The sequence below is a fragment of the Scleropages formosus genome, chromosome 10 (genome assembly GCF_900964775.1).
Source record: "Scleropages formosus chromosome 10, fSclFor1.1, whole genome shotgun sequence".
Classification (NCBI taxonomy): Eukaryota; Metazoa; Chordata; class Actinopteri; order Osteoglossiformes; family Osteoglossidae; genus Scleropages; species Scleropages formosus.
The window spans coordinates 5346394-5411798 of record NC_041815.1 but is presented as its reverse complement, the minus strand read 5'-3'; the positions used below and the strand labels follow the sequence as shown (position 1 = coordinate 5411798).

General features: G+C 40.5%; 3 protein-coding genes across 3 annotated transcripts in view; all 3 read right to left on the bottom strand.

Annotated features, from left to right (window-relative positions):
* Positions 1 to 10973: 10973 nt before the first annotated feature.
* LOC108942046 (glutamate receptor ionotropic, kainate 1-like) lies at positions 10974 to 46927 on the bottom strand. The gene is made up of 15 exons (XM_018765096.2): positions 46804 to 46927; positions 34009 to 34176; positions 33366 to 33623; positions 29344 to 29525; positions 28068 to 28121; positions 27603 to 27776; positions 27351 to 27494; positions 21006 to 21113; positions 17686 to 17799; positions 16715 to 16918; positions 16142 to 16365; positions 13790 to 13908; positions 12412 to 12629; positions 11507 to 11732; positions 10974 to 11285 (listed from the first exon to the last, which is right to left on the bottom strand). Exons 1-15 carry the CDS (start codon positions 46886 to 46888, stop codon positions 10996 to 10998), a joined length of 2568 nt encoding a protein of 855 aa, XP_018620612.2. The 5' UTR covers positions 46889 to 46927; the 3' UTR covers positions 10974 to 10995.
* A 10104-nt stretch (positions 46928 to 57031) lies between these two features.
* Positions 57032 to 58114, bottom strand: LOC108941238 (claudin-8-like). Its single transcript, XM_018763935.1, has one exon. The coding sequence runs from the start codon at positions 58112 to 58114 to the stop codon at positions 57032 to 57034; it is 1083 nt and encodes a 360-aa protein (XP_018619451.1).
* A 6240-nt stretch (positions 58115 to 64354) lies between these two features.
* The window catches only part of cldn8.1 (claudin 8.1), a 1407-nt gene continuing 356 nt past the window's right edge, over positions 64355 to 65405 (bottom strand). Inside the window, exon 1 of the mRNA XM_018764109.2 lies at positions 64355 to 65405. This exon is cut by the window's right edge and continues 356 nt beyond it. Within this exon, the coding sequence (XP_018619625.1) occupies positions 64939 to 65405 (467 nt within the window). The 3' untranslated portion in view covers positions 64355 to 64938.

Below are 65405 nucleotides of genomic sequence, written 5' to 3'. Positions count from 1 at the left end.
AGTCCACACACCTTATTCACCAAGGTGACTTATACTGCTAGATACACTACTTACACTGGGTAACTCATCTATACATCAGTGGAACACACAGACATGCATTCTCTCTCTGTCACTCACACACTATCTGTGAACCTAAACAGCATGTCTTTGGACTGTGGGTAGAAACCAGAGCATCCGGAGGAAATCCGCACAGACACAGGGAGAATATGCAAACTCCACACAGACTGAGAGGGGATTAAACCCACGTCCTCTTGCACCACCAAGGCACTGTGAGATAGCAGCGCTACTCACTGTGCCACCCACATGCATATTTGTGTTGTTTGGACTAAAAGTCTTTAAGGTTTTCCTTTCATCCTTCATCAGCTCCCACATACAACAGACAGCTGTGTAGTTTATCGGTTTTATCACATTATTTGCTGTAATATTTCATCCTACTGCAGAAGTCCTTCCCTGCATGATGTTGCCTTCACTATGAAGTTAAATTCATCAAGCATATTATGTCAGGTATAACTGTTACACACACTCTTGGTTTGCAGTTTTATTATAGATTGATTGCAAACAAAAGATGGAAACAGTGACGTAGGGAAAGTTGCTTTTTGCAAATAATCTTACAAATAAATGTCTAAATGACTCCTGGAATGAACTTGAATCAATTTAATATTTTCTTTAATGCTGCACATTTTTGCAAGGAATATAATATAAAGAATAAATGCTATTTAGTAGACTATCTTCAACGAGAAAAAAATTATAGTACTTCATTCAGGCTTTTCATTTAATTTATTCATTTATTATTGGTAAGCACTTGTCCAAATCAGGCTCACAGTAGTCTAGAGCCTGTCCCCGAATCACACGATGTGAGGCAGGATACACCCTGAATGGGATGCCTGTCCATCAGAGACAGATTTGTTGTCATGTCCACACAAAAAAGCCCAGAGGCAGTGAGACATCAGCGGTACTCGCCTCACTATTTTCAACAGCCAACGTGAACATTGTATCATACCGACTACTAATTTATCGAGGATGTGTAATATTTGATCCAAAATAGTGCATCTTCCATACAGGATGCAAATAAACAAAATATTAAATTCACACTTATTATCATCTTGTGGATTAGTGTTACGGTTATCACCAAAAACATTATCATCACATTATTGTCAAACAGTATATTGACTACAGATGCATCACTGACTGAAATCTCAAAATTTCCAAAAAAAGATAAAATATGTTTAGCACCTTAGAAAATAATTGCCAAACCATGTTGACTTTGATTTTCTACATAGCCAGACTGATCAGAAATGTTGAGGAATATTCCATTATGCTTCTTTTTATATATAATATAGCAGGCATTACAGGGAAACTGAACAGGAAAATGAAGATGTCATAATGTTTCTTCTTCTTTTTTTTTTTTGCTAGAGAAAGAGTAAGCTTAGTTCTGCTAAATGTTGTCATGATCTTTTCACTGTTATACTTCCAGCATCTCACTTGGAAAACTGACATTTGAGCTGCATGGCAACTGTAATGAATTCTTCATACCTTTCTGGAAGTTATTAGTAAATGCCGCATGATCATACCTGTGATAAACTGTAATCTTTTGACCTTGAGCCCTTATTCTATGTATGTAGACTTATTTGCAGTTTTTCCATATACTGTCTCTGTCTGTATGCTGTTGTGACCCTGCGCTATTCATAAAACCAAAAAAAAAAAAAAAGTCCCCTATTGAAGAGTGGAAAACCCCACATAATTCACATTAGCACTATGAGATGTAGATGCTTCCATTACTTTAATTCATATCTGCGGCCCTTCCCGGCAGCTGCGTCTCTCTCACATGCCACTCGACATCGCAGACAATGCACCAGCAAAATAGTATGATTATGTTGTCCAGAAGCACATGTGAGAAGAGGGAGTTGACTTGAGGAGGGAGGAAGCAGCTGCGCCAAAGAGCGGGCCTAGGGGCTGTAATCCCTGCCTCATTCATGCGAGATTAAAAACCTGCTCCCAGTTTTGATTAAGAACGCAGGGATAGAAGATTAAAGACCAGACGAACAAAATGAAAGCAGTTTAAGCCCAATCCCAGAATTCATCAAAATACGAAAGACCTTAAACCGTCATTACAACGGGAGATTAGAGCAAACCCCCGTTGAAGTCTTATCTTTTTCTCCTCTCGCTCAATGCACGCTTCAGTCAGCGTACAAACGGAACGCTCAACCTTTCCCTTTCTCTTCTCACAGCATACAGTTCTTTTTCTCAAAATTAAAAGGTCACAGAAGATTAAGCACCAGCCGATGCCAAAGGACAAATAATATCTTAGAGGCTGAAGAAACAGATCAGGTCTCCTTTTCTTCTGATCCCTCTCTTCTTTGTCATCATTTTTATCCCCCAGTACTTACATTCACCGCTGCTTTTCGTGTGGGTCGTCTTTTCACACCTGCTTATGTCTTGACAGTGTCTTATAAGGCATTTCGGCAACAAGTAGGTAACCATCTCCTCAGATAACTATTTGAAAGTCTTTTGGAAAATATTGCTATTATGCATGCATTGCAAAGTAAAATAGTTTTGAGTGTGTCACATTAAAGCGCAATGTACAGGATGAAGTTTTATTCCACACATCACATCACTGTCCCTTTTGGCTTCCAAGTAGAAAGGCACGGGAAATTATTTTACAGGCTGAAGCTTAACCTCGTCCCTGGCCCAGCTATAAGTCTTTACTAACAACTCACTCGTTGTTCTCAGGATCCACTGGGGAGGGACGTAATGCAGACTGTGCCCCCTTCACACTCCCAGTCTCTGCCGATGACTATGGATGACTCACTGCCGGTCAAGAGAGAGAAGGCAAATCTTTCATTTACGTTTTAATTATTGCGGGACCAGCATGTTTTTGTTTTGCTGAAGAAATGTTAAGCTTTGAATCCAAGAGATCACTTGCCACAGCCTTGACTGTGCATACAGGTTTTGGTAGTACAAAATGCCTTGGATTTACACTGTTAGGGTCCCTTAGCTGTCATTCTTATGCATGTGACCCAGTGCTGTCAATCTCAAAGGGTAGAAAGGTGGCAAGTTTTGGCTGTTCAGGCCATGAACCAAGACAACAAATATATAAATCATGTAAGACATCTACAAAATGTCATTAATAAATGCAGAAATAATAGTCTGGTAGTAGCTAATATTAATAATAACAACAGTAATAGTAATAGTAATAGTAGCTCTGGGCATGTTAGTGTAAAATGTTCCACAAACCATTATACATGAAATTTTCTATTAAACCCATGAAATTTTGTAATGAAGCATTTGCCTTCCCTGCTCCATTATACATTCCATGCCCACTTCTGGTTGAACAGACAGCAATTTGCATGCAGATAACAATAACTTGATCACAGACACATCTGACACATCCGTTAGCCGCTGTCCACACATAGTAATTTTATGCATGAAAGTAGTTGGTATTTACTGATCATTTGTCATCACATCGCTTCAGGTTCACATTTGATTTGTGCATCAGATCTTTAAAATCAATCACCAAATGTACATTTACTATATATTCCTGTAAAATTTGCATCATCATAATTTCTTCTTATTTCTCAGTGCCCTTTGTCTCTCACAGAATCTGTTGCCAGCATTTTAAGTGAGGCAGACTTGGTATACTGAAGTTAAAATCGTACTTAGCGTTTGCCGGGGTGCTTTAAATTTTGAAATTATGTATGCTGCTTTCAGCACAATATCTTCACCTGGTGTGTTTATAATCCATCAAAGTACTAAGTCCTCTTTAAAGTTATACAACTCCATGAACATCATAAATTGCCATTTATAAATCATCTGATCATCTGACTGGATTTTGCTGTGCCCTCTGAGCTTTGACAAACCAAAACTAGTTTCTTCAAAGCTATTCCAGAAAGAAATAATTTGAACCCTGAAATTCCAATCAAAGGAAAAACTTGCTATGGGTAGAAAAAATTTGAAAATGTGAACAGATTATAATTCACCAAAATTCCTTTGGTAATGTGTTTAATGTGCCTCATAAATATTTCTTTCGTAAAATTAAACTCATGCATTCTATAACAGTTATATCACTCTTTCGAAGCATTGCCCCTTCTCTTTACGTTGTTGCAAATGGAGCAACAACATGGAAATTCATCATGTGAATGACGTGATTGAAAAAAATGAAGGAAGATTATAAGGGACTGGGTCCTTGCACAACCTGTAATAATGTTTATGACCCTAGACCTGTATATCTGTCTGAATATCTAGTGTCCTTAAGCACCTTGTATCAGTTCAATCTCTTTGAAAATAGTGTGTGGTCAGCTGATCTTATATCAGTAAGGCTCTGCAGCATAATGCCAACGTAGGAAAGCGCTTGGTGAATGAAAGAATTAGTCACCGCTAAGGCTGACACTGCAAACACTGAAACAAGCAATGGCTTAATTTCAAAATGAAAAGTGCCCAGATGTTTTACCGAAAAGGTCAAAACGTCTAAAATGAAATAACTGTTGGGATAAAAATATTTTTTAGTAAAGACTGAGAAAGAGAAAGTCTTGGTAGCCAAACTAGTTAAATGTGTCTAATGATATTGGTTTAAAATCCCAGGCACCGTCACTTACATTTACATTTACATTTATTCATTTAGCAGACGCTTTTCTCCAAAGCGACGTACATCTCACAGGAAATACAATTTGTGCATTACATTAGGAGAAAGAGACATAGCTGCAGACATGTGATTCTTAAGTAAACCTAGTTTATTTCTTTCCACTCGATGCACCAATGTTCATCGGTCGAGTAGGTGCATAAAACTCAGGATAGACTAATCCTGATCACGTAGCTTCTAGCTCCAACCGACCCTGGCACCAGGTGAAGCCTGTTAGCAACAACAGGTTTTTAGAGTTAAAAGTATGTTATGTAAATGGTAGCCTTGCTGCATTATTATGAGAGCTAGTGAGCACTGAAGCAAAATCCCAGAGCTCATTCTTGGAACATGGTTTAGATTATGCTGTGTCATTGGCTAGATTCCACCGTTTCATGTAAGTACGATTAGCAAGGCAACTCACATGAAGGCCAGTACACAACAAAAGCTACCATTAAGAAGTCTAAAATTTCTGTGGATGCTCAGTTTTTCCCGTTGTCCCGTTTCATCGCAAGTTTGGCAATAACACATTTAAGTCAATGTATCGGGTTATTCAAATTTTTCTACCTATTTACCTATTAGGACATCTGAATCGGACAATTTGACAGCGTTACCAAAATTTTTTATACTCAGACATTGTCATAAATATCATGTTACCATTATTCCGAAACCTTCATTCTGTCTAAAGGTCTGTTATTGCTAAAAACATAGTAATTTTGGTAGCTGCCGACAGTCAGAGAACGAATTCCAAGTGTCAACCTGACAAAATAATCATAAATGGTCTTGTAGGATGACTGATTCCAATCCTGTCGATTTCTGGTTCTTCTAATTTGAATTACAATACAATCAAATTTATGTATTTTATACAAATTACAATTTTAAACATTTAAGTATAGGTTTTCTTTTTCAGGTGTGATTTTTTAAATTTTATTTTAATTTTCCATTTTAGAAAGTTCAAGATTATTCTTCCCGTGATACTCATACTTCAACCAACCCAGAATTAATGTAGTTATTGGTGATTTGTCAGAAAATAGGTCAGATTAAAAAAAAAAAAAAAAAGAAATAATTATGAGTTCATCCTGTAAACCTCACTTTTGTATCAACATTCACTTCACTGAAGTGCGATTGTTTTGAAAGCACAGTTCCATTAAAAACAGCATTTGCCCTTCAACACCTGCAGATGATCCCCTCTGAAAGCCTCCACTGACCATGCATGGATGGGGAAATGCACCTGTTCTCATTTTTTATGCGTACAGAGCACTTTACTGCACAGCAGGTCATTGCAGAAAATAAGGTTATTGCTGAGGAAGTCATATTCTGTTTTGATTGTGATAAACTTTTATGTTCTTTACACACTATGGACAACATTCTGTGAGATTTATTTAGCGAGTGGGATGTGTGTAGTGATTTATCCTTCTGTGGCCTTGAATAAAAGAAACAGCCACAAAAGGGAACTGCCAAACTACCAGTTTGCTCTGTTATGTGTACAGCAAGTCAATTTCTGAGATGGAATTTAAAAATTAGAAAATGGAAATTAAAAATAATGCTCTCCTGGTGTACCCAAAAACACCATTATTAGATGGGGAACTGAAAGCTGATGTTAATGATCTCAGAAGAGTTGGTTATCCCATTGTACACTTGTATTTGAATAATGGAAAAATGGAATTTAAAAGTTCTAAAATGGAAATTAAAAATAATGCTCTCCTGGTGTACCCCAAAACATCTTTATTTTAACCTGAAAAAGAAAATCTGAAAAAAAGTATTTATTTTATCTATTTATTAGGTTCTGTTTGTTGGTGTATTTTAGGCACATTCATGGCCCATGCCATTTTAAAGCTACATACTTAGAATAGATACATGTAAAAACATGCAATGTATGAAAATGTAAACGCATTTATTTCCAAAAAAAAGATTTCTTAAGTATGTACACAGAAAGCAATGACAAGGGGAAATGTCAAACCTAGATTGTTTTCTGTCAAACACATTGTCGTGAGACTCAAGAATGAATTGCCCTGTTACATTTGCCGTCAAAAAGAGTCCTTAAAAAACAGCAGCAACCCATTGCTGCTCTGTAAGACTGAACACAAGGTGCTCTTTGTCTAGTGATTTCGAGCCTTTTCCGATTGACAGAGCAAAGTGTCAGATCGTGCATCTCCACAGCCACAGTACCATTATGTATATATCTAGTATATCTTCAACTCCAGTGTTCTTGCCCTGCCTTAGTCCCTACCAAAGCTTTGCATACCTCTGTGGGTCTACAGGCACCCAGTTCAGAAGAACCACTCTATGCCATAGTTTCTTTCCTCAGGATGCGTTTGGGATGGCACTGCAGGATGTTGAACAGCACTGATCTCCCCTTGGCTCTTGACTTTTTCTTCATTGGTCTTAGACACTCAGAGGACAGGCCCAGGTTCTCCAGCAGAGTACTGAATGAGACACACTGCCAGAGAAAACAAAGAGGCTTTGCTCAAAATCAGCCTTGGGAGCTGTTTGAAAGTAATGGTAAATATTGTCTGAAAATGTACAAACGTTTGTACAAGAAATAACAATATCACACTATTTGTCACATAAAATTTTTACATTTTTTTTTTTATTTTGATCCATTTTTGACTTTCTCTGATTTAGTGTCTACAGCCAAATATGTTAAAATGTAGCAGTTCTGAACATTTCTTTTGACCTTATGTACATAGCTTGTCATGAGTCTCTGGACCATAACTCTAAATATGGTACTTACGCCGTGGCTGTATCCACCGGTGATCAAAAACAAAACTGCAGAGGAAGTAGAAGCAGGGGTCTCATGGAGTAGGGTTTTCCTGAGTCATTTGAAAATGATAGGCAAAGCCTTTTTTTTCAACTTCTTATTGTCTGGATGGTACAGAACTGTCCAAACTACTTATTAATTATTATATTCACACTTTTATTTGTGCTCTTTTTAACTTGTCAGTCTGTGGAATTTATAAATTCCGGTTCCAGTAGTCACTTCAGCAGAGTTATATGTATGCTTCTCAAACGTTGTGCAGCTTTTATTTATGTTTATTTATGTTTAGTCATGTAGGAATGCTTTTCAGGAGTACCTACTGCACTACTATCTATCTATCTATCTATCTATCTATCTATCTATCTATCTATCTATCTATCTATCAAGATTCACAAAATTTATGAAGATCCAGTTGATTAGACTTATTTATGCTACCACTTATATTACATAAAATAATTTTGTTGTTCACTGTTTTACACCTTTTTTAACTGAATGTCACTGAATTGTTATTTGCCACCCGTGGAGATGACACACTTCACTGATCCACCAATAAACATAATTTTACACTAGTTCCTATTTAGTAATATCTGATTTATGTTCAACTTTCAAATAAGATTAGTTTTTATTAGTTTTGAGCTGAAGATCCTGGTTCAACTAACGGTGTAATATGTGGATTTTGTAAAAGACATAAAAAAAAATCATATTCTCTGAAAAATAGATCCTGTTTTTATTTAAAATATTTATTCGTGGGTGAGGGAAGCACTTAATTAGCAGCAGGTAGTTTTTTTCCAACATATCTAACTTCATTAATGTGCATGACAGTATTTCTCCAGCTGCAGGGAATTTAGACATTCTGTTTCAGAATGACTTTTCTAATCCGATCCATAATGATAACATTATCTATTACAACTGCTTTTCAGCACAAGACTTTAGCGACAGAACTAGGGGTTCTGTAGATAAATTTGGCCCTTCACTTTTGCTGAAGCGTGAAGGAAAAAAAAAACAAGTGAGAAGAAAGGGAGGTTTTATTTGAAACGCATGACTGATTTGCCATTTCTGGGTTGTTGTATATTCATTTTAAAAAAGATTATTGTCCTTCAGGCTCCAGTGGGTTATTCTGCCCCTAGAGAAAAATGTAAGCAAAGACCTTTTGCAAAACTCTCTGCAGTTACCCAGCCGACATTACCAAGCCATTAGGAATTCACTTGCTTTGCATGTACAGTATGTACAGTATATCATAGTTTCTTCAATACATGAAAGTGGTTATTTCCAGATGAAATTCAGGCAAAAGTATTATCTGCACCCCTGACTCCAAGGCTACAATTGCAGGTCCCCATCTGGGTCCTGGTGCTGCAAACATTTTATAGTGTACCTGGTTACTACTTCACTACCCACAGCCCCTAAAGTCTGTAAGGCTTCCAACAGGGGGGCAAGGAAATCATGGAAATTAATGGGAATCAGAAGCATTATTTAAACTTTAAGGATAACAAAAGTAGGTTCTTCTCAAGAGGCAGTTCCAGCACTCACAGTTCCATGGACCACATGGATCCCAAGGTGGGAGGATGAAGCATGACGGGTGTGTTCGGAGAGTTCAATCCACAGAAGATACAAATGGCAAGCAGAATAAGCAACAGTCACAAGCAAAAAGTAAGAATAAAACATGCAATAAAGTTTTCGCTATATGTAATAGCTGTTCCATTCCAATATGATCATCCATGCGTTGGTTTTTATTGCATTGGAAAGCAATAAAAAACAAAGAAGGGTGTACAAGCAGAGTCACTTGACTGTGACTTGAGGAAACAGTATTGTTTTCTGTCAAGACTGCATTCCTCTATAGGTTACCTAGGTGAAAATTATCCCTAGGAGTGACAGACATAGACACTAAATATGGGATATTTGAAGACAACAGAATTTATTTTTCAAATAAATTCAAGGAAAAAAAAAAAACAAAAGCATAAACTAAGCAAAATTAAGTTTGTTTGGACAGCTATAAATACTACCGGAGGTGTGCATGCAAATATATTGAAATATGTGTTCATTTTGCTACCTCTCACATATGCTTGCAGCTGTTTCATACACAGACAACGTAAGTCTGTGATGGCTCCCAGATTTGCATGGGAGTTTCGATGTCTGCAAATTATTTATCCCTGAATGGAAAATAATAAATCACAACACACTTGACTAAAATGAAACAAAGAAAATGTGCTTTTGTGCTGTCAAATACGGTAATTTATAACAGCAAAACAAAGAGAAAAAAAATAACAAAATAATGCCCATTCATGTATTACTAAAGAAGCTCAAAATACTGGGTTACAAATAAGCAGTATTTCCATATTATTTATATTATACTGTGTCTTGTAAGACCTTTAGCCAAACCATGTCTATTTAAAACATTTGTAAACATTATCAGAAACAAAACCTGAAGTCTGTTTCTTACCACCTAGCTTTTTATACAGAAAAACTGCTCAAGATTATCCAAAGTGTCAAAAACGGCAGGGGTAAAAACAGCCAAGGAGAATTTGTTGAAAATTATAGATGAGGTGTTTCTTGGCCTGCAGTAGGAGACCCCAGCTGTGGTCCTCGGAGTGGGGGGCCGATTTTCATTCTGTCTGAGCGCTGAAGCACTCAGCTGAGTTACACGTCTAACTGAGCTGTGCTTGGTACCGCAGGTAACAAATTGAGAGCTGGAATCAAGCTGGAGGACTTGGCCAAAATACAGTCTGTCAGGTCTACACTGGAGTCTGTAGGGTAGGAGGGGATCTGTCTTTTACAGAAGAAAGTCAGTAATTCTAATTAGTTCTAACAGCTTCTACATTACCGCTATATTAATCTTCTACACACTACTTGTCTGCTGGTAGCAATGCAGTTCTTTACTTCGATGGCTTAAATTGTGCCACTAGATTTTATTATGGTCTATGAGATTTTAGCAGAGTGCCACCTCTACAAATAGGACCATAATACTGTATTTCTGAGAATTCCTGAGCCTCGCACTCCAACTCATGCTCTGACCTGATTACGCTTCTTCTGCCAAAAAATTTAAGCTTTTCCAGACAGTCAGACGTTAAGCTTCCTCTTACTGGATGTCTTTCAAACTTACAGAGTGCCACCATTGCCTGCACATTTATTGAGTTAACATATAACAATTACAGAGCAAACAACTGGTTACCTTTTTTTTTTTTACAATAACACTGTACATTTTTTGCTACCTTATTTAATTAGATGTATTAAAGTAAGAGCATCGAAACTGTAAGAAATATTCTGATAGAATATCCATCCTGTATTTCCCAATCTAAAAATAGCACTGGCACTGGAAATGGAAATGAAATTCTGTTTTATTAAAGAATATGTAACAAGTTACTTGAAAGTCAGGGTTGCCACATAATTCCGTGCAATCGGGACGGACGTTTCAGGCCATTTGACCGCTTCCGTTTTAAGGCGGTCAAATCCATCTTCAGCTCGAAAAACAGTCTGTTCGGAAGAACAGCTTGCCTCGCCAGGCCGAGAAAACTCAACCACTCATGAAAGCTGCAGAAGAGCCTGTCCTTCTGCGTTTGGTACCCACGAAATGGGCTTCACGTAGGTGTCCTCAGAGGGTTTCTATTATTCAAACACCACGAGGTTGGCATCAGAACTTGTTGTGCCACTCACACTGGGCCTCGCTCACCTGGTCAAGGTCCGCGTGCTTTCTGGACTTGTATATGAACTCCCCAATGGCCACAAACACCGAGAGCACGAGGCCAGCGGCAAGCACAATGAAGATGCCACCAATGTTCTCCACCCCAAGGGCACTGGCCTCCTTGCTGTCCTCCTCTGGGCAGCCGTTGCCCCGCCACCATTTCTCCTTCATCATGTGCAGCTTTCCCTCCTCTTGCAGCTGCAGGATAGCGATGGTCACTTTGTCTCTGTAAGGGGACCCTGGGCCAAGGAACATTTAGAAGTTCCCATTGTGAAACACCAACCTGAGGACTTTAGAAAGAGTCAATGATGCTTAAATTTAAAATTTACAGAACATGTTTTATATCAAAGACACATACAACCATTAAAGCAACAGTGACAGTAACTACATTTGGACCTAAAATCTTCTGGTGATGTGCTCAACTACGTTTACTGCTCCTGTCTCCCACAAAGTCTCTTACCAATAGGAGTGCCCACACCATAGCCCTTGGAGTCGATCAAGCCACCGATCTGGGTGAGGTTGCAGTTCCTCTGGCTGATATACTCAATGCTTGTGGACTCCATGAGGAGTGCATAGTCTGTGGTGAGAACCCGCTGGATCCCCTCGTGGTTGTTTTTCACAAGGGCAGTGTTCTTCCTGCTGCTCATGAAGGCCCACATCTTTTCATATGTTGATATTTTGGATTTCTGTATAAGAAACATTTTTTTATTTACAGGTAATGTGTCTTTGAATGTTCCAAATGATAATATAACAATGATTTATCATTGATTTTGCTTTTTTTAACAGGATTTGTGATCAACTTTTGAACTCACTGCACTCAGCCAGTTTCAGTATTAAAATACAATTCAATGAAAACTTGCATTTGTCTGTGTTTCAGTGCTCAGCAGTGGCATCTGTGTGACAGCTTTGGGCAAATCTCTCTCCCCTGATTTGATTTGCTCTGTACATCCGATGGCCCAGAGTCGAGACATACAGGGTGAGTAATGACACTCGACAGTATTTATGGACCAGGTCACCACAGAGGCTCAGTCGTGGTGACAAAAATCATCTATCTTTCAACCTGCATCAAAAATGCTATCACAGACATGATGAGAAGTCAAAGCTTATATGTTACTGAGATACTGATGAGCATATAAAGCTAGATGATGTATTGGGCCATGAGCTCCTTCAGACTGCATTGGAAATAAAGATGCTGAAGGATGTTCCTTAGAGCTGCAGCTGATGATAAGCTTCAGCCACTATGATATTTTCCTTATGTGTTGTTGTTTTGCTGTCAAATACACTGTGTACTAAGCTGTACATGGAAAACAATGAAAAAAGAGACGCATAAGAGTTGAGGAGAACTGGGGGCTGGGAGAACCATACCTTAAAAAAAGTCATAGTAGAGCCATCCCTCACGGCTCCATACTCAATTTTAGTCTGCTTTGCTAAATCATCTGCCGAATCAATCGGTGCGTCCATCCTCTCGACTGTGAGGAAGGCTGCTAAGTTGGCAGTGTAGGATGAAATGATGATGAGCGTGAAGAACCACCAGATGCCCCCGATGATGCGAGTTGAGAGCGCTTTGGGCATAACCTCAGACCCTGCAGCGACAATGGACAAAGTGGGTAGTCAGGAATCATGTTTATGATCATTATATTTCCCATATTTACTATATTACCCTGGTGAACTTCCATTGTTGTGTATAACACATTTATAACTTTTTTCTGTGTTTGTGGTACCACCAAAGTGGGGACCCCGGCCATAGGAATAAATAACAAAAACAAATTAGCAACACTTTCAGGATCAGGGACAAGGTTACAATTCTTCACACTGTTGCTTATAATATTATTTAACTAACCAAACACTAAATCACATGTTTCAAGTCTATTTCAAATTTATGTGATTCAAGTCTCTGTTTCAAGACTGTTCTATACAAACTCCCAACTATGAACTGGAATTTTCTGCTGTATTTACATTCTCAAAATAATAATAATAATAATAATAATAATAATAATAATAATTGTGTATTTTTCTTCTTCTTCTTATTCTTCTTCTTCTTATTATTATTATTATTATTATTATTATTGCTACTACTTATACTTCAGGATGCAAGTCGGAAAGAATGCAATACACCCATTTCCACACTCTGCAGTTCACTAAGGTGGCTCTCAGTGCATTTTGTATTCAATGAATTCTTGCTACAGGGCTGTTTTATCTTATCCAGATTCGGCTATCTGGTTAAGCAACTGTGCTCCAATTCAAAGGGAGATTTCTATCTGCACTTCTGCAATAAATCAAACTCGGCACTCTCTTGCCTCCCAGGACATTGTGGGAACGTTGTTGTGGCCTGAGAGCTCTGGGAGTCTTTGCACAAGCGCTCAATTAAACGCGCATGGGCAGATGTAGTCGTCCTCTGGCGAGTACTTTGTTTGCGAAAATACAATAAACATTCAACCGTGGTGTTTTGGAAAGAAGGGATTCAGTGTTTCCCACCAAGTCCTCTTCTGGAGCTTGAAATACTTAGTTTTCTACCTTAGAATGCAGTGTTTTGTAAGTGTGAAGAACATTCGACAGTGAGTTCTAGAGGTATTCGGCTTACCTGGGATTAACGTTACTGCAAGATTTAGATTTTTCTTAAATATACTGTACAGTTTAGCAATTTCCCATATTTCTAGCATTATATCAATTCCAGTTTTAAAAAAAATTTAAGGCATACTGTCACAGAAACGGTTTGAAGGACAGAGATGACCTTATGCCTTACCTTGCTGCATAAGTGCTCCGATCCCAAACCAGAAACTATTCAGCAAAGTGAAGCTGTTCTCCACTACATCTGAATCCGGGTTGCAGGGGTGAGGGTTGTACCATTCATATGGCGTAAACCTAAAATATTTGAATAGACAAAAAGTAAATTCAGACCCATAGAAATGTATGACCAATATTTACTTTCCAAACCAAAAAATTATTTTTTGGCTTGTTACCAGCACAATGTGTGCCCTCCATATACTCGTCTTGCCTATGTACTGTGAGTGGACAATAATCCTAGGTCACACACTCTCTTAATTACTCTTCTCAAGTGCTGCGCAACCAAAGGGTTGCAAGCCTAACTGGCAGAACATGGCCATTTGTTCACCAAAAAAGACACGTGAATCAGTTAATGCCTTTTCTTTTTTTGAATCTCGTAATTTTTTGCTGATGAGGCAAGAGCACAGCTTGTTGTCACCATGTCAACTCCAGGAAATGGTAAACACTAAATACAGTGTGAATTTAGCCCCTCAGTGTACTTTGAATTGTTACACTAGTTGTTAAGTGCCACTGAGTTGATGCAGACAGTAAATCAGACACAGAATGCCTCCATAATGTTTTGTCCTCCACTTGTGCCCTTAGGCTTGAAAGTGGCGCATTTACGGTAACATTAACTCCCTTCATTTGCTCAATTTATTTTTGCTTAACTTATTTTTTAATTTATATTTTCTTAACTCATGCATATACAGTACTGTGCAAAAGCTGTAGGCACTTGGGGGAAAAGCTGTAAAGTAAGAATGCTTTCAAAAATAATGCTCTTAATTAATAAACTTCCTAGAAAGCTCAGTAACCATCCATCGTCAACAACCGCTTGTCCCGAGGATGACCACCTTGTGTCTCGTTGCTATACTCACCCTTGCCATGGTGTAAAATCTGCGAGTTAAACTGCCACATCTGACGAAACATCACATTTTCAGTATGGTTGTCCCTCGCCCAGTTTTATTGCCTCTATACAGCTGTTTCTGCTTCAGTTAATCGGTGTGCCATACAAAGACCTCAAGTTCTCTATCTGGATAGCGGTTTATTACTATTTTACTTTCTTTCTTTAACGACACACAAAACCCTTACTGTAATACTGTAACTTTTTGCAAAAGGAATGCTTGGAAATCTACAATGTGCTCTTTTCCATTGACACTAATGCAGAAGACATTAAATAACCGTCTAAAACAATTTTTTTTTTGTGAAACGTCTAAGGGCCTAAGACTTTTGCACAGTACTGTAGCACCAACACAATGCCTCCTTAGACATCCAGGTGTCTGATCACCATATTAGCACTTGCATCTGTTAAAAATCACTGGCTTGCTGTATTATTGCTATGTCATTGACCATATATAGGAGGGCTCGCTGGTGGGTTGGGTTCAGCCTACGCCTGCTATGTGGTGGATTTGCGCTTCAAGCCCCGTTTGGAGTGGCTTGCGGCGGACTGACGTGCCGTCCTGGGTGTGTTTCCTCCCCTCTTTGGCCTTGCGCCCAGCGTTGCCGGGTAGGCTCTAGCTTGCTGCGACCCCACTCAGGACAAGCGGTTGTAGACATTGCGTTAAACATATTTTTGATGCTGAGACTTGATGGACAGTACACGCTTGATTTGGTAGTATGGTTGTACTTGTTCAAACAAGTGGCTGTGTACTACAAGCATCTGGAACAGGGGTGGCTGAAGCAAAGGTTTAAGGGGTATCTAGACAGTCACATATTGTTGCTGAGACAGAAAATACACCAGCCTTGGAATTGCAGTTGTATTGTTTTTTATAATGCCTACTGTAACTACATACCTCTGAGCTAATGGAAAATATGTCTTCTGCAACAATCAGGAATGTGATTGGATGGGATTTGCATTTTAATCTGCCCTCACTCAACCCCCCCACAGTGTCCTGTCCCTGTGGGGTTGATGCGGCTGGGCTTGCCAGCCACAGACAGCTGTTTGGGATGCACCCAGGCTTTCAAGCACAGTGTTTCAATTCGGGGACGATGACAGAGCAATCATTCACACTGGGTCTCAGCACACTCTCAGCACATGCTGAAGGACAGTGACAAATTGGCTCAGTGGGAAATAAACCCACACTCTTGTTCTGTCCCGATACCGGGAGGAAAAATACAACGCACAGATTTTGCTATGAACAGTTGTACATGCATAAGGAAGCCCAAATCTGTGAAAGCACTTAAGAACATATGGGGAGGATGATTTTTTTTCGTATCCAAAATTAAACTTGCAAGTGGAACTTTGCCAGTGAAAATACATATATTAACTATATTGGACTAATCTTCTGTTTAATTTCCACATTGAAACGTGACACCAGCTAAGGCTTTGTCCTACCTGGCGATGACAAACAGCACACAGCTGACACCGAGGCAGGCCAGCAACACATACATCCAGATGTCAGGGGATAGAGGGTTGAGGAAGGAGAACACCCCAGGGTTTGTGCCATTGGGTTTGTGGTACAAGATACTGATGCCCAGTGTCATGAAGGGCTTGGAGAAGTCGATCACCTTCTCCCTGACATATGTGATGGTTAGCGGAGCCACAGCCAGGTCGGCAACCTGCCATAGAGATGGGAAACAAGGGGGTAGATGGGGTTGGGTCAGAGGAGTCATTGAAATTATAAGAAGAATAATGAGAGAACATTACACAACATGCTTTTACGTCAAATCTGCTTTGCGTGCCTGACCGTGGATCCCTACCAGCACTCTTGTTTTTTCTGCAATCCATTATTTCCTCCTGTTCAGCCTTGCAATTATCCTATTTTTGCTTCAGCATTATATGTATTACCTTAAATTGTTACCACACAGTAGAAACTTCTAGCAGTTTCAAAGAAAATCCCACAGTGGCACAGACACAGAAGAATCCAGCTTCTAGCTCTTTGGTTAACAGGATCACAGCACAACTCACATGGTCGATGAGCTCCCGGACCATGCCATTCCACTCTCCTTTGTCATTCTGGGCCCCGTACTTCCCATCACCCACCAGTTTCACCTCGTATGAGAAGCCAAGTATGTTCGACAACTCTTTCAGAAGATCCAGGCAATAGCCCTCAAAGCGGTCATTGCCATACAGTGGCTTGTCTGACTTCTTATACATCACATAAGGATTTTCCTGCAAAAAATCAATTCCAAATAACAGAGCACAGTGATTTGTAGACTGTACATTTATACAAGCCAAAAATTCTGCCTAATGTGTTGAACACATAATCGGTTGCATTTACTTACTATATTTAGCTGACACTTTTCCCCAAACTCACAATGTTAAACCAGCTAACAATGACTTACCCATTTATAAACTGGGTAATTTGTTATGGAGAAATTCAGAGTAAATGCCTTGCTCAAGGGCAGTATAGCACGAGTATCAAACTCAAACCCGCAACTTTCAAATGCAAAGCAGCAGTACTAATCACTACACTACTTTCTGCCAACTACATATGTTCAGGTCACTTTATTTATCAGATGATTTTGTCCAAAGCAACTTCCAATGAACTCTATGTAGTGTTATCAGCCCACACATCTTATTCACCAAGGTGACTTACACTGCTAGATACACTACTTACAATGGGTCACTCATCCATACATCAGTGGAACACACTCTCTCTGTCACTCACACACTATGGGTGAACCTGAACAGCATGCCTTTGGACTGTGGGAGGAAACCAGAGTACTCGGAGGAAACCAACGCAGACACGGGAGAACATGCAAGCTCCACACAGACTGAATGGGGATCAAACCGCATCCTCTCACACCACCCAGGCGCTGTGAGACAGTAGCACAACTACATTAATACAAAAATACACCTAAATTACCTACACTCATCAATTAAATTAGAAGAAGTATTTATGCTTATACTGAAGATTTGATTTTATAAACCCTTACCAGAATTGTGGTGACAATGAGTGTCCTGTTCGCCATAGAGTCTGTGATGTTTGAGGACTTGTGTCCATCACTATCTGTGAAGTTAAGGCCAGTGATGGAGTTCCAGACTCCAATCTAGAATAGAATCCCATAAACCAGTTAGATGTTTCATCTGAACTATGTAATTTCTTACAAATGTTTAGAATAGACTGTACTTAAGACATCAACATCAACTGTCCAACACATTACTGAAGATGAATGAGATGGAGAAAAAAGAGCTGAGAGCCTCAATATTCAGCACAACCAAGAGGTAAAGCAAAATGACTCTCAAGTGTACGAAGTAAACTTGACAGAATAGAAAGTACAGGTACGGACAGCAGGTACAACTTGCTGATCTACCTTAAAAAATTACGAAGAGGACTGCTGATGTAATCATGAATGACCCTTCAGACAGACACTTTGTTCTCTCAGTATGAATTCTTTGTATAAAGACCAGTTTGGACTTCATAATAAATATCAAATCATATTCGATAATATCACCATGTGTAACTGGGGGATGCAGGAAAAGGTCAGATATGTGGTTGTCTGATGGTGGGTGAATGTGTGAACTGCTTCAGGAAAGGTACCTGTACTAATGAATGTAAGATTTTAAGTACATATTAGTGTATATTAAAGCTATGTTATTCACTGTTCGTTGCAATATTAATAATCATGCAAAAGAAAAAGCACAATCTTCAGTTTCTTTTTTCTTATTCTAATTTTAATGAAACTTCTTAATGTATAAATGAACATATTAGTTTAATATATGAAATTGTAACTCTAACAAGACTGCATTTTATTAGACCTAAATGTAGTGTTGCAAGAATGAGAATTAGCATAATAGTATATAAAAATTACTGTATTTTTTTCACAGTGACTCCCATACTACCGGTATATGACTCTATGTCTGGACAGACCTGTAGAAATCAGGTCAGTCCACTGGTTTTTCACAATATCTACTCAGATGTTTCCACAGTCACAAGAACAGTTGTGTGGTTATGAACACCACAAGTAATACAAAAATTTCATACTCTAAAAGAGGAAGACGAACACCTCAGGAAATCCACAGGGAGCACCAGATGGACCTTGGACAGGAATGTTATAGGGGGAATTGAAAGTAACAAGCATTGTGGTCAGTCAGCACAGAAAAAGAAGCTTTCTGTTATGAAATTTGATTGTGCTTCATTTCTTATAGCTTTTCTCATCTTAACGCTGTTTTTTTCTCAAGTTGCGGATCCTTGAGCTAAAGACAAAAGTAAGGACTGCCTCATCCAGATGTCCTACAGCTGAGTCTTTACAACTGTTATACAGACACACCGATGAGCAACAAGTTCCTCCGTTAACGATCCTTACTTGCAGGGTAATGATTATTTATTCCACTGCATATTATGCAGACTTCATGCATTTAAAACATTGTCAAAAAACTAGCACTGACAACAAATGAAAGTCTCCTAAGATGAAAAGTTTCAGTTCTATATGGTATGAAGGAAAAGAAGAGGGAAATCATAAATGTTTTGGGAATTGCAGCATCTGGCTCTTTTTAGGCTTGTTGTATTTACTATGTACATGCAGATTTTAGATAGATTTTTAGTCAAAAGTGTTCAGTATGAGTGGGGGGCACCATGCCTGCTGTGTAGCAGGTCTAGGGCTCGAGCCCCGCTTGTGTCGCAACTGGTGTCCAATCCTGGGTGTGTCCCCACCCCCCTCGGCCATGTGCCCTGCATTGCCGGGCAGGGTCAGGGCAGGTTGCTCACTGCAACCCCGCTTGGGACGAGCGGTTGCAGACATCGCTTTGCATTTTTAGTATAATCTTAATATGCTTTGTATGTTTCACACAAGGGCCCACGGTGGTGCAGCAGGCTTGGCCGGGTCCTGCTCTCTGGCAGATCTGGGGTTCGAGTCACGCTTGAGGTGCCTTGTGATGGACTAGCGTCCTGTCTTGGGTGTGTCCCCTCCAGCCCTACATCCTGTGTTGCCGGGCTGGGCTCTGGCTCGCTGCGACCCCGCTTGGGACAAGTGGCTTGAGCCAACGTGTGTGTTTCACACAATTTTTATGATCTACTACCAATTCATCTCTCCTTTATGTGTTGATCCTTTGTGGCATGGTTTGGTATCTGAGGGCATTGATAGAAAAAGTTTGACTTAAGGCCTTCAAATGTTAAGTGTTTGATTTTAGTTTTGGCTTCATTTTGCAATCCATTGCGCAATGGTGGCTGCAAGGTAATACAGCTCCAGGGAGCAGAAAATAGCTTGGCTCAAGAGCTGTATCACACACATCACTACTGCAAGCCCAGAATCAGCATTACTTATTGAATTATAAGGGCTGTCATTATGAGCCTGTGGCAATGAACAGCAGTGAAAATATATGCTATTAAAATAAAGCCCAGACATTTTTCTATAATTCTTACTAAAAGTCAGCGTGCAGGAACGGCAGTTTTATTGATGAGCAGCTGCGTGACCACAATGTGGTTTGGAAAACTGTTAGAGATGCATTCCATTAATTAGCTAGGGAGGGGAACGTCGGGGAGACATCTCTATGGTGGGGAGCAAAGAAAGAAGAAGAGCACTATTCGTCACGCAACTCCAGTCCTGCTGAACAATATCAGGAATTACTAGGGGCTCAAACAAGGCTTGAGAAGGGGGCGCCATCAGTGATGAATTAATCATTTATGAAGAAAGCCATAGAGCACACCATAAACAGGGAGATTCTGAACAGCTAACTCAAATTATTTTAGCAGGAGAAAGGCTTTTCTTCTAATGTGATTTGAGCCGCCGTTGGTGGTCATGAATCAGCCTCGCTGAGACAAGTGCCAGGCGGAATCATCAGGACGATAACGAAACAGGTTGTTTTCACATCCCATTTCTATCCAAGGGCAGGAGGAGAGGGAAGATACAGAAAATGGATTTTTATGGTTTTGAGGTGACGCAAATGCCACAAGCTTGATTATGGGGCCCATTGTACAAACCTTTTTCCACCCTCTACTTAGGCGTCTAGTGCCATCGACAATCTTATGAAATAAAGGGGAAAAACAGTACATGAAAAAAGCAAAATTAAGCCATAGATCATTAAATGAGCCATGCTGCATTTGAATATCAAGAGCACAATGACAGAATTAGTTATTAGTACATTAGCATTCATTGCATTATAATGTACAAATCTAAAGTTTCCTTTGACCTATCACATGTTGCAACGACAGAACAGTGAGAAATGATGCTCACTGGTATGGCAAGTGTAACCACCACAGCAATAATAAATGAGAGGCCTCAAAAAGGTTTGCAAACCACATTTAAAAGGTACTCACCTTTACCACGCCATCTTCCTTGAGACAGATGACATCTAGATCAAACTCTTTCCGTAAGCCGTCTGTTTTGTTTATTATTATTCGTCCAGTCAGCCCGTCTAACTGAGCCTGAAGTTAGGGGCAAACAGGAAGAAATTAATTTTTGTCTTATGTCCGTGACTGCGTACAGATGGCAAACACCATCAGAAGAACACGACTTCATTGATTTTGACATAGAAACAGGTTCAATCCACATTATGAGCGAAATATAGAGATAAATAGGTAAACAGAAAGTAAATGTGATGCCTTTAATGTTTGATACCTGCTGATTTGTAGCTATATTTGAGTGAAGACAATTCCAGTGAGTGAAATTATTCTTTGTTATTTAATTTCATTAGATGGTACATGATGTATGGATGGTACATGAAGCATACTGCAAAGTTCTTTTTTCTTACTTTCAAATGGTACCTACAGCTACGTCCCATCCATTCTGTTGAATTACGCTTATAAGTAAACCAGAGAGAAGTGATGTTACCAAAGTCTTTTTATTTTATACTTTTCCGGAACCTCTTTGTTTATGGGCTGTTAGGAAGGTACTGGAGGAAAAGAACTATTCTCCTTGCCAGTGAGGCTCAGCACATCTCTCTGCTTCTTGCAAGCATGATGGCAGCATGGGCACTCAGGAGTGAAAGCAGTCTATACTGTCAAGAAGCATGGGTTATTTTCCCCTACCAGACTCTCAAATACAATGAAAACAATGAGCTCCAAAAAAACTTTGTGCCCCAGTCCATCAGAAGGGCTCTACTCTGTCCTGCCATGCAAGACAACGTTAACTGTGCAGCCCAGAGTATTTCAGGCATACAATTCTGCCACTGGGCAATGGTCAAAGGTGGAAACAAAAATAAACCTAAAATAGAAGGGGAATAAAGGTAAATGTAGAGATCTCTGATGCTTTTTAGCTTTGTGTGTATCTCTTCCAATGATTTTACTGATGAATAAAAGTGCCAGAGGGATCAACATGACGGGCTAGGAAATGGCATTAAGAAAACATATCGTTCTTGAAGAAAATGATAAATATGCGTGACTCCCCTTTTTAAAAAAGCAATTGGGTTATGGACTGGTATGAAAGTGAAAAGGGATGTATGATTTCATTATCCATCCATCCATCCATCCATCCATCCATCCATTTTCTTGACTGCTTGTCCTTTAGGGTCGGGGTGGCAGTAGGGAGAGCAGAGAAGCCCAGGCATCCCTGTGCCTTGCAACTCCCTCCAGCTCAACCCAGGGGATCCCCAGCCGCTCCCAGGCCAACTGGGAGATATAATCTCTCCAGCAGGTCCTGCGTCGACCACGGGGTCTCGTCCCAGTTGGTCGTGCCTGGTATACCTCCAAAGGGAGGCGCCCAGGGGGCATCCTTACTAGATGCCCGAACCACCTCAACTGGCTCCTCTCAATGTGGAGGATTTCATTAGAAATATAAATATTTGCTCTTGGATGAGTCCTTTCATGGTAGTTTGTTAATAATTCTAAAAATAAATAATTAATAAAATAGTTTTCCACTGCCTTATGAAGGTAATGTGTTCCTGAAAAATGCTACGTGAGGTGGGATCTCATAACTCCAAGATGTAATTATCATCAGTTTCAATGGTAAATGTTGTTATGGATTCCTGAGTTCACACATCTGACATACAGTGTTTACCTTTCAACCTTTACTGCAAAAAAAAAAAAACAGTAAAAACAAATTCTGCTGGGCTGTGTGACTCCACGTGGCTGCACGTGTGTGTTATGTTGCTCTGCTGTATAGATGGGTGAATGTCTGTAGGGAGTTTCATGCACTATAATTAATACTGTAAGTCACCTAAAATAAAGGAATCAGCAAAATATTAGAAAATCATCATTGTACGTCACTTTGAAGAAAAACGTATACAAAATAAATAAATTCAAATGTTTGTCTCATGCTGCTCAGCAGCTGGAAGATATGTGAAATCCAAACTCGGTTATCGGAAAATCGACAAAATGCCTCATAAGTTAAAGTGGGGGTATTAAATGGAATTCCTCATGAAGTCAAAATCTCGTAACTCGAATAGACAAATCCCAAGTAAGCAGTAGTAGGCTTTTATGTCTGATGTTATGTGTGGAAAAGGATTAATGGAAGTTTAGAACAGAGGTTCATCTGTTTCTTGGCTTTATCAAATACTCCATATGTACTGATTTGCCCTCGTCTGATCCTTTGCCACCAAGATGAAAGCAAGCATATAAGATGACCAATGCACTAGTGATCACAGCTTATGGTGCCAGCTCAAAATCAATCACCTTTACTTCTGTATCTTGCTCTGCATTTTGCAACACCATCCACATTTTTCTGAAAGCTTCCAATGGTTTTAGTGCTCCATGGCCAGACACATGCAGCTGCACCTCTTTATGCCGTTGGCTGAAAGTCTGCAGATATTTGACAGACCTGCAGAAGACCATTCAAGCAGCACCCAAGTGGTACGCACCAAGGCTGAGACCCATAGCGAGGACAGCAAAAATCACTATATGTCCTACAGCTGAACAATCAGTCATAAATCACTATCTACGAGACTTGATCAACCGCTACAGCCCAACCAGACCGCTACGCTCTTCCAAATCTGCTCATTTGGTGGTCCCATGTACAAAAGGTAAAGCACGGAGGTTCTCGCTTCTGGCTCCGTTGTGATGGAATGACCTCCCCCTCTCACTCAGAACTACTGAATCTCTGTCCACATTTAAAAAAGGGTCTGAAAACTCACCTCTTCCAGACTCACTTTGCCCATCATCTCTTAAAGTCATGTAAGGTGTAAATCTTCATGCACTATAACTTTAAGATCGTGCTCGGATAAGCCTTTACGCAGCTACTCCTGTAATGTACTTAAATGTCTGTATCTCAAAAAAACAGTAAGTAGGAAGGTTATCAGAAATCGTCGATATTCTGACGGAAATGGTGGAAAGAAACAAACTGTACTTAAGAATCACACGTCTGCAGCTGTCTCTCTTTCTCCTAATGTAATGGACAAATTGAATTTTCTATGAGATGTATGTTGCTTTGGAGAAAAGCGTCTGCTAAATGAATAAATGTAAATGTAAATCACTACATTAAGCGGACTGGAAATGAGGCAAGGCATTCAGTAAGTTAGACCCCTGCTCAACGAAGGGGTTTGATGATTACAGTTGCCCCCAGTTTACAAATGCATCCTGAAAAGTATTTGTTTATCCGAAGACGTGATTTCTGTGTTTCAGCTGTAAACATTTCATGCCTTCCTGAGACCTAAGAGTGACACGCATTTACGCTAAAATATCACCATACCACAATGAGGCAGTTTCCCTTCATTAATTACCAAACACTCTACTGAACACTGTATGACTCTGTGTGTTTGTGTGTGTGTTATATTGCTCTGTTGACATCATGCATACATGATTGAGTAAAGTTAGGTGTAGAGTTTCTGCTAAATGAATAAATGTAAAGATATTGTTTTTGTGCTGTATTAAATGAAACTTCTTGTAAAGCTGAAATCTCAACTTGAATGGGAGTATCTTGAGGATGACTGTATTTCATCATACATGTGAGCAAGTGAAGATTTAAAGCAGTTGCAATTGTTAAGTCAGCTAAAACAGTTCCTCCTTCCCGTAGGCAAAATAATTCAAAACTTTTTAAATTATTTTAAATTGTGCCCATTTACTCTATCAATTAAAATGCATTTTCTCCTTGAGTGAGAAGCCCCTTAAAGTCCCTAATTTGTTTAATTTACATTGAATCATTGTCCTTGTGTCATTCAGAATTAATTTAGCATGTAAGCTTCATTGCAACCAGACAGGTTTAATCATTAGCAGCCTAAAGGGATAGAAAGAAGCTAGTTTAAAAAAGTTCCTTTCAATAACTGTCTTCTTTAATATTACCCCCTTCAATATTACCCCCCATTTTGCAAAACAGTTACAATGAAGGTCATTTCCTCAAAACAGCAGAAAAGAGGTTAGCAATTTTAAAACAAATAGCTCATAAAATAGCTATTCTGAAAACCTAATCGAAATAACTAAAAAAGCAGGGAATGGGTAGGAATAATACATGAGTTATTTGGAATAAAAGTACATTTCAGTACATTTCAGGTGACATATTTCTGGAAAAAAGAGAGGTGGAAGTGAGGTGCTGGAGGGTTTGTGGAAAATAGCACATCCAGGAGAATGAAGGACAGCGAGCATTTAAATGCACTGTACATGACTGACAGCCGGATGTGGCCAAGGGTTGGTATAATAATTCTTATCATAAATTTCGTGTATGCAAAACTCAATATGACAAAGAAGAATCGACAATAAACTGACCATGAATGGTTTTAGGAAGAGTGACTACAAAATGCAAATTCTTTTGCCTGTGATGGCCATTGTAATACATTGCCTCTTCAATTTCCTAACACAACTGGGTAAGAAGTCTGTTCATGGGGTCTGTTAATGGGATAGGATAGGATAAGATAGGATGATAATTTATTAATTCCTACTGAGAAACCGAAACCGCAGTTTATAATTTGAAAGTCTCTTTTACCATGTTGCAATTAATAAAAGCTAAATAATACATATTTCTGTCCACTAGGTTAGGTTGAGTAAAACTGCAGACAAAGGTATAATAAAAATTTTGTGCAACCCTTCCAAACTGTTTATCCGTAAAGGAGTGTGATGTCTGCAGTTTGTCCCAGAGACACTAGATAGGACACACTTCCCAATATGACGCCAATACATTGCAGTGTAATGCTTTAATTATTTTTTAATTTCAGAATTACATGAAAATTTAAACGTTTTAAAATGACAGAAAATAGGAATGTATCATATCTGCAATCTCTTTAGTGTTACTGACCTCACAATACAGGCTCCGTATTCATCAGCTACCGGCTACTTTTTACTTTATCATCTATTGAATCAAAAAAAGCTTAAAACAGATGTCCCTCAATTTATTTACAGATAAGCTACTGTAAATATGTTTAATAACCTTTAAGTGGAGTCAAAATTAAAACAAATTTTATAATGCATGCGAATAAAAATAGTCAACTCTCCATTTACTCTGAATTTTTTTTGGGGTTCCAGAAGAGATGACATATTGTCAAAATAACATAATGCAAACATATTTTTACAATATAAAAACATGAGTAGTGCCATCGGTGTGTTCTGAAAATGTATAAGCAGCTCCATGTATGCCCAATTTACCCCATGTTTAAGTTGCTGAATCTTAAACATAAAGAAAACAGCAAAAATAAAAAAAATACAATAATAACAATAAATATAAATACAGCAAATGCATCACAAATTGTAAACTCTGCTTTCTTTATGCAAGTTGTCAATTCACCACACGCATATCTCATCAACACGTCTAAATTTTGTTGAAATGAGTTAATGAAATGGGCTTTCGAGCCCTAATGTTTTGTTAAGATTCCTTTTACTTCTTCATTGTCTGGGGTCTCTGTGACTCCAACACTATACATGTAGAAATCATAATCGTAATTTTGAAATTAGCCTGTGTTCCCATGTCAAATATTTGTTTTCGTCACTATTTATTAAATGAATGTATCAAGCTGGTAAAAAAAAAATACTTTTTTAAAAGTGGGTCGGGTCTCACGGACACCAAACATAAGGGCCTAGGATGCTTTAACTCACTTGCACCACTCACACCTTTGCCTGGACGCTGGGCGATATTTTGACACACTAATTCACAGAAGTCAAGGGCAAAGCCAATTCAAATATGGCTGAAACTATCCAACAGTCCTTCTATAGCAAGTATTTTATCCTAAGTGTATTTTGCTGTCAACTAATGGCAGCAAGTGGAAATGCGGGCCTTTTTTCGCTCTGCAGCAGAAATTTTCAAATACACAGTGGCGGAAAAATATTACATTTAAATAAATAAACTTGGAAATGTAATCTTTAAAAACCTACAGTTTCAATGTTCATAAGACAAGGTACTAGTGCAAATACAATGCTTTATTGCACTTTTTGGATTTAAGTAAATCACACACACACACACACAGGCTGAAGCCGCTGGTCCTGAGCAGGGTTGCAGCGAGCTGGAGCCTAACCCAACAACACAGGGCGCAGGGCTGGAGGGGGAGGGGACACACCCAGGATGGGACGCCAGTCCACCACAAGGCACCCCAAGTGGACTTGAACCCCAGACCCACCAGAGACCAGGACCTGTCCAAACCCACTGCACCACCGCACCCCCCTTAAGTAAATCAGTTACATCATATTCAACAGTTATATTACTATTATCATGCAAATATACTGCATTTCAAAATATGCTCAACAAGCCTTGATATTATCCTGCCCTGAACCTGCAGTGGAGCTAATAAAATGAGAAGAGAGTGCGCATACCTCTTTGAACATGTTCATAAAGCGGGGTCCAAATCTCCAGGGCTTGTGTCTGTGGCACTGCAGAGAGCTAACAGTCATTTGGGTGGAGCGCTGTGAGGCCACGGCTACCATGTTCACTGCGTCATACATCAGGGCTGCCTCTGTCTGAGGAGTGCGACAAAAAGCCAGGGCTTTGGTTCATTTGACAGCTGACAAAAAGACAGACTGGGGACAGAGAAGGTACACCCAATGACCCTGTAATCCACTACTGACCGTCATCATGCCATCTAGGAGCCCAGTTTCAGGTTTGGGAGGAGCCTGGAGACGCTCCATGGACCATTTCTCCACCACAGAGGCCACACGAGGGTTCTCCATATTGATGAGGCGAAAGCCGGTCAGGTTGACTCCACTGTACTGGTAAGGCTGCATGTCGACAGCAAACAGGTCCTATGGCCACAAAGCGGAACAGCCCTCATTTTTCCACATAAGCCAGTTGTTGCCCTTACACTGACAGCCATGCCGAAATTCAAAAGTCACAGGGCATAATGTCCCTTTGCTTTGATGTTCACACCGTCAAACATTCAAAAAGATGGAAAGAGTATGAAGTCACATCAAAATTAATCACGCCACTAACATTTAATCAAATCGAACCATTTTGCACAATTATACCGATGTATTCTTTGAGAGATTTTTTTTTTTTTTTTGAAAATTAAATATTTATTTTCTCACTGTACTTACAAGTGTAGTAAAGAAGAAATGATAATATTCTGTCATCATCCCCATGGATAAGATCTATACGAGACAAAAAAAAACTGCATGTCATGAAACCAGACTACTCAAAATTCTAATTCTGTTTTTTTCTGTGAATTGACATTTACAAAAACTTCGAGTGACACCAATTTTCCCTTGACTTTTAAGGAAATTCAATCCTACAGGCTTCCAAGGCTACATTTTTGCCAGTTTAAGCCCATTCCCTGGCTGGAACTCTGTACCCTTAAACCCATTAACCCAAATTCAAAAACTATTTTTTTTTCAGATTCTGTTTTCGACTTTTTTCTCTGAGGGGCACAGTCCAAAGTGGTCAGACAGTGATAAGGTTCCATTTTAATTTAGTGCCTTTTTTTAGCCATCTGCAATATGTATCCCTTAAGTTGCAAATGCCAAAGATGTGAAACAAATTGTCCGAAGTACCCCTCTGAGTCATATGCTTAGTTCTAGTGCTGCTTATACCCAATGTTTCCAACATACTTTTGTATGGGAACTTATTTACATTTGCTTTTCCTTTTTAAGCACTTCAATATTTTCTTTCTATGTACAGATGCTCCTCGACTAATGATGGGGTTACGTTCCAATAAACCCATCGTAAGTAGAAAAATCGTAAGTCGAAAAAGAATACAGTACCGCACCTACCAAACATCATTGCCTAGCCTAGAATACTTTAAACATGCTCAGAACACTTACTGTAGCCTACAGCTGGACAAATTTATCTAAAAAAAAGCCTATTTTATAATTAAATGTTGAATACCTTTTTTCCACATTGAAAAAAAAAAAATTTAATCATAAAAGCATCCATCAGCTGTTGCACAATAATCAATAATGACAGTCACACCAACACCACCATGCGGCAAACTGTGACACCACAGTAACCAAGTGACTAAAGTGACTACGTACAGGTATTTTCATTAGAATTAGGATTTCCTGTAATATTGTCTATAAAATAAAATGCAAAGTATGTATGATTGACCATTACCCTTGTAGTCATGTGAACACAAGTCTACTTATTAATTTCCTAAGATGACATCCATTATTATAACATACGGTGCCAGTAATTTTCTGGCTCCCCGCTGGTTTTGGTGGCACTGTTGTCGATTGATAAGTGCTATCGTACCATCGGAACTTCGAAAAATTGTACCATCGAACCATCGTTAGTAGAGGAGGATCTGTATTTTTACTTTATTTTTCCAACCACTGTTCAAAACAAGTGAATTTTAACGGCAAAATCCAGTTTGCTCACCTGCTTGAGAATGTCAGCAGCTGTCTGGTGCGTGCAGTCAAAGATGACATAAAACTCCTTGCCTTTCTTCATCTCTTTGAGCAGCGGCCGTGCATCCTTGTTCCCCGTTGGCAGCTGTCGGATTTTTACTTTAATGTTATATCTGGATGGGGCTTTGATCAGCTCCTGAAGACGTATTAAGCCTTGAAGGGAAAAAAATGTTTTCGGAACATCAGTTACCATATATGTTGAGAAGAAAACAGTTGGATGTAAGAGCCAAGAGAAACCCTTATTTCAGAATTCACAGCTATGTATAATTACATGGCTCACAACGACATATGATCCACAACTTTAATTTCACAGTGACAATTCGGGAATCACAAAGCTAAAGGTGAACATGGAAGAAGGGTGTCACAATACATTGTTTATATTACACTGAAAAAGGAGGCACTCTCTAAATGGCACAGAAACAGAGATCCCAAGCCCACTGCTAGGAGAAAACAAACAAGGAAGCAAAGAGAAAAAGTGGACATTTCCGGGAAAGGCTTTCAGTGGCAATAAAACATGGTCTCTTGATTAAGGATTTACCCTAAATCTGTTAATTTGGGATTAGTCCATCAGACTGCTTCCATCCATATACATGCAGGATCTAGAGACTTCCAAAGACAGAAAGACAGACAGACACACACACACACACACACACATTCACATTTACATTTATTTATTTAGCAGACACTTTTCTTCAAAGCGAACTCCAATGAACTCTCTGTAGTGTTACCAGCCCACACACCTTATTCAGTGAGGTGACTTACACTGCTAGATACACTACACTACTTACAATGGGTCACTCATCCATGCATGACACATCCACACTCACTCACTCACTCACTCACTCACTTCTTGTTAACCACTTCTCCAATTCAGAGTTGTAGTGGTCTGGAGCCTATCCCAGAGACATAGGGTGCAAGGTTATTTAGGGTACGCTCTGGATGAGACGCCAGTCTATTGCAGGGTAAAGACACCCTCAGAAAAATAAACGTACCTTTTATATTTGTCTTGACAACTCATGTTCTCTTTTAGCTTTTAAATTCCCAAAGCTGTTTGTTTTATGGACACAATGACATAGGTAAGAGCTATCATTCTGTAGTTAAGGGACAAAAGTAAAACCTCAGCTTCCTCTCTGTGTACAGTTAAGATCTGAGACCATTCAGTTTACTGCCACTATCCATCAGTTTTATATTGCTGGAGCTGCTATAATCATTGCAAGCTGAAGCCCACAACATTGATTTTGTTATTCGCAAATCTTTCACGGGGTCTGAGCACCAGTGCGTCACCATGGCTAACTAAGTATTATGAGCAAATGTGATGTTATTAATTCCTCCTCACGGAAAAATAGAAATAAAGCAATCTGTTTCACGGACTGCCAGAGAGTAGCGAAGGAAGCTGCAGCAAACCTGCTAAAGCATTGCTTGAACCCTGAATATATAATCTCTACCCAACTTTTATAGCTATAGTACTTCAAGACTAGTCTTAGAATGTGTGTTATCACAAACAACAGTGGAAATAATGCATCACACAGTCTTGTATAGAAGGGTATAGCATAATACTCACTGAAATTAAATATTCCTTCATGCATTTAGTTTCTCTTTGTTGACCTCTGAGGTTAATTCAATTCAGTGTATAGTTCAGCAGCTCATTACTGTAATAACATATAACCAGGACTTTGGGATCTTGAAACTAATTCTCAGGTTCAGTAAAAGTATGAAAAATTGCTGTATCATATTGCTGTCTTTCTAGGAGCCACATATTCCCAGAGGGCTCAGAGATGAGTTGTCATCTGCTTTTCCACAATGTAAAAAATACTACCAGTTGGTCCATTAAAGTTGATAATGCATTCCAATATTGTCATGTTGTAATGGGTTTGATAAATGACACACATTGTAAATACAGAATCCCATAAAGTTTAGGACTGTTAAATTACTGCCATGCATTTCAAGGAACTGTAAACTCATCTATGAGAATGTAAAAGTGCATGCAGTTTAAAAGTGTATACAGTTAAAATACTTTTTGAAAATTATTTTGAGTTGGGGGGGTGTGGTGGCGCAGTGGGTTGGACCAGGTCCTACTCTCCAGTGGGTCTGGGGTTCGAGTCCCGCTTGGGGTGCCTTGCGGCGGACTGGCGTCCCGTCCTGGGTGTGTCCCCTTACGCCCTGTGTTGCCGGGTAGGCTCCGGTTCCCCGTGACCCCATATGGGATAAGCGGTTCAGAAAATGTGTGTGTGTGTGTGTGTGTGAAAATTATTTTGAGTTAACAGGCACAAACATCTCAGTTATCATTATCATAAAAATGTAAAAATTTCCCTCAGCTTTTCTGCACAAGGCAAAAAATAAAAAGAAGAAGAAGAAGAAGAAGAAGAAGAAGAAGATAATCGTGATGACTGTAACAGTTTCTGTTTATCTGTGATTCTATTTCTTTAACTACAAGTCTCCTTGCCTCATTTTTGTAGGTCTACATCTGGCTCCCAATAAAATAAATCTGACACCATCTAGGCTGAGGCAAAGACGAATATGCCAGAACAGCAGTATTATGAAAGTGATAATCACCAAAATAACTTAATATACCATCGACAAAATGCCAGAACCATGATGGATTTCCCCATCTTTCTAGGCAGCTGGTGTGTATGGGATTACATAGAACAATGTGCAAAATTTCCGCCAGCAATCCCTTGACCATTGATCTGAAATGATCAATTTCAAACTGGGGCTGCAGTTTAGAGATGGTCGGTTCAAATAATTGTTCTTCTAATGTATCATTAATAACAAGGCTCCCAATTAATAACCTCAGCTGATGAATTCCAAATGCTTGTAAACTGAGTGCTTGAAAGTGCTGATGCATTTGTCTTGCTTCTGAAACTTATTTATCCATGGAAATGTAGGCCCTGCTGTGCATTTGTTATTTTAGAAGGAGAATGTTAAACATATCCAGGAAAAAAATCAATATTAGTGTGAAAGCCCACTTGTTTTGTCTGTGACCTCTTCAGCTTCAGGTAGGTGGGTTTCAGATTAAACAAATGGCAGTGCATCTGCGTTTAAATACAATTTTCCCCGGTGATTCTGTGCTATATTAGAATAAAGGGCATTCGGGTTCCAGAGACCTCAGAGACTATAAGGCTGTAATAGCCAGTACTGTTGAAGTAAAACACAATCATGAAGCCCATTAACCCCTTTTGCCTTTCATAAGGTACGTATGTTCATTTTTCCCAGAGTATTTTAATTGTTCTGGTTGATACTTAAAATGTTCTAGTTGATATTTCAAAGGTTCTGAGTAGACTGTTGACAGTTTACACACAAAGTTTAACAAACAAATGGTTTGCTGAGATTTAAATTTCCTGTCAATGGTGTGATATTAAGGGATTGAGCTGGGCAGGAGATGTGGTCATAGCTGAACTTCAGTGGCACCTTGGGAGCCGGTAATGAAACTCACAACTCGCAACGCCATTCTTGCTCAGCGCTGTGTTTCCAAAGCAATAATCTGCTGAAGTCTATGGGGTACAAGTCACCAACTCATATCCTGACCCAGAACTAATATGCCCCTACAGAGCAAAGGCAGTGTTATGGAGCTGATCCAAAGGGTCTACATAGTGAGAAAAAAATCAATTTTTTTCATAGGAGAAACAGGCTAACCTCATTTTCCCACAAAAAGGGCAATGCAACATTGTATGTTTAGGAAACATATTCACTCAATGTATGCTGAATAATGCACAATATCTGCAGATGCATTTTTAAATTACAGTTACACTGTATTCTCAGTTTGCCAGTTTATACTGTATATGTATTATAAGTATCATCATGTATTATAACTATTATCATTAAATATCATGATGTATGTAAAACCTGCAGAACTGTTATATTTCCATGCACACATTCACAACTGATCACAATCTTTCATTGGTTTTCATATCAACAGAGCCATGACCTGGAGCCATTCCCAAATTATTTTGTTGTTTCATCCCAATCGCTATCACTCAGCTCCCTCAAACTCACCGGTGCTGTCCTCATAGACCACAGTGACGGCCTTCCACCTGTAGAACTGCACGATATCCAGGATGGCCCGGCTGATGGAGGTGTACTCAGGGTACAGGTTGATGTAGAACGTGTCCTGGTTGTCCACAGTAGGATGTTTCCAGCGCGTCTGGATATGGGGCACCTCCAGGGCATTGCAGATAGACTGGACCGCACTGACCGAGGAGCTGTGGGAGGGGCCGAATACCGCCGCCACGCCCAGGGCCAGCTGGTCACAGGCTGTGGGGTGGTCCCGGGTGGGAGAAGAAAGAAAGAGAGCACAGTCGAAGAGGAGCTGGTGTTCAGCTCCTAACTGGTAGATTCCATAGATGCAGACCACTCTGATAAAGCAATTATGACCATCATGTTGGTTTCATGTTTCCAGATTTCACTAAAGCGACAATCTTTGGCACATCACTCTGCTCCCTTTGTTCTTCGTAGGCCTGAGACGTCAGAACTGAACAGAGAAACTGTTACACAATTAGAACATTGCTTTCTGTATTACTCTGCTCTAATTTTCAACCAGCGATTTTACCACTTTGTTTCTAAGACACTATATTTAGTGGAACAAATGTTTAATGTAGAATGAAAAACAGTTATCACTGTTTAATGGGCAGAGACCTACCTCTTCTGGAGGCTTCAAAACTGTCAAAGAGGTTTATCCGTTGAATATCATAGGTCAGCGTGGTGTTTGGCATTAAGGTTCGGTTCCGGTTTATGTTGGTAACAGCAAATTTGAAGGCTAATTCTTCAACACTTATAGGCTCATTCTCAAGGGTTTCAAAAATTCCCCCTACAAAAACAAGGAGAGGAGAGAATTGATTTTAAAAACAGTTTTTTCTAACTTCATCGCTGCTCCAGAGTATTACCAAAAGTACATTTTTTCCGGAGTTAATACTTTTAGGATCTGTGGTTTTTTGCATACATACATTACTAAATAAAAATGCTACCGAAAGAAATAATGTGGTTAAACATAATACAGATTATGTAAAGTTTACTGTATTTATTACTGTGGGTCTGAGAGCATGACAAGGCAAGGCTTCATGCAACAAATGCAAGAAAACAACAGTGCAACCCAGTGAGGTTTTTTTTTGTTTGTTTTTTTAAAGAAATTCAATAAAACAAGCTTTGGCTGAGCCCACAGAACATGCAGCTGTACAACAGTCAGAACAATGACTGGAGACACACACTCTGATTAAACCAAGCACAAATCTTGCTGTTGTACATTTCTCGAGAGAACCAGTGTCCTTAAGCAAACGGGTGCAACGTTAAATGTTTTGCTCTGACAAAAAAAAAAAAAAACTCTACAACCAGCTCAAATACACCAAAGAACTCAAAGGATTAGAAACAATTAAAAATCTAAGAGAATATGAGTAGGTAATGCAAAAAGGCTCAGAAACATTCTCTAGATCCGTTCATATTAAATTGCAGTGTCAAATTGCAGATTTCTGCTAATTATGAAACACCACATAAAAAATAAAATAATCCTCACAAAAATGTGAGGAGAATTATTTTAAATAAAACAGATGTAATAAATGTGAGGAGGATTATTTTAAATAAACCTGATGTTTTCATTACTACCACAGCAGTTGCAATAAATAGAAGTGCTGCATGGGTATTAGGAGAGGATTGCTTGGTTAATGCAAGGAAAGAAGAAGTAGATCATTTTTCCAGTTATCAGTACCATCGGAGCACTTAAAGATTTCTGTACAGCGAAATGTGTCTGCAATTCACAGCACATTTGTATTTTTGTACACCACTCAGTGTAATATGTAGCTCAGATATCAAGATTACACCAAATTTTACCAAGAGTTTGAAATGCAAATAATAAGTGGAAAAAAAACATTGAAAAATTTCATAGAATCTCAATATGGCAGTTGCTATAAGAAATATTAAACACCAAAAACCTTACTCTAACAAGCTGGTTACACAGTTTAATACTGACATACAGGAAAGTTTGTATACACACACACACACACTTCTGAAACCGCTTGTCCTGAGCAGGGTCACGGTGAGCCAGAGCCTAACCGGGCAACACAGGGTGCAAGCCTGGAGGGGGAGAGACACACATCCAGGATGGGATACCTCGCCATCGCATGGCACCCTAAGCAGGACTCGAACCCCAGACCCACCAGAGAGCAAGATCCGGCCAAACTTGCTGCGCCATCACACCCTCCCCTTAGTATATGACAACAATATACATGAAAGGCTGAAGTACTCTTACTGGGAACTAGTTTTTTTTAGTTTCTCGGTCCTGCCAGCTTTATTTATGCACATAAGAGCATGGGCAACAATCAAGTTTACCATGACACAAGGGAGGTGTCGAACTCATGGTCATAGCCATGGGCTCTGCAACAATAAACCTCCAATAAATAAAGATGCCCCCTTTCTACAAAAAAAAAGAAAGAAAAAAGAAGAAACTGTTGTTGAAATTATGATTCATTCTGATGACCCAAAGAGCTACAACAAGAAAACAACCTAGGACACCTGATGTTCAAACTCTTACAGGCATACTGCCAGCTGCTGTCCCACGCAGATGAAACCGGAAAAGAATAATAAATGCTTAAAGTCACAGGCGAGGGGAGAGGGTTGTCTGCCTTTTAAGGAGAAAAATAGAATTAAAGCTCCACTATAGAAATAGAATTACTGTGATTTAGCATGTCGCACGTCTGGTGGGGAAGAGGGCGGCAGAGCTAGTGCCTGCACTTTCAGTATGGGCTCATTGCCCTTGAGCAAAAGACTCCAACAAATAGCAATGAAAATGAGCTGGAAAACAGTGTGTCAAAGAATGAATGAACAACGAGATTTCTCACAAAATCAGTGACCTGGATGTGTGGAGCAAGGTTGATTCTGAAACATCTGGACCATGTCAATGATGGCAGCAGTAATAACCAGTTTGACTGGCTCAGCGAAAAATGCCAGCCGCGTTTTACATTTCTTCAAATTAATATGCAGGAACAACAGAATGAATGGCAGTTGACCCAATATTGTCCTCAGCATCTACATAAGTAGCTTTCCAGTTCTGTTATATACTGCAAGATGAAGTCAAACCAGTATGTCTAAAAGAAAAACAGGTACGGCGTCCTGGCTCAATTCCCAGAAAGTATTACTGTTTTACATCACTGTTAATGAAATGATCAAGGAATTATATTCTTGCTGTGACCTCGGTGCATCTAATATTTAATTTATGGTATCTTTGTTCAAACTGTGTTGTGCTTCAGATACTAATATTTACTCATTTCAAATTCAATATCTCAAAATTCCAGAAGCAACACATTAATAAAAGCACAGCCACAGTTCAAATGGACTGAAGCTGTGTTCTGAAATCTATATTCCAGCTTGGTATTCTACACCTGTTTGTAAATGGCACCCCTGGAACGATAAAGCCATGGGCAGGAATAGGTCGCTGTCCTTTTCTATGAAAACAATCTTTGTGGAAAGGCTGGTGAAATTGTGATTGACTCCGAGGGAGAAGGAAACCAAAGACGGGGGTTGGGGGGGGGGCCTTCCCTCTCTGGGCTTTGATAGTGAATGACCTTCTTCTTCAGTTCGGCAGCGCAGCCTCCAGCCTTGGACTGAGAGAGCCTTGTCTGTGCTGCCAAATCACTCAAAGACAGCCTTTTAAGTGACATTCCTAATTATAGTTATCAAGCTTCTTTGAGCAGCTGCTAGAGCTTGTTACTGCTTTTAATTCTTTTTTATTGAAATATAACATTTCACAGCAAGAATGGGCAAATTTATTGTATTATACATATTTCTTAAATATTGTTACATCTGTGTAAACTCATCTTCCCATGCTGGAAATTTTAGAAATTAGAAATTTAAAATAAGGTTGTCCACAATATTTTACTTTCTATAAACGGCAAGTTGAAAAGTAATATTAAGCTGAAAGAACTTTTACACTGTGTTCACAAGGGATGGCATGGTGGTGCAGCAGGTAGTACTGATGCCCCACAGCTTCCGGGCTGTTGGTTTGGGCATAGATTTGACTCCATGTTCCTGTGTGTTTCCTCCCACAGTCCAAAGACATGTGTTTCAGGTGAACTCATCTCTCAAAACATCTCATCTTATTCATCTCTCACTTGTTTTATGTTTATGTGAGTGAGAAAATTGCCCATGAAAGACAGGTGTTCAGCCCAGGCTGTACTTTCCCTCGTACCCTGTGTTTTCAGGGCAGACTTCCAACCATATGGATCCTGCACTGAACATCCAGCTCCTGATTATGATTATGGATAGACTGTGAATATAAAATGGACTTATTTAAATGATCTAAAGCAGATCTAAACCATTCCAGTGTTACTAACTACACTAACTACACTCACCATGACATAGAAAATAAACATATGCTCTCTAGGTTTCAGTAATGACACAAGGAATCAGGACAGTGGAATGAAATGTGTTGACACATACAAAACATACACAGTGATGTGTACAAGGCAAATTGGACTTAACATGGAACACAAAGTCAATGAAAGAAAACCAGATGGGACTGCATTCAGCACAACATCCATTTTTTAATCACTCACTGTAATCAACACCAGTTCCACACACAATGTTTCTGCTTGATGAGTGAATGAGAAGGAAAACATATCACTTGCAACTATGGGTAGTCTGTTGTTTTGGTATATCTGCATCTACATGTAGTGAAAGTAATGATGTAATACACTTGACACTAAGAGTGCAGTGATTTCCTGGAGTCACAATGCTCAAGTTGTGTTTATTCCCTAATATTCAACATTTGGGGTGTTAAGTCATACAGCTGGCATTCTTTCAAATAGTCCAGAAGATGCTTTCATCAGTTCCTCTGACTACACAAGATCATATAGGTTTGAAGTACTTTACTTGACTACTGCATTTCATCACGTCTACAGAGAATGTAAGGTTTCCACCAGCTGATAGGTACAGATGGTCCCCGACTTACGATGGGGTTACGTTCCGACAAACCCCAATATCGTAAGTCAAAAATGCATTTAATCTACCTAACCTACCAAACATCATTGCTTTTTATTCTTTAAGATGGTCAAGATCATCGATTGCGAAAGTCGAAGTTCACGTGCTATAGCCATTACATGCTTGCCACCCTCATGCTGGACAATTATCTTGAGTTTCTCCTCCAGAATAATTGTCTTCCTCTTCTTCTTCTCACTAGTAGCAGGAGACATGATGGATGGACGAAACACAAAGTAGATACGTGGCGGGGTATCCAAAAAGATGCTGGAAACACAGAACACTGTAGAGTATCGGTCGTATACACCAGCGACCATGTGGCAGATTGGGGGATGCGGATCACTGCCGCTGCCCAGCATCGAAAGAATGCCTCTCCACATATTGCTTAGCCAGGAAAAAATCAAAATTAAAAATTCAAAGTACGGTTTCTACTGAATGCATATCACTATCGCACCATCGTAAAGTCGGAAAATCGTAAGTCGGACCATTGGAGCTCGGGGACGGTCTGTATTTCTGGAGTATGAAACTTTTCTGAATGTTTACCCAGATTTGAAGAAACACATTTAGCAAATCTACTGGGACAAGGGTACTTTGATTCAGGATTTATGGATTCTAAAGACTTTATTCTGAAACTCATTGGTTGGGCAGGGTGTCAGGGAGAAGGAAATCAGATCTGTTCCTTCTCTATCTCTCACTACAGGACCAGTCCTTTCTCACTGTCAGGCAGGGGTTTAAGTCCTCCAGCATCCCACAATATATTGCAGATTTTGGTTGCCCATCTGTTTGGGGTTTTTTCCGCTTCACAAGTCTACTTCCAACTCATTGAATATGTTACACAACATACTTCCATGGCTTCAGAAATGTGTTGTCATGCAAAACAAACACAGAAAGTATATTCTGGATCAGACAAAGCTCCGCCACTGTCACAGTTTACTGGAATAGCATGTACTGTAATCAAAAGCAAATTTCTGTGTGTTTGCAATGATCAACAAATCAAAGGGACATCTAAACTGCTCTTACAAAAACTTCAATATTATTTACTAGGTAAATATTCAAATTCCCACATCACCACCTACTATAATGATATTGTATATTTTTGTAATAAATAATATTGCATAAGCAAATGCTTTTTAAAAGAGCATTTGATTAAACAGCTTGCATTTGGTGATCATGGAATGGGGAACACAATTACACCAAAAAATAATAGACAAGATTTCAGCAAACTTTACGAACATGAGAAACAAAGTTAAATTTTGGCATGTTAATAATTTCATTGTTTAGTTGATGAGGTCCAACCAATTTGAATATGTTTTGGACACATTAAATAAGGGTTTAACTAAATCCTATGAAACATTTTTTTTAAAGTACAGGCTTATATTATCGAAGCAGTACAATTTACTCCTGAAAATCTGCATGTAAATTGAATTTTCCTCAATTTATTGTTTCTAATGGCACAGAAATATGGAGCCATTTTAGGTGACCAAATGTACTTGGTTTTATGGTTTAAATGAAGTTTCCTCAACATGCTTCCATATTCCACTATGAGAACGTCAACATGCAAGCTGCTAAATGGATTCAAAAGTGGACTCATGAACATCAGAATGAAGGCATGTATCTTCATAGGTCTCTTTCCCTTCAATACATATTAACATCACTAAACTTTTATTAAACATTCTGGAGCAGAAATTTCATGACAGATTTCCACCTCCTTCATCTCAAGAACTGAATAGCTACCTTCTCAATAAATCATTGAATGTTAAATAATACTCAGCTCCAAAGCTGTATTACAATTTGGAAATAATATCAGTGTTACAGGTGAACAAAAAGCCTTCTGAAGCTGTCATCCAAGTCAATTGATTCTTGCACAGCGAGTAGTCGAAGTTACCTGACTCAACATAAGAGATTTATCGCTATGGACAGAAGGATTACAGGTGGTCCCCGATTTACGATGGTTTGACTTACAATTTTTTCGACTTTACAACGATGAGCTGGCGATAGACATTCAGCAGAAACCGTACTTCGAATTTTGAATTTTGAATTTTGATTTTTTTTCCTGGCCAAGCGATATGCGGTGCGATACTCTCTCACGATGCTGGGCAGCGGCAGTGATCCGCATCTTCCAGTCTGTCATGCAGAAGTGTGTATTAGGTGTATTAAATGCATTTTCGACTTACGATGGGTTTCACGGAACATAACCCCATCATAAGTCGGGGACCACCTGTATATAGCACTGACACCGGAGGGGCACCAGTTCTGTGAGCTCTACAGATACCAGTTGTATTAGGAGGACAGGAGAAAAATGGGTCCAAAAGAAACTGAGACTCTTGGTTGAATGCTAGAAGGTATTCAACAGTTCTAAGACAGAAGAAGCTAATTCCGCCACATCAGAGGCCCAACAGAAAACCTAAGGACTCTGGATTCTTCAGCTGTTGTGAGTGAGGCCACCAAGTCACCAAAGGTAGAAGAGTGCAGTGCTCTTTCCGGCTACAGGGACCGATAACATCCTGAAAGAATCACCATGCTGATCCTTTGACTGTCTAGTAGGCTGTAACCGGAGTCTTGAACTTGGAAGCCAAAGGGAGCAAAAATTACTTTTGATCAGACAGAAGTTAAAATACTATAAATGACTATCGTTATTTATAAACGGAAATACACCCTTTAAATCAGAGAACAGCAGGAGGGTCTGAAGAAGTCTTTATCATACTGTTTTGAGTTTACTCTCTCCGAAACAAGGTTCTGGGCCCAAAAGGATCTAAATGAAAACAAAGCATTTCAGTGTGCCAAAAATGTATGTCAAGGTGAACTTTTCATCAAGTGCTGCCAAACACTAGAGGTGTTTAAAAAACAGACGAACACCAGCTTAAACAAAAGTTTGTATCTTTACATCCAGGCAGTGTTTCAGCATTATTAACGTGGCTGTATCCACGTTATCAGTGTCAGTTTAGTCTAACAGAGATCGCCCCAATATGCTGAGCACATCAAATCCTTTCTTTGATCATCAGATACAACAAAAAAAATGTAAAAAAGCACAGCAAAACTGCCCATTTACTGAATTTCTTGGAAACATTTAATAAACCTTTCTGAGATATTAAATAAGTGCCAAATCACACACACACACATTTTCAGAACCGCTTGTCCCAAATGGGGTCACGGGGAACCGGAGCCTACCCGGCAACACAGGGCGTAAGGCCGGAGGGGGAAGGGGACACACCCAGGACGGGACGCCAGTCCATCACAAGGCACCCCAAGCGGGACTCGAACCCCAGACCCACCGAAGAGCAGGACTGTGGTCCAACCCACTGCGCCACCGCACCCCCTAGTGTCAATGTTATTCAAAAGAAATAGGATTTCTTGAAAACTGGGGAAAAAAATTATCATTACGCTTAGTCATTAATGGATTTTGCAGCTTAGTATTCGATAATTGTACTTGAATTTAATTTGGATTTTATTATTGTCCTGCATTTGGCTTGCTTTTTTTTTTTTTTTTTTTTACAATTTTCTTTTATTTTATTCATTTAATCTAATTTAACACAACCATATGTAGGAAATGCTACAGCTGTTAAATATCACAAATCCACAATCCAGTAAAAGTGGTGGATATCTTGCGAGATGTTTTCAAATTGGGGGGTGCGGTGGCGCAGTGGGTTGGACCATGGTCCTGCTTTCCGGTGGGTCTGGGGTTCAAGTCCTGCTTGGGGTGCCTTGCGATGGAGTGGTGTCCCGTCCTGGGTGTGTCCCCTCCCCCTCCGGCCTTACGCCCTGTGTTGCTGGGTAGGCTCCGGTTCCCCGTGAGCCCATATGGGACAAGCGGTTCTGACAATGTGTTTTCAGATTCAAATTCTAGCAGCTGAACTACAACTATGTTTTTTTTTTGTTTTACCTGGATGACAAATCTTTGTGCTTTACCGAGCTATTCAGCTTTATTTAACAGGGCAAAACTGAAGTTTAGAGATGACACAATATGTATATTCATATCATCAGTTTTCATTACCTTTCCATTTAAAGCTACAGTAAGGGTAGCAGGTATCAATGATTAGTGTTGCTGTGTTATAGTCTTGCTCTAAATAAATAAAAGGAAATTGCTTTTCATAAATGGCTAAATAATAGTAAGTAACAATGTACAAACATAACAGTAAAAGTGACCTTGGACAAAAAGGTTTGCTAAATAAAGAACAATAGAAGTCTCACACCTAGGAAAAACTCTCCCTACTTAACCAGTTTCTTTTCAGTGGAGATAAAAAACAGGGCCATTTGATATCACCATTTATAACAAGATTTTTGGGAAAATCCTGATAATACCCTGTTTGATATTCCTTCCTGGTGCAGTGAGCTTCCTCCAAGGCTCTGCGCCACCCACAAACAGAGGACCCTGTTAGCTGTTTTGCCTTCACACAATAACCACGTGCAGATCAGAGCCTTCCACATAATAATGAGCTGTTTGGGTGCAAAGAGGATTACCATTCTCATATGTGGCATCACGCTAATTAGCATATTCATTTATCGAGTTTTCTGATGCAAAGAAACTTCAGCCGGTTAGACCACTTTGCTGGAATTGCTCCAACAGCAGCATCCCTGACTCAAGAAATTCATGTATTCTTAATCGGGCGCAACAATAAAGTAAAATCAATCGCATTTCTTTTCATTTAAATAGCACAGAGGCGCCAGACACATTTCTGGCACACATCTGGCTCAGTGAGAACGATGTGAACGGAACAAACAACAGAACTGTATGCGAGGAACAGTTTTTCTTTCTTTTTTTTTAACCACAAAAGAGAGGATAAGAAAAGTAACTCAGAGGCAAGATGACTGAAAAGATGTCAGCAGGGAGGGCAGTCCACCAACTGCCTGTGGGTTTTGTTTATTGGGGAAAAAACGAAATTTCTCTGCAACAGTTTGTGGGCTGCACGTTCAGCAGCTCCTTATCTAGGAGGTGATGAAGTGGAGATAAACTAGGCACCAGGCCTCTGGTGTTTCTTTAGTCTTTACTATACCATATATCACTTTCTCAAATTGTAGGAGCATGGAGATGGGAGCAATAGAATCCAACACGGCGATACGGAGGAATCGAGGGGCCGTTCCAAGTAACACAAAGTGAGCTTACAGTACCTCAGATTAAATTCTGCTAGTTTTATGTAACATCACTGCTCCACGTGTTTTCTTTTTAATGAGGACGTACATATTAACACAAATTTAGATTACTGGAAATTAAAATTTACACTGCAACGATCAATTTGTATTTTTATTCTATTGTTTTTCTTCAAGGACTATCCTGTGGATCACGCCATATTTTACATTTACATTTACATTTATTCACTTAGCAGACACTTTTGTCCAAAGCGACTTACAACAGGTACTATGTAGTGCTACTAGCCCACACACCTTATTCACCAAGGTGACTACATTGCTAGATACACAACATACAAGGGGTTACTCATCCTCATATTTTAACTTGTTAAAATGCTTTAATCTTGAACTCAGCAAAAAATGAACATTTGCTGAAGTCTACACAACAACTAAAACACATAACTAAAAATTTAAAAATTTACAGACTGAAGTGTCTATTAGCATTCTCAGTTTCATACCAGTCTGAAACTGGAAGGCAGACGTTGATCTCAGACAGTAAATACACAGGCTGAAATGTGAACATGAATAAATGACTACTTCTACAACGTCATATTACTTACTAATGTAAGATTTTGTTCATTTTCGTTCTTTTTTAATTATGTACCCCATGTAAAGGGGTGGTTGTTTACTTCACCATATCTGAATAGCCCTTATTCAAGTGTTTTGATATACTCCACAGCTCTAATTGTACTGCTTCGGTCTATTCATGGACTCTTTTCAATTAATGGAGGACATGTTTTGTGAACTGCCTTTTAAATGAAACAGGACAGAACCAGTTCACTTCCAGTTCCATGAGCCATAATCGCATTGCGGGCTACCTACATGGACCCACAGTCATCGGGGAACATGGGTGAGACAAGCACAAAGGACAGATGGACATACATGCATGAGTTTGTGTACATGGGAATATCTACCTGTTTGTGTATGTTTGGAGAGGAGCAGAGAGACAGTGCTTTTGATATCAGTAGCAGTATTTGGACGACAAAGTTGTGTCATCAAAATTGTACTACACCTACTGCCAATAGCTTTGATTTAAATTGAATTCATGTTATAACCTTGTTTAGACTAGGTCTTCTCAAACCCTTTTGCAGATCAGCAGTCCTAAGTCCTGCACCCCCCACTGCCCTTCACCATCTGAACATCTGCCAGTAAGCAGCCCAATAAGTCAAAGCTGCCTAAATAAAACCAGCCCACTTGCCCTTTTGATGTTAGGGACTGAAATCCACGTAAAAAGTAGAACACGGTGTCAATTGACTTCTCAGTATCAGGTCTATTCAACAGAATTGAACTGATTTCTAAAACAAAATCTTCTACACATGCTGTAAACAAAACAAAAAAGGATCCAATTGGATAACTAGTGAAAGTCACGCCATCAATTGCATTGCAGAGCATATGAGGTCCGGTTCAATCCAATTTCCAGTGGAGGATTAAAGACACAGCTGGTAAGGGTGACGAAGAGGTTGAAGTAGGCATAGCTAGAGCACAACCCCTAGGGCCTGACTTCCATTTCACCCAAAGTATTGGGTAAACCGAAGAAAAGTCATCTATACCAAGGTCTTGAGGTGACTTGGGAGAAAAAGCCGTCATTGTAACCCAGCTGGGTGAAAGAGATGGAAGGGAGTCATAAGGAGCAGCACATTCCCATCCAAGACAAAGAACGTTAACGGAGAATACTGTTACACCGAGAAGCTCAGGAGCTGGCTTAGGAGTCATCGGGAAAATTACAAAGATTAGCAGGCCATGAACAGCTAGAGAACATTTAGAAAGATTAACAATATTAAGCACAGATTAGGAACAACCAATGGAAGAGCAGGGGAGATTTGTGACAGCCACTGGCCTTTGTCAAAGAGCAAAGCAGAGGTCATTTAGTGACAGACTAATTCTGAGTCCAGTTTAAGAAACAAGCCTTGTGTATTGTTACTACAGCCAATGGGACAGTTGTGTGACGTTTCAACAATAAAGCTTTTTCTAAAAAACAACTCCTCATAAGACATGTTTCCATCAACTATAAAACAATTTAAAAAACAAGCATCATAAACATTTCATGGATTGTATAGGCCTTATTCTTTAATACATTAGATTGTTGTAACAGTTAAATAAATGGAATGCCCAAGACTTCACTGTGAATCTGTAGAATACAGAGGCCCTCAGAGACATAGAGCCATTGTGGAGAAACCTCTTCAAAGGGATATCTTGGCACTTCCAGCAAGAAATGCTACCAAACCATAGTCAACCACACCTCAGCAGGTGGGAAGCTGATTTGAAGTGAGGCAAGACCAGCTGAGATGTCCACATCTGCTGCTTTTAAAAAGATACATTCAAGCATTCTGCATAAACACCCCCAAAATTTCATTAGCAAACACACCCACTATCCAATTGTCAAGAATCTGTATTCTGCAAGCACTTGTATCTGATACTGTAGAATCTGGAAAGTCTTCACAAATGTATAAATATATATATATATATATATATATATATATATATATATATATATATATATATATATATATATATTTTAAATATACATCACTAGGGCCATACATAGATGAAGAATCATCAACTTTGGCATTAAAATACATGTAAATGCATTTCAAACAGATGCTTATAAGAAGAGATCGTTGTGCTACGTTCTTAACATTTTTTTAAGAGTTTTTGTTTAATAGATAAACTAAAAGTTACCTAAATGTAGCTTTTCACAACAAGAATTTCATCAGTGCAGTGTTTCCGGCTGGTGTGAAAACAGAAAAGTTCTTAAACTACTGGCCAATAGGATGAAATGCTTTCAACCATATAAAATATAACACGAGACTGATCTTAAGGGTTTTTTGACTGCGGAAGGCTGGGCGATAGGGACATGTTGTGATCTTGCTCCTGCTTGTAACTGAAAGGTCTATAAATGCATTCAATAAATTTAAATACACAAAACAAGGCTGGTAGGAAGACAGATATACAGCATCAGCTCGGACCTTCTCTTTGAAAACTAAACATCCTCCAAGTTCAGCATCATAGACGTTTTCCACCTTATCCCACAAATTCCATTGATGCTGATGCGAACGCTGGGAAAGGTTAGGTGAACACCTGGACAAATCATATATTTAAATAGAGTTCATCCTGAGGTAAAACCAGTCAATACGCATGTTCACCTCTTTAACCTGTTGTGAGATCAACATCTAAACAGAAAATCAGGTTCAAGGTGAAACATACAATATAGGAAAAGAAAGGAAACAACAGGATTCCGCAAAGAGACCACATTCTAATAAAGAAAATTAAATGCAATGCTAACGAAAGCATTTGGAAAGGAAAGAATAATTATAAACATAATAATTTATAAATAACACCTGTCACTTACCTATTCTAAGGACTTGCTGGGAACTCAGACAAAACTCTGCCATGAAGTAAAGCTGCCAAAAGAACAGTCCTTTCCTCTTCTCCATGGTACACACAGAACATGGATGATCACTAGTTCTTCCCCGAATTCATGCCGATGCTGCCAGTCCCTGTATCCGCACCGCAAAGACGCTTGTGTCGGGCGCCACTGGTGTCCTGTCCTGTCTCATCATGTCCAGCTCTCTGTCACTGCTGTGTCCCCGAAGCTCCGGATGAGAGCAGTGTCTCCATCGTCCACCCCATCCGTGCCGGCGCTGCACCGCGTTTTGACTGAAATGCGCCCGGCGCGCACACCGTCCTCTCCTTCATTGCCCGAGGCGCGCAAGAGAAGAGAGTGAGCGACAAGAGCGCAGAAGTGAGAGCGCGTCCAAGCGCGGCGCGCGCTCCCGAGCGATGCGCGCGGGCGCGTTCTGGAGATTACCTCCCAGACAAAACTTCTCGGGTGTCGGACACCGAGGAAATGATTACGACAACGTGATGTGCGCTGGAGTCCGCGCGCCCTCTAATCTCGAATGGGCGCGATTAAGCGGCTCCCATGCGCGCGCGCTCATGTCCCACGCCGGTGAGATGAAATGAAAGGCGAAAAGCCCCTTTCGTTTCACTTCCAAAGTCGCCTTTACTTTACCTACCTGTTCAGTAGAAAGAGTAGAAAGACGTAGGAAATAGAAAAGAAATATAAACTCCTGCCCCCCGGTGAGCAGCATTTCACCAAACATACAGAGATGATTGATTGTACTGTATTACCATACATTTACTATAGTACAGCAGAATTTTACGCGCCTTGTGGTTTACAGGGCGAAAAAAATTTAAAAAAAAAAAAAAAAACCCGACTTAACTATTTCTCTCCGAAAATGGGCAAAATGGAGCGAAAACCGACCGGGGGCACCAGCCAGGACATCAGAGATACTCCACCTGGAGAGCGCAAAAGGACCGGCGTGTCACCATTGCGATTCATTATATCGTCCACTATTATGTTCTAATTCTGACTATTACCTACATCATTATGATTACTGTTTGTTCTGTGAACGGGATCCAAGCTTTTTTTTTTCTCTTTTAGGCGCTGTGCGCTCCATCAACCTCGAGTACCCACCCACTGTGTTCACGTTTACCAAACCGGTTTATAACAGTATAGTACTCATTTCACTTTATTCTAAATGTTATCCCTTTTTTTTCAGTTGAAATGTACCTTACTTTGCAATACTTTACCTGCAACTCAGAGCGTTGCTTTGTCCTAGGCCGCCTTTACCTCTTTTCTGCATGCTTTTTTGTTGAGGTTTTGGATCAAAACTTGTTTCTCTTTTTGTGCCATCAGATCCAACATTCAAGATACACAGGAAAAGATGTTATAACCCATGCATATTTTTCAACGGCTGTACACAAGGACCCAGTCCAACCACCAACATGAAGCCACAGAGAACAACACCCAGCATAGCTAACATACATCTCCATGACCTGAGACCAAGAAACTTAACTGACTTCTCCAACCCACCCACCAAACCATCAAACCAATCCCACCAACAAAACCAAACCAACAAACAAAATCTAACCCACCAACAAAAACCAAACAAGGCCTAACCTACTAACAAAAACCAATCAAACCAAGCAAAACCCTCCAACAAAAACCAAACCAAGCCTAACCCAACAAAAAACCAGCCACCAAACCAACCCACTATCAAAAACCAACCATTAGACCAAACCCACCAACACAAAAACCATCAAAATACAATCCCCAGCATAACACCAAATCAAGCCTAACCCACTAACAAAAAACCAACCATCAAACCAAACCCACCAAAGCCAAACCAACAAACCAAGTCTAACCCACCAACACAAAAAAAGCATCAAATCACACCCACCAACGAAATCAAACCAACAAACCAAGTTTGACCCACCAAAAAAGACCAGACCAAGTCTAACCCATCAACACAAAAAACATCAAATCACACCCAACAAAACAAAACCAACAAACCAAGTCTAACAAAAACCAACCATCACACCAAACCCACCAAAATCAAACCAACAGACTAAGCTTAACCCACCAACCAAACCAACAAACCACACCAGCCGGGTACCAACATGAGTATTTCATTGAGGTTATTAAGTGGGCACCTCCCTTCATTGGTGTTTTGTTGAACTAAGCCCATGACACCTCCGGAAGGCCCAACAGTGCAGTCCAGCATCCCAGACCCACCCCCCTCCACACACGTTCGATACACTTCACCCTCAACAAATACTGCAACTCCACTAACTCAACCAGTTAAACAATAATAGGACAATTTCATTAATTTTATTCCTATTTATTTCAATTTAGGCACTGGGGAGGTCTAAAGAAATTATATGTTACTTACACCTGTTCTTAAATTCACTGTAATGGGTCAGTTTCAAAAATGTGATTTTAGAAGCAGAGAAGTGCCACCGCCACCTGGTGCACACAGAAATAAGGTTAAAATACAATACTGCAACAACTGATTGCAGAGCTACTTGGACAAGCACTGAAAATGTCCCATAAACGCAGAATTTTATGACAAATTTAACTAAATTTTTCAATGTATTTGTTAAAAATTACCTCCAGCCTTTAATAACACCATAAGTGTCTTACATTTTGTAAATATTCTTACTATATGTAATTAAAATGATAGAGAAGCCTATAAATCGGTGTTTGTTATTACAGTAGGCCTACTTCTGTTCTGTTGAACATATTATGATCTCGACATACAGAACCGTCAAGGTAAAAGTTTTAGCAAAGTTGTATGAAACATCATGATATTTCAGAATTATTAGTGTTAATATTAGTTAATACTGAAATTATTCCAAAACTGGCAGTTAATATTATTCGATTCACAAATCCATCCTAACTGGACTTCAGTTCGGCGTTTAACACCGTCATCCCAGACCTCTTTCAGATCAAACTAATGCAGTTTTCTGTGCCCACAACCATCACCAACTTCCTGACAGGCAGACAGCAACTGGAGAAGGTGGGAAATTTACTTCCAGAGCCTGCACAGTCAGCACTGGCGCTCCCCAGGGATGTGTACGCTCCCCACTACTCTTCTCCCTGTACACAAAAGACTGCAACTCCAAGGACCCTCTGTGAAGCTCCTAAAGTCTGCAGACGACACTATCGTTATCAGCCTCATCCAGAACGATGACGAATCTGCATACAGGAGGGAGGTTGAACAGCTGCCCGGCTGGTGCAGTTGAAACGACGGAGGGAACTGCCTTGCACCCCCCCCCACAATTCTCAACAGTACCGTGTCAGCTGTCGAGTTCTTCAGGTTCATGGATCCTACAATCTCCCAGGACCTGAAGTGCGACACCTCTATTGACTCCATCCTGAAAAAGGCCCAACAGCGGATGTGCTTCCTTCACCAACTGAAGAAATTCAGCCTGCCATAGGAACTGCTGATCCACTTCTACTCAGCTGTCATTCTGCATTCTGCATTCTGAGTTTGTCCTGTGCACTGCTCTAACTGTTTGGTTTGGCTCAGCTACCACATCGGACAGAAATAGGCTACAAAGGACAGTCAAGACGGCTGAGAGGATCGTTGGTGCATCCCTGCCTATCCTTCACACCGTGGGCACAAACTCTTTACACTTCTCCCCTCTGGGAGCCCTTACAGTGCACTGTCCGCCAGAACGACCAGATACAAGAACAGGTTTTTTTCCCTCAGGCATCAGTCTCATGTCCCTATAGGTCTCTTGTCAGTGCAACAATATCCAACCACTTTTTGTAATTTACTTTTTATTTATTTACTTCTTTGTATTTGCACTACTAGTTACTCTATCATGTTTGTATACTCTGTAAATGTTATTTATTTATTCTGTAATTCTGTGTCAGCTATTTGTTGTCTGTAAACTGTCTGTAAATACTTGAAGCATCTAGAACCACAGCAAATTTCGGACAATAAAATTAATTCTCATTCTCATTATAAGAGGAAAGGCACTGATCACCGTAAAGACGAGACCTCTTTTTTATTGTATTTTAGCGACATCTTGTGGCCACCTAGGAAACACACACGATAAATAGGTCAATTGGAAAATTTTTGGGAAATAAGCGCCTTGCTGAGTGAGGAAGTGAGGTGTGAACCAGCAACCTCGAAGTTACCAGTGGACGTCTTTAGCACATACAACAATACTTCCTATTTACAGAGAGACACGTAAATGTTTATGGCGCTGCAGTGATTTGGGCTGCTGCCTTCACACCCAAGGATTGCCGGTTCAATGCCCACCTCTTGCTAGAGTACCCTTGAGCGAGGTACTAACCCTAAATTGCTCCACCAGTAAAAATACCTAGCTGTATATATAGTCTATATAATAGTGCTGCTGTCTCACAACGCCTGGGTGGTGCGAGAGGACATGGGTTCAATCCCCATTCACTCTGTGTAGTTTGCATGTTCTTTCTATGTCTGCGTGGGTTTCCTCCCACAGTCCAAAGACATGCTGTTCAGGTTCCCCCATAGTGTGTGAGTGACAGAGAGAGAGTGTGTGTGTGTGTTCTACTGATGTATGGATGAGTGACCCATTGCAAGTAGTGTATATAGCAGTGTAAGTCACATTGGTGAATAAGGTGTGTGGGCTCATAACACTACACAGAGTTCATTGGAAGTCGCTTTGGAGAAAAGCATCTGCTAAATGAATCAATGTAATGTAAATGTATAAACAGGTAAGTAATTGTAGACAGCTTAGCACTGTAAATCACTTTAGAGAAAGTGTCAGTTAAATGAATGAAATCTAAGAGAAAATCTGTAAAAAAAACACATTTTCTGGACCTCTGGATGAATTACATGCCCCCCCGACATTTGAAATCAAACACTCCAGTGTTTAAGCTGCACATTCAAGTTTACTTAAAGTTTATTTAAAATTATCATTCAATGTTTCTTTTAACGTCCCGTCCTGGGTGTGTCCCCTCCCCCTCCGGCCTTACGCCCTGTGTTGCCGGGTAGGCTCCGGTTCCCCCCGACCCCATATGGGCCAAGCGGTTCAGAAAATGTGTGTGTTTCTTTTAAAAAGACACAGTGCTGTGTATTTCAGTCAGTTCATTCTGTTTTCTACACCCATCTGTCCGCCATCTGTTTCTACTCCCATTAAAGTGCTTTTCTCTACTGCAAAACTGTGCTCTTCTCAGTCTGGTATCCTCTTGAAAAGACTAAGCTTGACCCTCAAATCTCCCAAATTACCACTGTCTCGTTACTGCCTGACTCTCAAAATTATTTCAGATGGCTTGCCCGTTTCTGCCAATTTCGTTTCTTTCTCGCAACAACCTTTTTGTTCGCTTTCTTCTCTCAGTCCTTTTATTAGAAATGAAAATTAATTGGTTTTGGCTTCTGTAACTGCAGTGCAAGTGCTTATTACATCCAACTTTTCATGGTCAGATATAAGTCTAATCATAGAAAAAAAGAACAGTAGCATTGCAGTTATCAGCAGAACTATTCTAATAATTTTCCTGTTATTTTAACTGTACTACCTAGCCAGCCAGTAAAATCGGAGCAAAATGAGAAAAAATCCTTCCATCTGTCAAGGGATGGTCAAAGCAACTTCTTCTTCCATCCTACTATGCCACTGGTGTGTAGGGCAGCAACAAAACACCCCCACTGCTGTCTGTCTTTGGCCAGCCTCTCAGTTGTGCCCCAGGTGTGGTTCGGGGCTGTCAACTCCGTGCCGACCGTGTGTCGCCGTGTCTTTTTTTGTCAGCATCCCTTCTCGGAAAATGCCCGATGCAGCACCACCGCCACCTCATTGGTATTGCTGCCTGTCCTCTTACTGACACCAGCAAAGGAGCTCTTTGTTGGAAATTGTCCTCGGCCAGAAGATACAGAGTATTTTACGCAGGCAAGCTGTGTGGAAGGTGAACAGTTTGGAGGGATCACATTCAGTCATGTGCCAGTACTCTGATCCACAGAGTAAGGTGACCATGACACAGCTCTGGTACAGTCGTATCTTGGTGTGGTTGCTGTACTGAGATGACTTCCAGATGTTGTTCATAACCTTGAAAACTCACGTGACCTTTCCCGATCTGCTGTGTATGTCGTCCTTTGCTCCGCCATCATTCCAAACAACACTACGCAAGTATGTGAACTTGTCTGTGTTCGGCAGGTTGACTCCATAGGCTTGGATCGATGCTGAGGAATCAGTGTTAAGAGTCATCATCTCTGTCTTCTGTAGGTTGTCCTACCCATCCTCTACCTACAGGTATACCTATACGGCATAGCCGTCGTATTTTCTCCTGCATGTGTTAACCAATTATAACAGCAGGGCGAGATCATCAGTGAAGTCCAGGTCTTCCAAAGGTGAAAATAAGGTCCATCCGATTCCTCTGTGTGCATTCTCTCTTGTGCGTCTCACCACTCAGTTGCCAGGTTAACTGAAATAGTTGACATGACACAACCTTGGCGGATGCCGGTCTTGACCCCAGAGCTCAAGCTGCTGTTTAACATTGACCAGGCTCAAGTGCATTAACAGAATACAGTCAAACACTTTTTCACAAAGCAAAACAGAAATTGCTATAGCCAGATACAGTGCAGTTATGCATTCTGAGTTGGCAAGGAGCAATGCTGTTCTTTTAGAGTGTTCACAAGCCAGACACTGAATAGCCATGCCCTGATTTAAAGACAGAACACACACACACACACACATTTTCAGAACCACTTGTCCCATATGGGGTTGGGGGGAACCAGAGCCTACCCGGTAACACAGGGCGTAAGGCCAGAGGGGGAGGGGACACACCCAGGACGGGACACCAGTCCATCACAAGGCACCCCAAGTGGGACTCGAACCCCAGACTTACTAGAGAGCAGGACTGTGGTCCAATCCACTGCACCACCACACCCCCCGAAGACAGAACAGTGTGGGATTTAATTTAAAAAAAAAAAAAAGCCATTTGTGGCAGCCACACATGTGGTCTACACCTATATTATACTGGAATAAGTAGTAGTGTGGTGGTTTGAACTACTGCCTTTGAAACAAGAGTGCATGTTCAAATCCCACCTCTAACTGTAGTGTGCTTGAGCAAGGTTTTTACCTTAAATTTATTCCAGCGACGTTAACCAGCTGTATAAGTTTTTCTGTAAAATGTACTTTGCTTTGAAGAAAAGTGTCTGTTAAATGAATAAATGTTAATTGTTAGTCACATTGGAGAGAAGCATCAGCTAAATTAATAAATGTAATCAACTGCAAAACTTTGCTGACTTAGCACTTCTTGGCAACTCCTATTTCTGTATTACTTTTATTGGGTCTCAACATGGGGGTGCGGTGGTGCAGTGGGTTTGGCTGGGTCCTGCTCTCTAATGGGTCTGGGGTTCAAGTCCTGCTTGGGGTGCCTTGCAACAGACTGGCATCCTGTCGTGGGTGTGTCCCATCTCCTCCCAGCCTTATGCCCTGTGTTGCCGGGTTAGGCTCCGGCTTGCCGTGACCCCGCTTGGGACAAGTAGCTTCAGCCAGTGTGCGTGTGTGGTTTCAACATATCGAAGTACTGCTTTCTAAATGAATAAATGAAAAATTTCTCAAGAAAGATACTTGCAACAATTTACAGTCATACTCCACACACTTTCAGAACCACGTGTCCCATACGGGGTCACGGGGAACCAGAGCCTACCCGGCAACACAGGGTGTAAGGGGACACACCCAGGATGGGACACCAGTCCACCGCAAGGTACCCCAAGCAGGACTCGAACTCCAGACCCACCAGACAGCAGGACTGCGGTCCAACCCACTGCACCACCGCACCCCCTGTCAGTCATACTCCATTTAACCCAAAAATACCAGTAGTTCATTCCATAAACATGCACAGTATTCCTTTTCTTGATTGCAGACACTTAAGAACTTCAGCCACAGCCTAGGAACTGTGAAAAGAAAGCATACCGCAGTCATACTGTGTTTCTACTCTGTTTCCGCTTTCTGCCAACTAAAAAAAAAAAGGCTTGTGAATGGCTTGTGTCCACTCAGTAAACACACTGACAGTGATTCCTGTTAACTGGCGTGTAGCATCTTTAATATCAACGCTAGTTCACGACATGTGTTTTCAGTGCTCTCCTCTAAATCTGTCTTCATACTCCTTAGGTACCTTGTACCTACCATGCATTACTGCCCTCTACAGGTGATACCAGAAACAACAACTGATTACCACACACAACGGACACACACACACACGGACACTGGACACAGAGCACCAAAAACACACAAGTACTTGCTAAGCTGTATTGATTCCGAGTAACAATCACAGAATTGCCAATTACTTTGCTATTTAAGCCCCTAGTGGCCATGATGAGCTGTTCTTCTAGGCTTACCAACAGCTTGGACTGAGCCTGAACTAACGATAGATGAACATATGAACCCTGAGTCTGTGTCCTTTAGTCTCACGAACCAATACAGTTGTCACACGGACCATTTTTGCTCCTTAACAGTAACTTTATCCCATAAAAAAAAGGTTAAAACAGTGGGACCAAGTTGAATGTCAGAGTTCTATTTTATTTGGCTGATTTTCACTACCAGCTAAACATTTGGTGAGGAAATGCATGTTGCTTTATCACTGCAACAGAAAAATTGTAGAAGATAACAAAGCACAAAAACAAACAGAGTTAAACAGGGTTAAAAACAATTAAAAAACCAGTAAAATGTTTGTATCTTTGGAAAATTCGTATCTCAAATGTCCATAACAGCGAGGGCCAGTGTATAGACTTAAACTCAATAGCACCAGAAAGACTGCATTACCCATAATACTCCACAGTGAATCAGCATACTGGTATTTTAAATTTGGCTCTAGTGTTACCTTAAGAACACACGTGTACCTTTTGCTTCTAAATCACTTTTCATGCATGAACAATTTTAACTCTTAATCCTCTTTCAATGCAGCGGAAGTGTGATTATGTAACAACCAGCTGACACACGTTTATATTTTTACTGAAAATCTTCTCTTCTTTTGCAGACCAGAGAAGCACCTACCTCTTTGTGTAACTACAAAGCGACACCGAGTTCAACAAAAATAGTTTTATTACTGTTATCTTCTCAATAACAATCAAGGGAAAGTGAACAAAAGCCTTCACGGTTATGGTGAATACACACTTTAAACATTGTCCAAAAAAGGGAGACTAAATGGTTTGAACGACCTAGGTTCAATGTTAAGTTAAAACAATCATTATTGATTTCCCTTTTCATATAGAGCTTGATGCTGAAGGAACTGAATTGGTGATAGCAACAAATTAAATAAAACATCGAAAAAGCGAACATTAAAGTTTCTTTAATGTTTTTCATACCTACACACACTCACACACTATCTCTCTTTATTATAAATACTCTAGTAACATTTATTATAATCTCTTTCTATGGCTCTCTCTATTGTAGTTACATTTATTATTCTTATTGTTCCCATTATTATTATGTTATTACATTGTATTATTATTATTATTATTATTATTATTATTATTATTGTTTTACGTTACACTATGACAAACATTTGACAAACTGACGTTAGATACCCACCATGCCTAACTGTTCCAACTTACATCAAAATCCGACTTAAAGACAGACTGAGGAAGGGAACTCCTTCGTAATCCAGGGACTGCCTGTATATTATTTTTGGTAGTTAATATATAGAAACAACTGCCTGCTTCTCAATTAAGCAATAACAATGTATCACTATGTCAATTTTGGCATGAAGTATGTATGTTTTAGGTCCTGCTTATAAGAACAACAAAAAGGGGAGCAAATACACAATGACAGCATGTTTTTTATGTCTTTTTATCATTCATCCAAATTGCAACCATGACCAGAAAAAATGCCAATGGAGTTTGTTTTGCCACTGCCAGTCTGACATTAAGTCGGCCAGTTATGGAAAAAAATGTCTTTACTTGCATGGTTCATAGGAATCCAGCAGGTGTGGCTATGCAGAGACCTTGGTCACCTATGTTTACACAATCTAAGACCAACAACAATCATCTAAGACCAACACCAACAACAACCTAAGAGGTTCAAGTTGATATTTTAGTTTTTAAACGGTTAAAACAGGATTGATGGTATTCATATGCTTCAATAACATTTCTGCTTATAATAAAAGGAAGTGAAAAATATACTGTGTAGGAAACTACAGAAGACATGGCACAGTATGAAGAACATCACATGCACTTAGTCATATAATAGAACTATGTCACTTAAGGGGTAGTGGCAGGCACATGTCTTCCTTCTTTGCGAGTTTCAGTTTATATATATTCTTCAGCACTGCTGACAGCACTATTGATGGAGGAATGTGGTTTGACAAAAGAAGTGTAGCTTACAGTGAAAGGATTTCTTGCTGGAGGCTGGAAATGGCGGCCATAGGGAACTAAAAAGGGTTCGGTATAGTCAGAGACGAATGAGGCAGGGTGTTTTGGGGTGGAACTGTGGAAACTGGAGATTTCCGAGGTAGGCCGCCAGGTTGAAATGTTAGAGTCGTGTGCTTCCGGCTGTCTGTGAACGAGGTTCCCGTTGTACTGGAAAGGCTGGGCCTGCATAAAACTTGCCATGCGTGGAGTGGAGGGCTGCAGAACAATGCTGACATTTCGTGGATTTTGCTGGTTCCTGGCACAGGTGGGCAGTTCTGGCAACGGCCGATCGATAGGGTTGCTGGTCCTGCTAGAGATGGGCTGGTACCCAATGAAAGCTGGACCACGTGTGTTCTGATCATACCCTATTAACCTGACAGGTCGTGGGTAGACCATGGCATACGAGTCCGAGTCTTCATTCACACGCCGGCAAACAAACATGAGCCCGGAGACCATCAGAAAACCTGCAGTTACCCAGCCAATGTAGAGCGCTTCGCCCAGCTCACGGCGCTGTGCGTTGAGCAGCAATGGGTTGTAGAAGTCACGGATGATGTTGTGACCCGTCCAGGAGACAGGGATGAGGACACAAAGTGAAGAGAGGCACAACGTTGTACCAGCTACAACCAGGAGGATGTTCTTTGCCCGTTTGTTCTCCTGCCACCAAGACACCCAGGGCATTCCTGCCAGCGCCACCAGCAGGCCCACAACAGCTAGAGCCACTGCAGAGCACATGAGACCCCTGGCAGCCTGCAGATCTGGCGGCAAGTACAGCAAAGAGTCGTACACCTTGCACTGCATCCGTATATTAGCCTGTCTGTAGCAATTCATCCACAGTCCTTCCCAGCGCGTCTCCATGACAATAATGTTCTCACCAATGAAGGCCGTCACCTTCCACATGGGCATTCCAGTGCTGGCGCAGGCCCCAATCAGGCCCATCAAGCCCAGGCACAGGGCGATGATCTCGAGTACACCGTGAACCATTGCTCAGGTAGCACAAGACCTTAACTGTTAGCCTGGAAGAACATCCCGGAGAAACACGAGAAAACAATCCCAAGGTAGAAAAACAGAACACTACCCGTCCTCAGAACAAGGTCAAAACCGTGAAATCAAATCCTGTACAAAAAACAGTAACAGTATGAAGGAAGAAAGAAAGGAAGAAATACCTTACAGAGCACTGAGCTACCACATGTCCTGAGAAGAGTGAAATGAAACAGCCTCTTTTCAGCATAAATATGCTACTGCGTCATTGTACGCTTGTTTTGTTTTGGGAGCAAGGTCAGCCTCTCACCTGGTTGGTCAGCAGGGTGACGGTGACATGGGCTGCAAGTGCATTTGTTGTCGTTAGGCAGGAGATGGGCTGGTCCTCCAGCTTTGAGTTCCCACATCATGATGTGTTTTGCACGTTTGCCATGCAGTCGAAAACTTGTGCTATTCTTATTTATATCTTTGTTTCAGCGCCTCTTCACTTTAATAAGGCTGTAATAATAACTAATAATAGCAACTTCTTTAAGTTTAAATTAACTCTGAATGACACTGTGAAATTTCTCAGTTTATTTTAATGAAGTTTTCAGATGTTTTTGTGCTATAAAGCAGTATTTTTGTATGATAAAATGATAAACCACTAGAGGGTAAAACAACAGCCCTTCAAGCTTTTCCTTAACTTCAAGTGAAGCAGTAATGAAGGTAATGCTACACTGGTCTCAAAATGTTAATACTGAGAGCATGGCAAAGTTTCAGGTATATAAAAGGTATTTCTAAATATATCTTGTCAAATTTATTTCTCTGTATGTTGTGTGATTTACCCTCTCTTACACCCCAAAAACTATGTATGGGGTACACCCTCTTATGAAGTACAATTTGCAATAGAATTGCAAGTTATTTATCCTATATATTAGTCTTTCAAAGTACAGGAAGAATACAAAACGACATAATATTAAAAAAATGCAGAATTCATATTCCCTCCTCCACAGTGTAAATTCCTTCCTATTTGCCAGCACATTTTATTACTGCAGTTCTCAAACGCTGGTGATGCAAAGAGCGTTTTACAATATTTAAAAGTAGCAAATACATTCATTAAATCATAAAAAAAATCACTCACTCACTCACTCACTGTCTGACCCGCTTGGCCCATACAGGGTCACGGGGGAGCCGGAGCCTAACCCAGTAACACAGGGCACAAGGCTGGAGGGGGCACACCCAGGACAAGATGCCAGTCCATCACAACGCACCCCAAGTAGGACTCGAACCCCAGACCGACCGGAGAGCAGAACCCAGTCCAACCCACTGTGCCACCGCACCACCAGGCCACCATATCCCCCCCCCGATAAAAAAATCAGTTTTATTAAAGAACTGTGAATGCTAATTAAATTGTTTTATATGCCAGGAAAAAAAATTAAACAAATAATGTAAAAATTTTTATGAAAGTGTTGTATGTTGTAACATGCAGAGAGTGTCTGGTCTAAGGAGTGTCCTTGTGTGGGGAAAAGAGTGGACTTTTAAGGGAAACGGAGTGTGGCACACCCAGGCTTCCACAGAACGAGGAGGAGAGAGGGAGGGACTCATCACACCTGGTGCTAATAACCAACCCCATTTCACACCCTTTCTCCAACAGTGAGGGGGACATGAAGCCCGAAAGTCTATCCATGACAGAGCTGAAGGAGGACCAACGCACAGCCTTGCACAACACTCGACAACACCAGACAGTCCCACGGTGCCCTGCATGCCAACCGAAAGCACCATCCCCTGCACCATTCCCCTTCCCGTCACCCTTTTTCCTTGGTCAGGACACGTGTGAATACAGTTTACAAGCACTTACCGGACGCCGCCTTGGATCGTCCATTGAAAATGGTGGCAAAACTTGAGTTCCGGATGCAATCGATGGCAAGCAGCTGGAATGCCTTTTGTAGAAGACACATCTCCAACAGGAGGAGTCCGTGGACGCTATGCTGACGGCCCAGTTAGTGGAACGATGGGAGCTAGTTGAGGCCCTGGTGGTGATCGTGGAGTGCTCCGCTCAGCTGCCGCCTTGCCCTGTCCATCTTCTGTAGATGGCCCTGGAGAACTACTTGGAAAGCTTTTCAGAAGTCCTTGAGAAGACTACCAAGGCCTGCAGATGGGTCTCTGAAGAGTGGACCCTGCATCTCGTGCTGCTGCTCATGGGGGAGGTCCCTGCGGTAGCTGCAGCCAATTACTGAGCCCTCCAGGAGACAATAATGGAACGAGTGGGGTTTAACCTCAAAGGGCACCGGCAACAACTGCACAGCCTGCGCTGAGAGGAGATGGCCTGGCTGTTCCTTTCACACAGAGGGTCCTGGACTCTGCCCGGAAGTTGTTGAAGGCCAACTGACAGGACCCCATGGCTGGTCGTCATTGGAGCAGTTCATGGCAGCCAAGCCATCAGCCACAGCTAATTAGCTGCACTGCTATTGCCCAGAGTCCCCCAGAGGCTCACCAAAAATCATCTGGCCGCAACTCAGGACGACCCCCTCACGACCCCCTCATCCCGCCCAGTCCCTGACTCCTTCCGGTCCCTAAACCTCTTCCACTTCCACCTTGACCCAGGAATCCCCTCCCTTCCTCCCCATAGCCCCGAAATTTTCCACCCAGTGATAGACCCCCCAAGTGGCTGGAGGACAGGGAACGGAGTGCTGGAGGTGTAGGGACTGTGGCCACTTCTGCAACGATTGTCCCATTATAGATGTCAGGGCCTGTCAACTCTGGGTGTCAGCAGACCATTGTCCAATAAATCCTGGTTCCATTGGGAGCATTGCATACTCGGTGTGTTGCATACTCACAGCCCAACACCAACCGAGAGCACCTTCCCCTGGACCAGTCCCTTTCACTTTGCCCTTTTACTATGGCCAGGACACATATCAATAAAGTTTGCAAGCACTTACCAAATACCTCACATGTTGTGTGTCACAGGGAGGTTTTTATTAAGTGTTCTGTTGACAAACCAAACTGCAATTTTTTTTTTTTTTTTTTAACAAAAATTTTTGTGAGGGTATGGATGACGGATGGAGGCAGCAGTAGAGAACTGAAGTAGTTGGACCAAAAATGTTTATTTTCTTTTACTTAAAAAGATGATCTTCAGTAATAATAATCAAACATTTTAACCAAAGCGAATTTTTAAAAAAAAAATAAATAAAAAGCCCATGAGCCAAGAACTTAAACACCTCACACTAACAGTAATAGCCAGTTCTCCTGTTCGCTGGGTGAGCATCCCTAATTAGGGACCTAATATAACCTTTTATAGCAGTAACTCCGCCTTTCTGGCTACACTATAGCAGCCTCAACAACTAATTCCAAAATACATATTCCACAAAAATAATAATTCCCAGAAGGGTGGTGTGGTGGTGTGGTGGTGTGGTGGTGCAGTGGGTTGGACCACGGTCCTGCTCTCTGGTGGGTCTGGGGTTCGAGTCCTGCTTGGGGTGCCTTGCGACAGACTGGCATCCTGTCCTGGGTGTGTCCCCTCTCCCTCTGGCCTTACGCCCTGTGTTACCGGGTAGGCTCCGTGACCCCGTATGGGACAAGCAGTTCTGAAAATGTGTGTGTGTGTGTAATAATGCCCAACAACATAAATACAAAAAACATTTGTTATAAATATCCCTGTTTTACAATACATAAAACATTCATCCCATTACACAGTAAAACACCCCTGTCAAGTTGGTTGTGCCCAAGGACTTCCACCTAGAAATATCCCGAGTGGTTTGCAATACAAGCTAACCAGCGCAACAAAGACGTTAAATTTCTGAATAGTAAGCAAAGAGATTACAGAAATGATTTTTTAAAACTGCAATAAATGTGTTTACTTTTTAACAACCAACTGCATGTACTTGTCATGCTTTTTTAATAAAAGAAATGTTAGTAGATAATGACAAACATGGATACCAGTAGGCCTTTCAGCACCCAACCTGGTTCAAGCAGAAAATGTTAACTGAAATAATGGACCAAAACAAAGTGTAATGCATGTGAACAGACAGCAGCAGCAACAAGACTCCATATTTTATTGATGGTATTTTTACTGGCATCTTTCTGAGTCTTTGCTACCAGCATGCCCATCACAGCTCAGCATGTGACAATTTTATTGAAAGTTTTGTTACAACTATAATGGCATTTCCAGCTCTACTGATCCCACATCTTTAGTCTACCAGTAAACAACTCTTTCATTTATTCATTTAGCTAATGCTTTTTTCCCAAAGCAACTTGAAGTGTTAAGGGTACAATTATTTACCCATTTATACAGCTGGGTAATTTTACTGGAGCAATTTTGGGTAAGTACCTTGCTCACTGGTACTGCAGCTGAAGGTGGGGATCAAACCTGCAACCTTTGGATCCAAAAGCAGTAGCTTTAACCACTACTAGAGCAGCTGTCCATTAAACAGCTTTTTACAATAAGCATTCCTGCTCAAACAGGACACCCCTCAGTAATGCTTCCATTTATTCATTTAGCTGACACTTTACTCCGAAGTGACTTAGTGTTAAGGTTACAATTATTTACCCATTTACATTACATTTATTCACTTAGCAGATGCTTTTCTCCAAAGCGACTTACAATGTTTACTATGTAGTGTTACTAGCCCACACACATTACTCACCAAGGTGACTTACACTGCTAGATACACTACTTACACTGGGTCACTCATTCATACATCAGTGAAACACACTCTCTCTGTGTCACTCACACACTATGGGGGAACCTGAACAGCTTTTCTTTGGACTGTGGGAGGAAAGCGGAGCACCCGGAGGAAACCCACGCAGACACGGGGAGAACATGCAAACTCCGCACAAACTGAGTGGGGATCGAACCCACATTTCCTTGCACCACCCAGGTGCTATGAGACAGTTTATATTTATTACATTTTTACGTAATACATTTATACAGTTGAGTAGTTTTACTGGAGCAGGTGAGGATAAGTACCTTGCTCAAGGTTACTACAGCCAGAGGTGGGGAATCAGACTTATAAACTTTGGATACAAATGCAGTAGCTGTACTCACAATGCCACCAGCTGTCCACTTTCCACCCCATCCTTATGTTTTTTTTAAATTTCAAGCTGCCTCCCACTTCTCAGTGTATGTCTTTAAATGGTGTTAAGCTGGCATTACACATTGGAACTGGTGATTGTTTCCTCATAACTGCTCCTAGGTGTGGAAAGCAGCCTGGTCTCCATATATTATCAATCAATACATACATACATACACACACACACACACACACACACACACACACACAGTCCAAAATCGCTTGCCCCAAGCAGGGTCGCAGCAAACAAGAACCTAACCTGGCAACACAGGGCGCAAGGCTGGCGGGGGGGGGGGGGGGGGGGAGACGATGACACACACCCAGGATGGGACACCAGTCCACCGCAAGACACCCCAAGCAGGACTCGAACCCCAGACCCACTAGAGAGCAGGCCCTGGCCAAACCCGCTGTGCCGCTGCACCCCCCCTCTTATCAATTAATATTCTTTACCAAAATAAACTGATAAATAAAATTTATTCAGTCAAAATAAACTTTTTGATAATCACCAGTCAGCCAAAGACTAGTGTTCATGTAAATATTGATGTTCTGTGGTTTGTTGCTGTATTACACACAGGTTGGAGAGTAAGGGCCAGGTGATGTCGAAGACAAACACAATGCTTTCAGGCTCCTCCCTTGAGCAGCAGGGCTGATCAAGTTACACAGTCTGGGATTAAAGGCAAGAACTGGTTTCTACAGAATCTCCCTGAAAACTGTCCTTCAGTGCCTGCCAACATGAGTCACAGGAACAATTTCAAATGGTTGCAAGTGGTCCAATAGCATCTTACACTGGAACCAACTACTATTTACACTTCCTTTTTAAAGGTTTAGAGTTACAGTGCTTCCTTATAACTTAACAGGAACAAGAGTCTCTCCTCCTCCCTTTGTGTATCCTATTCTGTGAAATATTACCACCACTGATGGCCTAGAAACACAACAAAAATGCATTTAGAGGACTTATATTTTCTTCCACGGTGAAAAAAAAAATGGGACTCAATATCAAGTTTTTTATCTTTTGAACGTTTCTTTACAATGCTCTATATACTAATACATTCATCATACAACAGCACATTGATTCAGATTACACTTACATTTACATTTATTCATTTAGCAGACGCTTTTGCCCAAAGTGACATACATCTCGGCAAAAGTACAATTTATGCATTACATTAAGAGAAGATTACATATTGCAGGGAAAATACATCTGATAAACTTTTCTACTAGTTAAAAAGCAAGTTCAGGTTATCCTGCAGACAAGGTTGCAGTTTCACAGTATCTTAATTGTAGTATCGAGTTATTTTTCCATAATTAAGATAACAATATGTGATCAGTTTAAATCCTGCTTCGTACTTAATTACAGCAGATTCTTAGTCTGTAGCACTAAATCTCTCATTTAGAACTGGTACCTCCTGTATTCACATTTCAACTGCATAGTAAGGATCAGATCTTGAGAAATATTCATTTTAAAGATTTACCACATAGTCCAATGTTTTTCTATCCTTGACTGCTGATGTGGACTTGAGAGTGAAAGATGAAAAAATCCATAATGCTACATCACATGTCCAGAAAAAAACTTTTAGTTTGGAACTTCCTGGTCAGACTCCCAGTTTAAAATCCATGGCAGAAATAGTAATGTAAACCCCATATAATGTACAGGAGCATACAAGTTTTATATGAGGCTTTGTGTTCATTCACCTTCTTGAAGTCTCTTTTTTGGTCCCAGCAAGGCTTCAGTGGTGGTCAAAATCAACTTTCATTGCTCTCCAATGCATAGCAATGACCTCAGAGGTATGCAATAGCACTCCGTGCACTTGAGGGATGTCTGGAGAGTTGTACAGCAGGGTACATGGATGGATGGATCTGGATGGATGGGTGAATCGAAGGCTGCATAGATGGCTGGCGGGAGAGGTATCCATAGCTCACCAGTGGAGCCGGAAGCACCTGTGGTTGATAAGGTATGTACTGGCTGCTTTGAGAGTATGTCAGCTTGTCAAAGTCCTTTTCTCCAGAGGAGCTGGAACAGGCAAACATGCAGCCGCCAACAAAGAGTAGCGCAGCAGAAACCCATCCAATGTAGAGTGACTCACCCAGCTCACGACGTTGTGCATTTATCAGCAACGGGTTGTAAAAATCTTGGATAATCACATGTGCTGTCCAGGAGACAGGGATGAGGACGCACACACAGGCTATGATAATCATACATCCTGCCACAATGAGTATCATCCGCTTTGAGCGGTCGCCACTACGAA

What these genes read in the sequence shown, in the direction of transcription:
- LOC108942046 (XM_018765096.2), bottom strand. Translation starts at nt 46,888, where the DNA reads ATGGAGAAGAGGAAAGGACTGTTCTTTTGGCAGCTTTACTTCATGGCA. An exon ending in CGGAGCACTTATGCAGCAAG is followed by an intron (nt 12,630 to 13,789) that starts GTAAGGCATAAG and finishes TTGTCGCTGCAG; the next exon opens with GGTCTGAGGTTATGCCCAAA. An exon ending in CTACTATGACTTTTTTTAAG is followed by an intron (nt 11,733 to 12,411) that starts GTATGGTTCTCC and finishes TTTCTTATACAG; the next exon opens with AAATCCAAAATATCAACATA.
- LOC108941238 (XM_018763935.1), bottom strand. Translation starts at nt 58,114, where the DNA reads ATGGTTCACGGTGTACTCGAGATCATCGCCCTGTGCCTGGGCTTGATG.